Source organism: Nicotiana sylvestris, chromosome 4, assembly GCF_000393655.2.
Source record: "Nicotiana sylvestris chromosome 4, ASM39365v2, whole genome shotgun sequence".
NCBI classification, from domain to species: Eukaryota; Viridiplantae; Streptophyta; class Magnoliopsida; order Solanales; family Solanaceae; genus Nicotiana; species Nicotiana sylvestris.
In genome coordinates, this window is record NC_091060.1 from 90,534,334 (window position 1) to 90,606,422 (window position 72,089).

Here is a 72,089-nt window from a genome sequence, read left to right on the forward strand (position 1 = left end):
CAATGTGTGGAATCAAGATAAGAGAAATCAAGTCAACATCCAAGTTAAAGTGATTCCCACTAAATGTGTCCATTTCACAATTGTGGGTGCCAATGTATTTACCCACAACCCACATATTTGTTTTCTTCTTCTTCGCACGCAAAATCCAATTACAACTCGTAAATCATCTACGGCAAATAACCTTGTATACATCTGGAGATGACTCCCATACCATCATCTCCCGACACTCTTTTACGCTATACATTTTCACCGTCCTGCTTAGGTGCACTTTATCAGGAAAAAGCATGTCCTTTGACAACACTGTTGGTCTAGATTCATCCCACATTGCTATTCGAATTTTGTCAATATCCCTTGTGAGGGCATCCACATCCGGCATACTTGGCAAATGATCAAGGTAGGGAATCTCCGTTGAATGAAACGACATGTGTGACTCATACACTCTTGGTCTAACGGGAGGTGGAGCATGCTCCTTCGTCAAATCAGGTTTAGCATTATCTTTCTCATCATCATCACCCTCGTCAGGGAAGGGTGTGTTATCTCCAGACTCATCGGCATTGTTTTCATAATCATTATTCTCTTCCTAACAGTGTGTGTCTGCCAGATCCCGATTAAATATGTCGTCTTCGGGCAACTGAGTAAGGACAAGACCATCAAGTTGCTCATTTTCGCTGCACAACTAGTAAAATAATGAGTTACTCAAATTGGTCCAAACTTTACATTTGAATTTATATATTCACTTACAAATCATAATGTATTGATATCCCATGATGCACATTATCCTGTTGATGATGACTCCCGGATAGACCGCCATGATCCAACACACCAAAATTAGGCATATTCCAACTGGCTGTTGGTTCATAACTTGTAAAATTCATATCTGGTCGGTACCCCTTGTAAAATATATGAGTGTTAATACAAATTCAATACACAAAAATAAGGCTTCTTATCAGGTGGATTGGGCAGCTATTTACTCTTAACGGTTTGGCTTATCGGTTATCGGCTTTTAAATGTATTAATTCGCTAGCCACCCGATAAGATATCGGGCGGATTGGTATTGGTTAGCTCTTATCGGGCAGTTTAACGGCCTAATTCAATCTATATTGCGTGCATTACAGAGCGCGTACTATCGCAACAAATATACTGAGTGGCAAGATTTACACGTTCCACAAGCAGTTGAATTGTGTGAAGACATACGCTCTCTTCTAGTAGTTCCAAGTTAGCCTGATGGTCAACTAAATGAGTCTCTTTCCTCTTTCACATGATGAATTTGAACTCATTATATGTTAAGAAATTTTAACCAAGGTTGTTGATTATTACTATCATTTTGTGGTCCGCTTTAACGGCAACATTTATTTTCTACCGGAAGGTAAAATTACCATGTTAATAACCGATTTCACTTTTAATTTGGAGGTGATGCTGCCTTTTCTTCTTGCTACTATTATGTATTATTTGCTTATGAATGAAAAGGCACCAGATTAGCGATGACACATATTTGATGATGGTAAGTTAAGCGAAACTTAAGGTCAATTGTAACGCTTGGCTGATTATGATACTGGTGGCGTTTGGATTGGATGCGGAACATAGAGATATGATATCACCGATAGCGTTTGGATTGGATTATATATATATATTCTTAACGGGTTAGCGGATTATCCGTTAAGAAAATTGAATAATCCGCCCCCAAACCGATAAGTCGTTAATGAAAAAATTTCAATCTGTTCCTCGTTCATTAAACCGTTAACCCGATACCAATAAGCCATTAAGCTTCAATTTCTGTTCGGTTTTGAACACACAAAAATATACATCGTAACACAAAGGAAAATTGTACTTTACCACTCGTCTTGTGGATTATGTAAACTAGGGGAGAAATTATTTTCTCGCTCCTCATTCGCCCGTGGAGATAAGTTTAGATCAAGCAAAACTCTTTCAGCCTGAACCTATTCGGCTAAAACTGCTCCAAAATAACCATCCGATGATTGATAGATATCCCTACTTTGTGCAACCTCATTATTGCGAACATCTTTAGCTTTGACGTACATTTCCAATAGTTTCATTACAATAAATTTCCGGCATTCATCCGGAGTCCTCAAAAAATCTCTCAGAGTTTCATCGTCTTTGATGTTAAACTCACCATAACAAGCAACCCCTTGCGGAGTCACAAAACATGGATATCTTTCGGTTACTTTAATATTCACCGAACGTTGCTCACACTTATTTTTTTACATAACAACGATACCAATGTATCGTACTCCATTGTAAGTGGCAACTTAACATGACACTATGGAGATAAACTATAGCTTACTGAGTTATTAGTCACCACAACCTCACCCTCCCCCCTCTCAATATAATGAAACCTTAATCCTTCGCTCTTCAGACATTATGGCAAAATGCAAAATAACTAAACAAAGAAATATTTCAGAAGACTTGAAAATATTTATGAATGAATTTTTACAAAATCCTTCACCTTCCGGAGGTTCAATTATTTGAGGTATAGCGTCTTAGCGTAAGGCGCTATACCCAGTTGAATTATTGTTATGTCAGTTAAGCCCAGAAGAATTATTTGTGGGCCCAAATAATATATATAGCGTCTTAATAAAGAACGTTATATGTATACCATCTTTTAAAAGAGCGTTATACTTAACTGGGCAAATGGCCGTTAAGGTATAGCATCTTTTTAAAAGACGTTATATATAAATTGGTCACCATATTTTTTTTCTACACATTTCGTTTTTGAATCCAAAAGAACCACATTTTGGTTCCGGACTCTTCATTCATCGGGATTTCTTTCCCTTTTGTTTTAGCTTGGTGTAACGTTTCGCCATCTGTTTAGAGTAGAGATTCTGTTTTTATCAAGGCAGTAACAAGAGATGGAATACAATCATATGTATCTTGATTAAAAGAATTTATTAAAGTCTTATTCACTAACGGTACAGATTTAAAAGAATATGGCATTACCTCTCTTCTATGTACCACCCTAAAAGATAAAAATAATAGTTAGGTCATCATCGTCAAACTAAATCTCAAGTCATGTTCTAGTTGGGCCCCCTTTTTTTTATAATTATTTTCAAATTATGATATCTTGAGGACATATCTGATTATCAAGCAATTGTCCTTAAATCTGAACATTGAATAATGAAGATTGTTTTCTTAGCGACTGACTGTGTATAATTTATCTTTATTTGGTTGTCCTAGTGTGATTCAATGTGTGCTTGATAGTCTCGCTACTATGCTATGATATGATAGCACATGTCAGTTCTTTAATTTGATATGGTTTCCGATATGCAAGACCCTCGGACCCCAACTCTCGGGTTGACATGCGACAATTTGGTGAATAAGAACGCTTTTTAGAAAGAAACGAGACAATGATAAGAGACACTTCTAATCAAATTCTAATTCTCGTGGTCCTACCTTAACATGCATTATTAGTCTTAGCATTCAATCAGTTTCCCTCCCAACTAATGAAGGAAAACTATTGAGGGCAGCAAACGAACCACGAAAGACGATTAGTTGCAAAATAACTAAAAATAAAGTAAACTAGCTAACTAATCATCGTGCATCTAGCGTGTTAAAGGTGGACAGAAAACCAAGAGTCAAGCCTTCGCGAAACGTGAACTGACACTCATTTAGCTTTAAGTACGCGAGAACGATATTCTCCCAGTGCCCAAATTGGGAAAATGTTCCTATATGCAGAATAGGATATCATGCAATTCCTGTTGAAGACCCCGCTGATATCCTGAGAAATATAAAGACAGTCGATAAGTAAACAAATTATCCAGCCACATATATTATTAGAGAGAAACAAAAAGTAGTAAGCGTGGCAATCATAGTGACTATAATGGTGGGACATTTATCCTTCAAATAAGATCATTAAGTTCCACATGCGGCAAGTATGACGAAGCACCTACATATAAAATTGAGATGTGAAAACAGCTCCACTACCAGTTTATCAAGTTTTATTACCTCAGAAATGTAATTTAGTAGTGCACTTCGAATAATTAAAAGAAAATATAATATATCACATTCAAGTTTCAATCTGTATAGAGGCCTGCCTTTTTAGTAGAAAGGACACCAAAGTTGTCATACGCAGAGAAAACCATAAAGCAGAGGAAAACATATTGGACCCCTAAAATCATGAAACAATGTAACGCCCCTTGTTTATCCAACACTGGATAATACATTTGAAAGGTACTAAGGGATGACCATGCGACTAGTGCAAATATTATCCTACATTAACACTAAACCAAAATGCCATCTTCTTACCCCAACCATTGTACTTGAGTAGACTTCTTTGACCTTTTTTTAAATAACTGATGAACTCTTGAGGGCCAGTGTGGCACGCAGTTTGAAACTCAATAGATAATGAGCCCGCCTTTTTACCCATCTCCGTTGAAATAAAAGACTTTTGTCTGCAGCGGGCTTTTTAAACAAGACGATTAGAAATATGAATATTTTGACCTTATTTACTGAACCAGCCTCCACTAGTTCTTTCTCCCATAGCCAGGTACTCTTATAAGCTAACTCTCCCACGAAAGATACCCAACACTTAACCAGATTCTCTTGAACAATGTAGTTTATATTTACATACTTCCTCTCCCAAAACTGTATGCAGCTCTGAAGTCAATTTAAGCCCCAAACTCCGCCCAAGAGGCACAGCCAATTAAACCAAATCAAAACTCTGAGGCAAGCGCTTACGCAACCTTTTAACTTGCAAGTCAAAAAGTAAAAGGAGGGTACGCTGTTTTCAATAATAGCAACCAGGCACTTGTTCGCATACAGTACAAACATTTTTAAGCTACAGGGACTGGAAGCTGCAGAATTACCTGCTGAGGAAAATCTCCATTTTCTAGCTGAGCATTTATTAATACTTTTGCTGCATGGTGTAATGGCATGGGATTTCTCTCAGCCTGCAATTGTTTAAAGGGAAAAAAAGTAAACTTCAGCGAAAGAGGTGCCATTTGATTTATAGTTTCGCATCTCAGTAATTTATAAGGATGTGTTTGTGCAGAAAGGGATGACAACCCTCAATTATAATCACTAAGCAGAAGACTCCAACATTTTCAAAGATGTACAAAAATATTCAGCTGAAAGGTGTATGCAGATCCAACAATTTGGGATGTATTGATAACACAAACATTCTGCTTGAACATTTCTCTGTCTCAGTATCTCAAATTAGGACCAACCATGTAAATCAACTTACTTGGAAATGCCAAATGCTTCATAAAGTTCTTTCAATATATCTTGTTAAAAAGAGCAATTTAAAAGTAAAGAAAAGTCAAGAGCAGAAGAAATATGTCCCCAGAAGCAAGGAGTATGCCCGCGTGTTTCAACGAGAACACCCTAAAGCACACCATTGAAGACTTAAGAAATAACAGTTCACTATTGATCCCAAAGCCCCCACCCCACCCCCCCAACACACACACACACAAACACCTTCCCTTCTCCCCCATAAAGAGAGGGAGAAGAGAGATGGGCAAAATATCAAGCATAATTCAGAGGAATGCCAATATTAGTAGTGGGGAAAGCGTTTGGAAAAAATCGACTGAACCAAACCAACAATTATAGAAATCATTTGGTTAGTTTTGGTCTTACAAAAATGGGAAACTGCCAAAATTTGGTTTGATGTTGGTTTTAAAAATTAAATATCGCAGAAGACTAAAACAAACTGATTGTTATATGTTCCAATGGAATTTCTTAACTTCATTCGATAGTGTATTTATGTTTCACTTTCTTCTCTAAAGTATTTACTGTTGAGAAAAATTTAGTCTCTGGGGTTTCTTTTACTAGAATATTCTGTGGTTGAAGGTATTGTATCTTATACATGTTATAATTGTCATCTTAGTGTAGGTTTATCTGTTTCTACTTATTTTCTTCTATTTCCCCCGTTAAATATTACTACTGATTTTTTAACCAAAATGTTGTTTAAAGAAGAAAACTTTCTAAGACCAGAAAACTGAACCAAAATCAGGAATTATTCATCTTTAACACTCTCGTTTTGGTTTTTGTCATTAGTTTTTGAAAGACTGTTAAAGATGTCTTTTAAAACATGAAAGCAGGATGACCCAGACCATGCAGTGACCATTTTAAACATGAAAGCAGGATGACCCAGACCATGCAGACCACTAATCAATATGTCTCAAGTCATTGGAAGTCTCAGTCACCATTGGGATCCAGTCAGTTTTCTGAGGATATAAATTAGAAAATCACAGCTTGGTCCCTCCATCTTTTAATTTTCATCCATGAAGGTGCATAGAAATATTCATGAGGTCTTCATCTCCCTCCAGAAAATTTCACAGGGCATTGGCAGAAGAAAGCAACAACTTAAGGTTTCAAACTGCTCATTTCATTTCCTCCTTGGATTTCAAAATGAAAAATATCTATTTGTTTGTTAGCTTTAAGTGAATATATTATTTTAACTATTCAATGTTACTTATAAGTTCTCACAATCATGTTTAGGTCAAAAACTTTATTAGTACCTGCCCAGCAGCAATTAGAGTCAGCATAGCCCATGATGTATTTACAACATGATATCTGTTGCCTTCAAGATTTGTATACACCTATTTGGAAGAGAAGGAAAAGAGAAGAGAAAAATGAATGGTAAGTTAATGGATATATAAGAGAATAAAAGGCAAAGATAACTCTCCCTACTACATCTTATAGGAGATATGACAAGCACCTTGATGGTATGAAAAATTACTTGGCTATTTATGTCATATTGGTCTGTTTGCAAAAGTTTTGTCACTGCATCATAAATATGAAATCAGTAAGACAATACTCCTACCCCAAGATTTCGTTCATTATTTTGTATGAATTTCCAACATACAGGTCCCTAGATCGGAGCACTCTGCCTGATTCCATGTAGGGGCAGATGTGAGTACTGCTAAATAAAAAGTGAGTCTAAGGGGCAATTTTTTTCATGTGGCCACAAAAGGTTTGGACTTAAATAAATAAAAGCATTATGGATTGAATAGTTCTACGGATAGCGGATTGCTTGTGAAGGATAATGGATGGGTTTGTAGTGCTCGTGTCAAAATTTGGTTTAGAACGGAATAAAGGTGCGAATAACTCTTCCTTCACTTAAATAAATGAATGACCTATAAGGCCATAACAATTAACTAATATTACAATCAACGTATATCAACAAGTAGATTGTTCTTCAAATACATTTATGAAACCAATATATGAATGTTTTGTCGTAAAATTTATTAATTCAGTAAGAAAAAAGAATTTGAAGAAAGGTTAAGTATTCAGGGAAGAAAAATTATGGAGAAATATGAAACAGATCTAATTAACAATAGGTGTAAGAGGCAATGGAGCGGAGAGAGATTTAAGGGACTGGAAAGAACCCCTAATAGCATTGTGTTTGGGGGGGGGGGGATAGTATTGCAGTTGCCTTCCCAATTCCAGTCATAAATAGCTGAAACAACCTAAAACTTTGATATTATGTTATCCAAACACATCTCACACCAAAATACACAAAGACCAATCAGTTTGGATATTCAAATACATTGCCAATTCTTATCCCACACCAAAGTCCACAAATTAAAAGACCACTTAGATGTTTCGAACATAAAACTTGATGAGGGACAAGTTCAGTTTTTACTATGCACAGAAAAAATTATAAGATATGCAAGGAACCAGAATAAGAAGTAAATGAAATGAAATGAGATGAAAGTACCTTGTTTTGACAAGACAGGTAACTCTCCCCCCAGCCACCAGATGAGATTTGTTTGGACAACAAAAAGTCACAAGCCTTACGGATGCTGGAAGAATTAGTGTAGTTCCTTCCTGCAGCTAGTAAGCCAAGCACCCCAAACCAAGTGCCATAGGTGAAGCAAACTGCCCAAGAGCCATACCTAAGAAGGAAATTCAGACGCTAAATATAATTCTTATGGTTTCAGGAGAAAACTATGGACATGAACCAAGTATGGACTGTTTCAATGTACAAGGATACAATATGCCCTCGCAGTTCTACTGCATGTTGAGGAAACGGGGATAACAAGAACTAACCAGGAGCCATCTGCTTCTTGAATCTTTTCAATGAAGGCAGCAGCTTTAGCAATGCAGCGTTCCACTTCTTCTTTGCGATGACCAGGGTATAATTTCTTAAATGCTGTTAAAGCTTGAATTGCAGCTGAGGAACACTCTACATAACTGTATAGTGACAAAGCTGTGTGGTTAACAGGAATCTACAAATGTATTTGTACTCATACATATACTGATATACAAGAAACAAGTTAGACATAAATGCAGATGACTTACGGGTAATCAATAACAATATCTCCAAAAGTCTCAGCAGGATTGATTATCTGAACAGGGAAAAATAATTTCAAATCAACAAAGGATTCAAATACTTGCATAATGCACGTGCAATAAGCAGCAACCCAACATCCATGTAGCATCATGTCAATAAGATTAAACATGGAATGAACGCTTGTGCAAGAACTATTTTAATGATTTTCGCACATTCTCTAAAACATCAGCCCCAAAACTTCTTCAGTAAGGACAAAGGAGAAAAGAAAACGACAAGAGGTTAAGAATGCCATTGTGGGAAAACTAGTCATCTTCCTATTACCCTTTATCTGCTGCTCTTTAATTTTCCCCTTGCAATACTGGTTAAGTTTATTATGGTATATATACTCTCTGGCCAATTTGCTTTTTAGCAACCATTAGATACTTTTACTAGCATTTACAGCACTATCCCCTAGGTGCTAAAAGATAATGTTACAACACCAGGCAAATCTTTTGAAAGCTTATCCGCTGGCCTAACTGTCAACTGTACTAATGGCAAAATTCTAAATTAAAGTGCATAATTTGAACTTGTTACAAGCAACCTCATCTTGATAAGAAGTCTTCAATAAACACTATTATTGCATTTTAAAAAAATAAAATAAAAAAAGCACACAAGTATATAGTGTGAAGGAAAAGTATGGGATAAACCAGCAAGCAAGCAAACACAAGGCAGAGTAAAGAAAAGCTCCGAGAAAATGAGAATAATAAGACCCATTCACAGTGTTCTTTCAACCCTACTTGGAGGGAACAAGATTCGGGCAACCTGGATGAGGGAAACTAATACTCCTTTTCATTACTCAAACTATATTTTTTTACAAATAAAATATTCTTTTAAATTTATTTTGGTTGAGAAAAGGTGACTTTTACTTATGTTTTAAGAATTTTTTAAGATTTTAAAGTAATTTTTCAATTTAATTTCAAATGGGGATGCATTTTTCTTTTTCCTTTGGATTCTTTTCTGCATGTTACCTAGAGGAGAAAGGGGGTATCCATTTTTAAGCATAAGCTACCACCCTTGAGAAGACACAGCAAGAGAATTCAAATGTCTTGTGAAATATTATTTTCAACAAAAAGTGATTACAGAGGTAAAATCCTAAATACAAAGGTATTAACATGCGTAAACAGCATAACTTTTTGATAAAGTTGAAATTAAAATTTACTGACAGCAACATTTCAAGACAAATACTCTTTTCGAGAGTTAGCTGGCAGAGTTCCAAGCACAAAAGAAGGCGGAAAAAGAGGTAATGTGTATTTCTCATCTTTGCCAAGAAAGAGAAATTGTCTTTTTACACGACAAAGAAATTATCATCAATATTTTAAGATAACCAAAGCATCGTTGAATTCTCCAAAGAGTTTGAAATGTCTTGGCATATTAACTGATGATAAAAAGGTAAGTGACCCCATGGAGGGCAGCATTGAAGGAACTTCCTAATGTGGGCTAAAGAGTCAGAATTTACAAGATACCTTTAATGTGCAAATAAAGCTGGCCGGGCCGCAAACAGGCCAAACGAGCCGGTCTTCTGAGCCGCGGTCCCAGGCTAAACATGCTTTTTGGAGGAACCGGCCCGGGACCAGGCCCACTAGTTCATGTCCCTAGCTAAATGGGCCGGGCCCGCGGTCCAAACGGGCTAAATGGACCCAACGGCTATAAAAAAATTTAGGCTATTTTTTAAACAATTTTTCAGATTATGGCCGTTGGTCCAACGGTTAATTTTCAAAAATAGTTGTTGGGCAAAATGGTCTTTTCCAATTTGAATATTTAAAATTCTCATACCATCACCCACAATTAAATGGTAAATATGACAAATACATCTAACATGAAAAATGTTACTAAATGCAGGATTTAGCGTAGTGGTAAGCAAGTGTATAGCATTTGTGTTATTAGTAGCATTATCCATCGAAACCGACATTATTTTATCACTAATGCAAAAATATCGGCAAATACTCGTAACTGCGCTAGCAATAAACTGCATGTGTGACGTGATGCAATTATTCTAGCAATTATGCGGTTTTGTATTATCCAATCCTCATTAATCCAATGACACGTAACAGTAAGGTAATCACAGTCGTTGTTAATTCTACGAATATCAGTTGTAATAGCAACACGACAATTTATATGAGTAAATAAGTAGCGCAAATATTGTTCATATTCATGCTTATATTTATAAATATCACTCTTTACAGTTGTGGAAAACTTTATCAAATAGGATTATAAATTTTTCTAATGTAATGCACAAACGCAGGGTCAGAAGGAAAAATGTAGGGTAAGCACATGACAGTTACCAATTTTGCCAATTATTCCCAATCTTTTCTTGGATCATAATATAAAATACCACCGGTAACCGTGTTAATTCTCGGTTGTAATTGATTTGAACCAGTACCACTAGGGTCAGTATGACTAGGACTACATGCACTTTTCCCCCCCGGCCAGAGCGTTATCATTAGGGTGTTTAGCTTTGTGTCTAGCCAAAGTTCCCATCCCCGACCGCGTTGGTGCATATTTAAAAGCTAACTCTTGACCACAAGTTTTACACTTAGCCTTACTTTTTTCAACTAGTTGAGTAAAAAAATGCCAAACAAGAGATGTTTTCGTCCATTTGGTAGGTTCTCTAGAAAAAGTAGGGGTTATAACGGGAGTATCAGTTGGGTCATCATTAAGATTAGCAGTGTTATCACTAGTTGGGTCAACATCAGGAACATGACTAATGGGTATATCATCGTCCGATTGAGTTTTATCAAAATCAATTTCCTCATCATCATTTTCATTAATAGTAATATAATCATTAGTATAGCAAGCATTCATTAATTCATGGTCTAAAAAATCATCGAGTGCCATATTATGGCAAAATTCAGTGTCGGTAATTTATAATAAATTATTATCGGTATCAAGAATAGCAGGTGCAGGACGGCTACGGGGTTTGGATCGGGGAGCCGGGGGCGGAGAGGAGGAAGAGCAATACCACTAGTTTCGCCAATCTTAGATTTTGCCTTATACTTACTTTTCCCGTGCCCAAAAATATTTCTTAAGGAAGACAGCTTAATTAATCAAGTAATAGCAACTAAATACAACAAACAAAACTATAATATTAAGATTTAAGAGTTGGAACGAGTTTATCGAATTGACGAACAACTTGTTGAAAATTGATTATCCAGGAAGACTTGAAGACTCCAATTCACCAACTTCACAATTTTTTCACAAATTCTAACAACCTCAATATTTTTTAACTTTTTTTTTTAATAAAGTAAGCAATAGTAGCAAGCTCACAATTTTTTCACTATTTTTTTATAAAGTAAACAATTGTAGCAAGTATTGAAGAAAATTAGAGAGAGATTATGATAGATTGATATTGATTTTGTAAAAAAAATGGAAAAATGAGGGGTATTTATAGTAAAAAATAGGGAAAAGTATAATAATAAAAAGTTTGGGTTAAAATTATATTTTTTTTTGGGGGGGGGGGGGTGTAAATGTCTATTTTTTGAAGACTTTTTCATCATTTGGCCATTGGGAAAAAAATCTGTTGGGCCCGTCTGGTCCCATGGCGGTCCAAACGGTCCTAAATGGTAAAACCGGCCCACGAGACCGGCCCGAGCCCACCAACCGCGTGCCAAACGGTCCCAGCCCGTTTAGCCCACGGGCCGGTCCCAGCCCAGTTGTCAGCCTTATGTGCAAATAAGACTAGGCAAAAATGGTAGATGGGTGTCTAGTGTGGTCTATGACACTAATGTATTTAGCTAAAGGAAGCAGAAAAGTAGGTTAACAAGGACACAAGCATTAAGTAGAAGGTCCTACTGCAGCAATAGATGACCAATTGAACCCAATTTTCGTGATTTACTCCGCGTGAGCAAACAAGACCCGCTGGGTGATTCGCTCTTAACTTGTAGCCAAATAAGACTCTAGTCTTAGCTGTAAAAGTTCTACATAGTTTTTTATTTTTTATTCTTTTTATTTTGAATAGCATGAAGATTAGCTACATACAAGTTAGACCAACTAGCACTGCGCCATACTGGTGGTTCAACATTAGCGTTTCACCAGGTTTTACCATAATAGTGAGACTTGTGGGCAGAATATAGTCGCAAAAACATTTTAAGAAATAAAGGGGACCATAATTCTAGTGGATGTTAATAAGACCCTTAAAGAAAGAAGCCATTAAGAATCTGAACATCCCCAAGCAAAATAAGAAGAAAATATTAACTAAAATTTTTCTTTCATAGCAGGAAATGACTTCAGAAGTGAAAAACAAGACTGTGCTATCCTACTAAGCATGAGCAGAATCACATTGAATATATGGTGTACATAACTCCACCAGGTTGACAAAAATGTTTATATGTGTAAAAGCGTAAAACTAATGACATGGAAGAAAATATTTTCTACAGGGTAACATGCAATCAAATGTTAACTTTCAAAAGAAATACCTCTAACCACGGATATGACCTCGATAGTTCATATGTTGCAAAGCCACCACCACTATTCTGCACACATACCAGCAAAAGGTTTTCTCAGTGATTCCCAAGACTGCACTTTCAGGAACAACAGGGCCAAACAATAACAAAAAATTGTCTTTATAACATCAGAAAGGCATAGATTTTATTTGGCTGGCTTCGAGGAAAGGACCTAGAGATGTTGCTAAAGTAAGCTCACTATCAACTGGTTGGAAAACTGCAAGTTAATTTGCTTAGAGCTCACTTCGAAAAAGACATACTCTACAGTTCTCTGCATTATGAGACCAGAGGCAAACTTTTGGAATTCCAACACCTGAATCGGAACTAGTATATACAATCACATAGAAAAGCCACAAGAAGATGCAGATCATTCTCATATCCAGAACATGATGTTGCAGATATTCTGAATGACTTGAGAAACCAGAAGATGCCTCAAATCAGAATCTTGAGATTCCAATCCAAAGGAATCTCTTTTTGTCACTAGTCCCAGCAATATCATTTTTCACTCCCAATCACTAGCAATCTGGAACTACACCCATCCCATATCAATAGAATTAGCAGAATGTTTAACAGATAAGTAGATAATAAACAAAATACAGACACACAGACACACACACACACACACAGAGAGAGAGAGAGAGAGAGAGAATAGTGGGAAGGGAAGAGGGAGTACAAAAGGACAAGAAAAATACAGAGCTTGTGTAATGCAGAGGGCAGCAGAGATCTATTTTATGTGAGACTACCTTGGGTGGTGGGAACTAATGTATAAGTTGTTTTACTTTTACATGAAGTTAATGGAATGTCTAACAACCTAAATTTCAAATGGAATGGTATCCAAGATATCTACTGCATGAGTTTGGAAAGCAATCCTGCTTCAAGTCAAACAAGTTAGCTTGATTTAGCTTTTAAGAAACCAAATTAGGCCAGGTTACAGTAATTTATCTGCAAGCACAGTTGACAAAATCATAGCAGGTGTTCTCCTGTGTTTTATTAGAATATGTACAGAAGCCAGAGGCAAAAACTCTGCAAATGCCTCCTATCCTTTTTCAGTTGTCATAACTATAAAAAGACCAAAGTAGAGGCTTTCTGTCAGCTCCTAGTACACATTTAAAGATACTAGTTCTTTAGAACATTGTTGCCTAAAATATGATGTGCAGCATGACTTTAGCTTACTTACAAAAGCCTCTAAATTATAAATTTAGCTTATTTTTCTGCCAGAATGCATAAAATCCAAACTTAACATCCATCCGTCACATTAAGCGTTTTGGGGATGCAACTGAGAACCTAAAAGCATCAAAGAGAAATATTGAAGCCACTCTTGCAATTGTCAGTTTGTTTACCCACAAAATGCAGACTTCACGTAAACGTGACGGAAAGTGCAATGCAAAGTCCATACACAAAGAAGTATGGAAAATGATATGAAATAAGAAGGGGAGAATGCTATTACCTGTAATGAAAGCAAAACATTTACAGCATCATAGAAACGCTTTGCCTCCAATGGATCACCGACTATCTCTGATGGTAGTTTTGATAATAGAAGAGTTGCCTGGTAGACACTCACTTAGGTTAGCAGAAATGGAAACATATCAATGGGTTGGGAACACTTGTTACAAATTCTTACTTTAAGTCCCTCTGCAGTACAATCTGAAATGGGCCATCCGTGATCTGCAGTTGAAAAGGGCCAAGCACCTTTTGAAATATGACGGTACCAGAAATCTAGATTGCCTGGGCAATCATCTAACACCTTCAAAACAAAGGAAGGAACTTGCAAGTTAGATCAATATCAGAGGTAAAAATCAAGAAACTAATATGGCAGGTTACACCATAGATGATATGACAGAGAAAAGGTTTTACCTGTGTATTTTTTATGAATGAATGCGCTTTTCTCAATGCTGAACCATATTCCTCGCCAAGCTCTGTTGCAATGATTGCTTGAATTGCAAATGAAGTATCCCAAGATTGACTTCCATTGTATCCCTGCAATATGACAACATATCATCTATATATCATCAGACAAACAGAAAACAAGGTTTATAAATGACCAACACCAGTATAACTAATGTAGGACATTAAGAAACCCATATTTCAAACATTAAAACTGGGAACTGATATTTGTAGACCTTCATTTTCATGCCATCTTCAGCAACCCACATATAGTCATGAATTCTTGGAAGGTGCAACTTGAAAGCTTCTGAATTAGGATCTTCAACCCAGCAGCAAAGCATATTTAAAATCTGCAAATGAAAGGTCAGTTTTTTCAGGAAACAAAGGAAGATTATACTCCATATTATTCATCTATCAGGAACAACTGAAACATGCAGACAAACAACAGAAGAATAAAAGAGTTGCCAAATAGATAACTCATTGGCCTAAGATTGAATGCAAGGAATTAAAGCTAAATAAATGCTTCAGAACAGAAAAGCGTATGCAAACTGTATTTTGACACAATTTTGGAAAGGATCATCAAATCTTATAGCTAGGTAGTTTAGAAAGAAAATTACTATAGTGTGTGGATTAACAAAGACCTTCACTAATGGAAATTAAGGACCAATACCTTGTTTACAGGTCCTATGCATATGTAACGAGTGTTTTCATCTTCATAATGAATGTGCTCCATCACTGTGCAGAGAGCTTTTTCTCTCAATCTTTTCCCTGGCCAATGCATCAGAATAGGTTCCACAACCTTGTGAAGTGAAGCCCACAGGATATCTTGTACTAGAGGGTGCGGGTAGTAAAGGTCTTCCTGCAGAGAGTTTAGGTAAGTAACAGAAGGTACAAACCAGAAAAGGAAAAACAGTATAAGTTGCAATCCACAGGTCTTAGTGATGCAGACGAAGAAGCTACAATGGGTCTTATTACTTTTGGCTGCCAAGATCAAGTTATTTGCCAAGTTCATACATGTGAACTTGCTTCAAGCCTTCAAGTACAAGAAGCCCAATTGTACAAAGTCAAAAGGCCCAAGTCGTCAAAGAAGTCCAAGAAATCCAAGTTTGAAGTTTCCTTGCAAACAAGATAAGGACTTTTTTCCTTCCAAGAATAGGAATTCTTATTTGTCGTTTCAGTTTCTTAGTATGTTTACTGGAGCCCCAATATAACTCCAAACTTTTTTACCGCCACGAAAGGATAAATTTTCACAAGTATGCATGGACAGAAGATCTCTCAATGACATTACCATCAACGGCTATCAATCTGGTTTGAACAATGTTGTGCATTATTGGTTTATTAATAGAACGTATGCTTGATCTTCGTGCTTATGTTTTATTATAACAGTGGTATCTGAGTCAGTATTCTAGTAACCCAAAAGATAGGTGGCAATTGTGTCATTTTGCCAAAAACAAATGACAAAAGAAGTGAAATTAGTGGGCCATAGCCCATAATGCAGACACAAAACTGGAATAAAGTGTTTTAAGGGTTTGATAGCTGTCAGATTCTCCACAGAACCTTTATAAACCAAAGGCCGTTCATTTGGCTTTACTCGAAAGCCTAGAGCTAACGAAGAGGAAGAGAGAGGGGAAGAAGAGAAAGAAAAGGGAAGTATTATGTGTTATATGGGAGTGAATGTTGGGCTGCCAAAGTTCAACACATCCACAAGATGAGTGCCGTAGAGATGCGGATGCTAAGATGGATGTGCAATCAAACAATATTAGACAAGATTAAAAATCACGACATTCGTCAGAAGGTGCAAATTAAACACATTTAGGATAAATGAGATAAGGTCGCTTGAGTTGGTTTGATGATGTTATGCACCAACCTCTGATACACTAGTCTATAGGTGTGAAATCATGGTGAGCGAAGGTGTTAAAAAGAGACAACGTAGACCTAAAATCACATAGAAAAAAATTGCTCAAAAGACCTACAATCTCTGACTTAGCAAAGATAGGGCACAATGGAAGAAAAATATTTATATACGTGATACCAATAAGTTGGGAGTATGTTTTAGTCATGTTAATATGTTTACTTTAGGTCCTATGCTTTCTAGGAGTCTTTTGATCATATTATAGATTCTTATGCCAGTATAATATAGAAAACTTCAAGTACTTTCATTTTTATTTTTCTTTTGCATAATGTTGACCTCAGATGAATTTAAATGGGAAAAATGGACAGTGGGGATTGGTAAGACCGACCCCAACTGGTTTAGGACTGACGTGCAATAATTATTGTTTATGCCCCACTCTTTGAAGTTAAAAGGAGACATCCGTAGTTACTCTTCCAAATGAAAGCATCAAATAATAGTGTCTGTGAAGATTAAAAGAGAAAGGGCAAAAACCCTACATGGTAGGTTTTAGTGTTTTAAAAGAATGACTTGGGCGGTATAGCATAAGCCCTGCGCATCGCCTCTCTCAGGCAGCAATTTAGTCAAACAGTAAGGAACTAAAGCTTGTCCCTGCTCATAGACTTCGACTTGAAGAGGGCGACATTAAACTGTCAATATAGGTAAAGTAATTTTATTAATTAATAAGAGACGCTGTTAATGAATATGTTAGTACTTCTTAAAAAATTAACATTTTAGTCTTGAAAAATAGTAACTACATATTGTTTTATAGCTAAAGTGAGAACAGTCACTCGGTTAAGCCGAAGGTCTAACGGAAACAGTCTCTCTGCCTTCTTAAAGGTAGGGGTAAGGTCTACGTACACACTACCCTCCCCACAAGTGGGGTCTACACTGAGTAAGTTATATTTAAAGTGATCAACAGTCACTAAATATTGATCAGAAATTTAAAAATACATCTTAAATAGTACTTCAACTTAGTTCACAGGAATTATACTTCATAAAATTCACTTACTTAAATTTTTTTTTTTATTTGTTATATAACTATTATTTATTTTTATAGTTGTTTTTTCTTGCATTACATGTATGTTTTTCTATTTTTTTCTCCTTGGTTGATGCCTTTCTTCATTAACCCCCCCCCCCCCCCCTTTTTAAATTGCATATGCGCTTTGAAACATAGCTAAAAGTTGATCTTGGCATTTTCTTTGCTTTTCACCTTTGACGACACCGGGGTTTATTTCTAGGTAGATTTATAACGCGAATGAGATGATGATCGTTTCGCAAGTTATTGCATATTAGCTCGATCTATGTTATCATGATTTCGTTACAGTTGGATGTTTCTAAATCTTTTCAAGATTGTCCAGAACAGAAGGGGGAAAGCAGTAAATAAACACGCGCAAATTACTGCTCCTACCAACCTTTGCGCACTCATTGCGTGCTTTATTCCAATCTATTTCATGATAAGGCACTGTAAAGAGCTCCTTTCTCAAAGATAAAACTGTTGGCGTGATTGGGCCAATGAACCTTTTACCATACAGGTAGCACATAGGAAGATAAACCATCCTGCAGTGGCACCACATTCTTCCTGAAAATTTGGATGAAACAAGAGTTTCCATTTCTTAGAAAAGACAAGAATCATATATTCTTGAGAAACAAAATCAGCAATGCATTGAAATGCTCATAATACAGCTAACACCATGATTTGACTATTTAGCATTATTGCAACAAAGGCACCAATAACTAACACAAAAATGACAAAACAAAGTGAGTGATGACACAAAAAAAAGTTTTCCCTGTGAAAATATTATATCTTCCAACCTGTTTTGTTTCAAAATTTATTTTTATGAAGACATTAGTAATGAGCTTATGTTTCGCCCATTTATCCACTTTGCCACATTCACTGAATAGGTTGATTTTCCCATTATTCTATTACAGGTAATGATTTTCCAAAAAGAAACAAATGTAAGATGTTAAAAAGTTATATAAGAAATGAAAGTGAAACTAACCAGGATGAATTGGAAGGAAGTAAGGAAGAAGCCATATCTCCGGAGGGAGTGGATTGTTCCCAGACCAGTCAAATGCTCCAAGCACCTTATATTAATTTATGAAGGAATATAAAGTTTATTAAACTATACAATTTATTCATCCATCTAAAAGACATGCTTTCAAACCAAAAAGATGAGATCTAGAAGTTACTGAACTGCGAGCCACATTTTCCCCCATGAAGTAATGGCCGTGGCACTACCATGATCCAGAATCCATTTACGGCCCTTCTCCATGGCCCCTTCTCCGTCATTAGCTCCTTCTCCAAGTAACCTCAGAGTAACATAGCTCAAAACAGAACCAAACATGGTGCTGTGGCCCTCAATGTGCAAGCCCCATCCACCATCACTGTTCTGCAATTCAACATTGTTAAGACAAGCTTTTTCGCCCAACTCTAAGATGTGAATGGTGAAGGAAATTATTTAAGGAAATATAATCAGCAAACTGAAAACAAAAGCAGAGATGCTGTGTTATCAAAAGGACTATACTTGCCTGATGGTTATAAAGATATCGAATCATTTCACGTTTATGTTCGCTTGTTAATACAGCATTGAGTGCTCCCGTAACAGATAGAGCAATGACCTGTTACAGATATAAAAGAAAACAAAATAAAATCGTAAAACAGAAATTATGACCCAATTATAGGGGATAAGACAATTAGAAGTATCTCTTAAAGTTAGGCAGCAAGTAGCAGCAATAGAAACATGTACCATGCCAGGCATTAGAAACATCGGCCCTCCATAATCTCCAGCCCAATGACCATCATGAGTTTGTAGAGTGGAATAAAAATTTAATGCTCTTCTGAGCGTGGTAGCTACAGTATCTTCTGTAATATCTTCATTGCCTTGTACTTTGACTTGGGGCAAAATAGTAATTCCTGGATTCTCCTTTGATAGCTAATATACAAAAACAAAAGAAAAGGGAGAAACTATGATGACATGAACTGGAAAATGGACATATACTCCAAGGGCTAAGTTGTATTTGTTCGGTATTCTCCTATTTTATGCCTGTCCCGAAAAGATTGGCATCTTTCTATATTTAGAAACTATTTAATGCAGATATTATATTTTACCCTTAATGACATGCTAGGAATTGATAGGACTTGTGGATGCAAACTTATTTTTGGTATTTTATGTATATTTAGCTTACATGTCAGAAGTCTTCCTCTCTTTTTATGAATTTCGTGTCTAGTCAAACACCACCAAGCAAACTGAGGAGTACAATTCTTCACAAACATCAACTTCTAAAAGAGGTTATGAACAATGTGATTACCGAGAAACCAAACAGATGTAAAGCAATACATAAGGGATATCTTATTTTGCATTCTCCCAAAAGAAAGCAAAATATAAAAAATAAGCCCTTTACTAGGGAGATTACACTCAAAATAAAACCACTATGAACAACTGATTTTTCGTTTCCAAATCCATTACATTTTATGGTACAACATACTCCCCTCATTCCTAAAAAATGGCACTATTTCCTTATTAATCCATTCCAAAAAAGAATGGTACCTTTCTACATTTGAAAACAATTTAACTTGAACTTCTCAATTTTACCCTTAATGACAAGCTCTTATGGCCACATAAATATTATGGTATATTTAAGACCACAAGTTGCGAAATTCTTATAACCACACAAATGTTGTAACATATTTAAGACCGCAAGTCCTAAAGTCTTCCAATCTTTCTTAAATTCCGTGCCAGTCAAACTACCCATATAAATTGAAATAGAGAGTAATAATTTTCTCTTATTGATAAAAGGTACAACGTTTAGTCTTTTCATCACCGTTGATAAGAAACTTGCCGAAAACTAAAACTAAATGAAATTCGAGAATGACATCCCATCATAATGGATCTTTCCTACCACTACCTACTAGTAGATCGATTTAGGGAAGGAAAGAAATGCCGATTAAGCAATTCTTCCCATCCAGATAAAGTAAGTCACCCGTGATTTGATAGTTCCATACTTTGTTGATGCAGGCCACCAGGATCCTCGAAGTCAAACCATTGTGTTCGTTCCTCATCCTCCTTCCAATCAAATCCAGCTAATAAAGCTTAGAATGAAAACATGAAAGCTATAATGATAATGTTTCTAGTCAATTCAAATGAGGAGGTTATCTTTAGATTGTTAACTTCTCCTTTCAAAGTACTGTGTCAAAGTCATTACAGATTTTCTAACAAACATTGCTTAGCAAGACATTCTGCCACATATTCTCTCAAATATCATGAGCGGAAAGATACAAAGATTCAAGAGTTTGCTTTTTCTTTTTCTTTGTCCCTTTTTTCCCTGTTTTGGTGTGTGCCTATGATGAAATAATCGGAAAGTAGAGACAGGTAGATTATATACTTTTATAACAGCCTACAACACCTTTTTGGTCTTCTATCAAATTCCCTGGAACAATTTTTTGGACGTCAATAAATCAAAAAACACAATTCTTCAAAAAATCACAATAAAGTAAAGGAAAAGGAAAGTCACACCTTATCAAAAAAAAAAAGGAAGTCACTTTATTGCAATCAATCAACTACAACTACACCCTCTAAATTCATTGTGCTCTAACAGGCCCTATTAAGAGGATCATCATAGTTAGACTATTTTTACATTAGCTCTCAACCTACTACAACTTTTCTACTTTGTTAGACAAAGAAAATTTTAAAGAAGAAACGATTTTACCTCAAATATTCTACTCCTTTTGTCCCAATTTATGTGACACTTTTCGCTTTCTGAGATTCAAACTATGTGAACTTTGACCCTCATTTTAAGATGTATTTTTTCAACAAATTGACATGAGAAAAAATACAACTTATAGTACTTTTGTATAGTTTTTACAACAACAACAACAAACCCAGTGTAGTCCCACAAGTGGGGTCTGGGGAGGGTAGAGTGCACACAGACCTTATCCCTGCCTTTAAAAGGCAAAGAGGCTGTTTCCGGTAGACCCTCGGCTCAGGGAGGAATAAGAAATAACACCAAAGCGAAAATACAAAACTAACACTAAGTAATGCAAACAGAAAACCGAAACAAGGCAGCAATAAGAAATAACAACAATCTAGGGATAAAAAGAAGAACCCGAAGGACGCTAAGAGATGTAACAAAGCTACTGTGACAAACAAGGACAACACTCGGCTACCTAACTCTCTACCTTTATTCTCAACCTCCACATCTTCCTATTTATAGTCATGTCCTCAGTCAGCTGGAGTAACGTCATATCTTGCCTAATCACCTCATCCTAATACTTCTTCGGCCTGCCTCTACCTCTCCGTTGACCCTCCAATGCCAGCCTCTCACACATCCTCACCGGAGCATCAGTGCCTCTCCTCTTAACATGCCCGAACCATCTAAATCTCGTCTCCAGCATCTTATCCTCCACAGGGGCCACGCCAACCTTGTCCCAGATAACTTCATTTCTAATTCCATCCAACCTGGTATGCCCGCACACCCATCTCAACATTCTCATTTCAGCCACATTCATCTTCTATACATGAGAGTTCTTGACTGGCCAACACTCCGCCCCATATAGCATAGTCGGTCTGACCACATTCTTACCACACAAAACACTGGAAGTAAGCCTCTATTTCATCCATCCGACCCCAATACGATGTGTGACATCCTCATCGATCTCCCCATTCCCTTGTAAACAGAATCAAGGTACTTGAAACTTTCTCTCCTAGGAATGAATTGTGAATCAAGCCGCACGTCTTTGTCCACAACCTAAGTCACACTACTGAACTTGCACTCTAAGTATTTTGTTTTGGTCCTGCTCAACTTGAAACCTTTAGACTCCAGGGTCTGCCTCCAAACCTCTAACCTCTCGTTAACACCACATCGCATCTCGTCAATCAGTACAATGTCATCTGCAAATAACATGCACCACGGTACCTCCCCTTAAATGTGACGCGTCAGCGCGTCGATTGCCAGGTCAAACAGAAATGGGCTAAGGGATGACCCCTGATGCAACCTTATCACAACCGGGAAGTGTTCGGAGTCCCCTCCCACTGTCCTCACCCGAGTCTTAGCTCCATCGTACATGTCTTGAATATCCCTAATGTATGCAACAGGAACGTCGCTAACCTCCAAACATCTCCACAACACCTCCCTTGGCACTTTATTGTACGTCTTCTCTAAGTAGATGAATACCATATGTAAATCCCGCTTCCTCTCTCTATACTGCTCCATCAACCTCCTAACAAAGTGAATGGCTTCTATAGTTGAACGCCCCGGCATAAATCCAAATTGGTTCTTGACATAGACACAATCTTCCTCACTCTCCGCTCCACCACCCTCTCTCATACTTTCATAGTATAACTCAGTGGCTTGATACCCCGATAGTTGTTGCAATTTTGGAATCACCCTTGTTCTTATATAATGGGATCATCGTACTCCATCTCCACTCCTCAGGCATCTTCTTCGTCCTAAAAATGACATTAAATAACCCAGTTAGCCATTCCAAGCCCGCCCTACCCACGCTCTTCCAAAATTGCACCGGGATTTCGTATGGCCGATCGCTCTTCCCCTGCTCATCTTACGCATAACCCCCTCTACCTCCTCAACTTTTATACGCCTACAATACCCAAAGTCCCGACGACTCTTGGATTGTTCTAAGTCACCCAGCATAGTGTTCCTATCCCCCTCTTCATTCAAGAGTTTATGGAAGTAAGTCTGCCATCTCCGACGGATAAGTGCCTCATCCAACAATACTCTGCCGTCCTCATCCTTGATGCACTTCACTTGGTCCATATCACGGGCTTTCCTCACACGCACCTTGGCTAGCCTGTACAACTTTTTATCCCCTCCCTTGCCTCCAAATTTTAATTTTCAAATATTGAGTTAATTTGTTTCAATTTAGCTTCAAAAATTAGTCAAATTGACTCTCGATAAGCGAAAAGTGCCACATAAATTGGGACGGAGGGAGTTCACTTCATTTGGGGAAAAGTCTTTTGCAGACCAATTATCCCATTACTTACCCTATAAACCAAATATGCAAAAAGTATAAAAGATATTTAGTTTCTGACACATTGCTAGTTAATCATTAAAAGTTCATGGCTCTAACATAATATTTCAAGGAATCCAGGAGTCCAACAACAAAACAAACGAGCAGAAACGGATAGAAGAGAGTGACTGGAGACGTACATACATAAAACTCAGGAAAAAATCATACATATATTAGTCATTAGTTCCAATTCATCAACAACCTGACATGGATTACAAAGCTGAAATTTTCCAAATAAGACAGTCTTAGAAGCTGAACAATTGCCAACTTTATAAAATCATTCTAATAAAAATATAAAAATAAAACCAGAAAAAACTTTCATTAGTCAAGTTTTAATCCTTTTGACAGATTCTAGGCCCATCCTTGTAGATCAAAATGTGCCAGTTAGATAGTTAGCAACAGTTTAAACACAGACCACATTATTGTTGTCCTAATTACTTCTCGTTTAAGTGTCAACTATAGAAACTTTTTATCTTTAAGTCATGCAGTTCTGAACAAAGTTGAAAGCAAAGGCACCATAATTTCACATTAAAGTTGCACTAATTATCCATAAGCAATAGAGCAACCAAGTACAAAAAAACTGCCAGAGCAACAAAATATGAAGAAACTGGCAGACCATTTACAATGATGTACAATTGAGCATAGCGGGAATAGAAACAGGGAGTTAGTTGACAGAAAAGTTTGATCAATCAAGTCCATGGAAGGTCTCCAATTTGAGTCCTGGGTATGGAAAAAAAATACTCGTACGGAGCGCTTCCCCCTTTAATGGGCCTTACGTGGTGCGAACCCGGATTAGGCGGACCCAAAAAAAAATCAAGTCCATTACAAGATCAAAGTCAACAAAGAAATTGCTCTGGTGTGGTTGTATTTTCCTCCACCATGTAAAGCAAATCAATCCTTTTTCAAAATGTACACAAAACACAGAGAACTTGAACAGTACAGCACTAGATAAACACAACATATCCATTATTCTTTGAAGCTGACACCTCTGTGCTGGCTATAGACGGACGTACAGAGCGTCAAGGACGGGCTATGCGTCCCTAAGCTTCTGAAAAATATATTATCGTACTTTTTTTTATAACCCAAAATTCACTATTACGGTATATAATGGGTCCGCCCCTCTACTCTCTAAATCAATTAACATACCTGCATTTTTCAACACCCCCTCCCAAATACGGAAACCTTATTCGGTTAATGTTGGGTAAACTGTTGCTATTTGCGTTAAGTTACTTCAAAATTTCCTTTTGTGTAATTTTCTTCCCGCATATTGTTTACTGTCAAACCATATAAATCATAGAAAACACAAAGGTTTAAAAATTTAAAAATAGACTTATACATTAAGAGTTGTACAGTAAGACTAACAGGATATGCTAGCCAAAAGTCCTAGACCCGCCCCTAGTGCAGTAGTGCGTGCAAACTAACAGCAGTTTTTGAGCCAAAATACATCTGCTAATATACTTAAGGAGGAACTAGACTTTTTTTTACCTGATAACGCATAATGAGATCAGCACTATGCTTTTGCTCAAAGCGATGTTTGTGGAAATGCTCGCGAAACTTCTCGATCTCCGCTCGATCTTCCGGAGATCCGAGTTCTGGATCAAACTCCCATAGTTCCCTACCTACATGATTGTTCGTTGTCCGTAGCCATGGATTCCCTCCTTTTGCTATCTTCAACTTCCACATTCTTCTACAGATTCACTCTGATTACTACAACATGAATAAATAATCACAAATCACATACTCAAATTTTGCATAAATAAAGTTATTGGATTGTTAACCATATTGAGAATTGAGATAAAGCTAAATCGAGGACTTACAAACACCATGAGCTATGTGAAAATAACAGCCATTAAAACTACTGACAGTGATAGGAAAATGAAGAAATAATTTCAGAAATGGGTAGACGAAAATAATAATAAATAGTATTAATAACTAAAGATGGACAAAAATAAGAGCAAATGCATGTCGACTCCGAAAAAAAAGGGATTAAGAAGCAATAATTCAAATGTATATTTCGTTTAAGTGTATGAATTCTGAAAATTAAAGAAAAACAGAGCAAAAATCAATCGAATGATAGAACTAAAAAAACAGAGGCGTGAGAATGCATTAGTGAATCTGACGATGAATACAAGAAGAAGTGCACACCTGTATGGATTAATTGAGAATCTGGAAAGAGATGGAGAGAGTCAGTGATTTGTTTGTTTTTTTTTTGGGGGGGTGGGGGGTTAATATATGAGTATAAGGATTTTTTTTTTTTTAATGCAAGCTCTGATGTTGAACCACGTGCAATTGCAAATGTCAATAATCAACTAAAAAAAACTCAAATTGAATGGTAAAACGGATGGGAGCCCACCAGCATGTGAAACACCACGTAGGCACGTACCCCAGATTCAAAAGTAGGCAACCATTTTCGAGTGGAGTCCGCTAAATGTAATTCTTTTGGACTCAAAATACTTTTTTGAGTATTAAAAAAAACTAGTAGTTGTACTCGCGTGATGCGCGGTCAATATTAAAAAAATATTAAAGAAATTAAATTATGATCAGGCTTGTTTGATCCTATTAGATCATATTGCTTTAATAAAATTCAATTGTCATCTTGTTTGTCAATACGATATACCCAATAATGAAATCTCTATTAAATCAAACGTACTTATATAGTCAGTACATAACTTTTTTGTTCTATTTTTCTTTATTATATTAAACAATATTTGGTATTCGCTTTCTTTTTGTAATATATGAGAAGATATATAATTTATTACTATTGAATTTTTTTTAAAATTTTATTATGTTGTTCTTAATAATATTATCTAAATTTTAGTGAATAAAATCTATGTTAAACTAACGAGACTTATACAGGCAGCGCACCAAATAACGTTTTTGTTATGTATTTTTCTTTATTATATCTTTCAATATTTAATACTATTACTTTGTTAATAGAAAGTTTCATTAGCATATTACGTTATTTAATATTTTTCTCTGAAGTTTTTTTATTACTTTATTTTTGTTTTTTTATTTTTAAATAATTTTAAAACTCCAACTTAAAACTACTCCCCAATTTGAATTGGTAATTTATTATTTTTTTAATTTTGTTTTTTATATTAAAATTCCAACTTGAACTACTCCCCAATTTGAATGGGTAGTTTTTTTCCTCTTTTTTTCGTTTTTTTATAGCTTTTTTATTTTAAAATAATTTAAAAACTCCAACTTGGCATCATATAATTATTTACTTCTCTTTATATATATAACACACACACACTACAATATTAGAAAGAAACTACTCCACAATTTGAATTTATTTCTTTATTTTCGTTTTTTTATTTTAAAATAATTTTAAAACTCCAACTTGAAACTACTCCCCAACTTGAATTGGTAATTTTTTATTTTTTTAATATCATTTTTATTTTAAAATTATTTTGAAACCCAACTTGAAACTACTCCCACCCACTTTGAATGGTAGTTATTTTTTTTATATATTTATATTTTTGTTTTTTTATTATAGTTAATTATAAATATATATATATATAGTTGCTAGTTTTTATTTTTTATTTTTGTTTTTTATAGATATTTAAATTAAAAATAATAACCAATATCTAATTAGTAACTAATTATGTCATATGGGTTTTTTTAGGCTGCCACTTGGCTTAAGGAGATGGCTTTGTCCTCTCCTTTTAATAATATATAGATAGATATAGATATTAGAAAGAAACTACTCCATAATTTGAATTTATTTCTTTATTTTCGTTTTTTTATTTTAAAATAATTTTAAAACTCCAACTTGAAACTACTCCCCAATTTGAATTGGTAATTTTTTATTTTTTTAATATCATTTTTTATTTTAAAATTAATTTGAAACCCAACTTGAAACTACTCCCACCCAATTTGAATAGTAGTTATTTTTTTATATATTTATATTTTTATTTTTTTATTATAGTTATATATATATATATATATATATATATATATATATATATATATATATATATATATATAGTTGCTAGTTTTTATTTTTTATTTTTGTTTTTTATAGATATTTAAATTAAAAATAATAACCAATAACTAATTAGTAACTAATTATGCCATGTGGGTTTTTTTTAGGCTGCCACTTGGCTTAAGGAGATGGCTTTGTCCTCTCCTTTTAATAATATATAGATATAGATATAGATATAGATTTTGAAACCCAACTTGAAACTACTTCCACCCAATTTGAATGGTAGTTATTTTTTTTATATATTTATATTTTTGTTTTTTATTATAGTTAATTATAAATATATATATATATATATATATATAGTTGCTAGTTTTTATTTTTTATTTTTGTTTTTTATATAGTTTTGAATTAAAAATAATAACCAATAAATAATTAGTAACTAATTATGCCATGTGGCTTTTTTTTAGGCTGCCACTTGGCTTAAGGAGATGGCTTTGTCCTCTCCTTTTAATAATATATAGAAGATTACATTTTTATAACCGCATTTTACCTTAACGACCGTTTGGAACGTTAAAACGCTCCGTGTTTTATATAAAACGCTATAGCATACCGTGTTTTACCTAGTACCTGAAAAGATAACTATATAAAACGCAGTTCAGTACCGTATTTTATATAAAACATGGTATTAAACCGCATTCTATGTATTTTGTGAGCCCACCAATAACTCTTCTACGCTTAACTGACATAACAATAATTCAAATATGTAAAACGCCCTTTTAAACCGTGTTTTACTTCCAAAAATTTGACCCCCAAAATTGGACATTGTCTTATTTAAAGGCGTTAAGAGTTTTGAAAAAAATCATTCAGAAATACTCCAACTTCGTGATAAATTTGTCTTGTTGTTAAATTATCAAACTTTTTTCACAATGTTAGAAGAGTGAAAAGTAAGGGTTTCATTATATTGGGGGGTGAGGTTGTGGTGGCGAATAACTCAGTGAGCTATAGTTTATCTCCATAAAGTCATGTTAAGTTGCCACTTACAATGGAGTAAGATAGACTGGTATCGTTGTTATGCAATAAAATGAGGTTAAGCAAGCGTTCGGTGAATCTTAAAATAACCGGAAGATATCCGTATTCTGTGACTTCGCAAGGGGTTGCTTGTTACGCTAAATTTAACATCGAGGATGATGAAACTCTGAGAGATTTTTTGGGGACTCTGGATGAATATCGGGAACTTATTTTGATAAAAATGTTAGAAATGAATGTGAAGCATGAAGATGTTCGCAATAATGATATTGCGCAGATTAGTGATAACTCTCAATCATCGGGTGGTTATTCTGGAGCAGTTGTAGCCCAACAGGTTTCGGCTGAAAGAGTTTGGCCGGATCTAAACTCATCTCCATGGGCGAACGAGGAGCGAGGAAATAATTTCTCTCATACTTTACATAATCCACAAGACGACTGGTAAACTTTAATTTTTCTTTATGTTACGATGCTTATTTTTTGTTGTATTGATTTGCATTAACACTCATATATTCCACAGGGGGTACCGTCCAGATATGGTTACACCCTACGCTTAGTTGGAATATGCGTAGTTTTGGTGTGTTGGATCACGGTGGTCCATCCGGGAGTCATCATCAACAGGATAATATCTATCATGGAATGTCAACACATTACGACTTGTAAGTGAAGTGATACAACTATATGTAAAGTATTTATCAATTTGAGTAGCTTATCATTTTGTTGTTTGTGCAGTGAAAACGAGCAACTTGATGGTCGTGACCTCACTCAGTTGCCCGTAGACGACGTATTTACTCGGGATTTGGCAGATGCACAGAGTTAGGAAGATAATAGTGATTATGACAACAATACTGATGAGTCTGTAGATGACACACCCTTCCCTGACGAGGGTAATGGTGAGGAGGAAGTGAATGTCGAACCTGAGCTGACGAGGGAGCATGCTCCACCTCCCATTAGACCAAGAGTGTATGAGTCCCACGTGCCATTTCATTCAAGGCATATTCCCTACCTTGATAATTTTCCAAGTATGCCGGATATGGATGCCCTCACAAGGAGTCTTGACGAAATTCGATCAGCAATGTGGGATGAGTCTAGACCAGTGGTGCTGGCAAAGGGCATATTTTTTCCCGATAAATCTCGCCTATCCAGGGCTTGTAAAATGTACAACGTAAGAGAGTGTCATGAGATGATGGTATGGGAGTCAAGTCCGGATGTCTACAAGGTCGTTTTCCGTAGATGGTTTACGGGTTGCCACTGGATGCTGCGTACGAGCAAGAAGGAAACAGGATTGTGGAAAGTGGGTAAATATATTAGCACACACAATTGTGAAATGGACACATTCAATGGGAATCACTTCAACTTGGATGTTGACTTGATTTCTCTTCAACTGATTCCACAATTGGAAGTGTCCATTAGGTACAAGATTAAAGAGTGTATTACATCCATCCACTAGGAATATTGGTGTACTATTACCAAAAGAAAGGCATATCTCGGACGCAAACGTGCATTTGAAATTATTTATGGTGAATGAGATAAGTCATTTGCATCTCTACCCAGGTACATGGCCACACTGAAACACTTCAACCCCAGGACTGTTGTTGAATGAAAGCTTGAGCAGAATGTAGAAAGATCGGAATATATATATTCAGATATGTGTTCTGGGCATTTAAACCAGCAATTGATGGTTTTGTGCATTATCTTCCGGTAATTTCCATAGACGGTAATCATGACTATGGAAAGTATGATATTAAGCTGCTGATTGCCGTTGTAGAAAAAGCCAATGGACAAATATTTCCACTTGTCTTTGCCATATGTGCAAATGAAAGCGAAGAGACGTGGACGCTATTTTTGAACCACTTGAAGCAGCACATTGTCAAACAACGTTCAGGTATTTGTCTAGTATCTAATCGGCATGGTGGTATATTAAGTTCTGTAGAGCATTTGCCTAAATGGTAGGGACCCTATGCATACCACTATTACTATGTGAGGCACTTGTCAATTTCCAGAAGAAATATCCCAACAAGGACTTGCATGATTTAATGTGAATGGCTGCAACTGATCGCTAGCCGTGCAAATTCAGGAGGCATATGGAATCGATCCGGCAGTTAGACGAAAGAGCCTATCATTAGTTGATGCGATATGAGCTTCACAAGTGGACATTGCATGCGGATGGTGGAAGACAATGGAGAACCCTGACTACAAATGCGTCGGAGTCTTTCAACGGGTTGTTAAAGTCTGCACGTGGATTGCCTGTAACTACCATGGTCCGGATGACATTCAAACAAACGGCGGAGAGGTTTGTTGAAAGACATAGAGGTGCATCGGAATTGATGGAGATGGGTGTTGAATTTATGCCAATACCGATGAAAAGATTTGAGAAATATAGGAGGTGAGCACATTGACATTCATATTTACAGTAAGATCACGACCGGGGTATTTTTGAAGTCCGCACCGCTATGCATCAACACCGGGGGAATAATATACACACTATAAATGAAGCCAGCAGGTTGTGTTCATGTGGAAAATAGACCATCTACCACATGTCGTGCTCACATGCCATGAAGTGCTTTCAACAAACAGGTTTAGGGCCAACCAACTACGTTGAAAGGCAATACAGTGTTGCTGCATACTTAAACACATATAGTGGGCAGTTGCAGCCAGTGGGTGTTGAGCATTATTGGCCGCCAGAGCCATTTAAAATGTTGTATAACAAGGACTATTTGCGCAAGCTACAAGTGCAAAAGAGAACGCGTATACGGAACCAAATGGATGTTGGTGATACCATTTATGCGCGCAAATGTGGCATATGCTCGCAAACAGGACACGACCGTCGTAAATGTCCTTCAGCTGGTTTGGGTAGCGGTGGTAATCCAGCTCCTGGAGAAAGTTCGTCTAATGTACCCAACTATCAAGGATACACCTAGTGTTTTGTTTTCGTAATATTTTTTGTAATAAGTGTCTGTACTTGTTTATGTTGAAAGATGTATCAAATAAAATTATGTTTCCACAGTCTTATTACATCTTATTGATATTTAAGATTTTTCAGTTGAGTAAATTAATGAATTTCTCCCTCCCAATCATGTAATCAAAAAAAGTATTGGATTAAAAACGGATAATTTTTACGTTCACTTTCGAGTTTCGCTCTAAATTTATTAGAAAACTACACTGTTAGAGGAGGAAGATGTTTGATAAATAAGTGAATATATTTAACGCGGTTAAATACTACATTTTGTGCGTTGTCTTGTCAATCTGAAAAGTTGCCCGATTGCGAAAAAGCTGTTTTGTTTCAGAAAAATTTTTAACACGCCATATATAGCGCGGTTAAATACTATGTTTTGTGTGAATATATATAGCGCGGTTGAATACTATATTTTGTATGTTGTCTTATCGTTCTGAAAAGCTGCACGACTGCAAAAAATTGTTTTGTATCAGAAAGAATCTTTAACAAGCCAAGTTTAGCGCGGTTAAATACTACGTTTTGCGTGAATATATATAGTGCGGTTAAATACTATGTTTTGTGTGTTGCCTTGCCTATAAATAACGGGCGCATTCTAGTTATTTTCTGCGCTTAACAATAAATAATAGCAAATCTTTCCGTAAAAGCAAGGTTTTTTTACGCTTTAACAAAAATCTGAACGCCTTTATGTACCAAGGTGTGAGTGCCGCAAAAAAATGCATCATGAAATACTGTTGGGATGATGGTGAAGTTGGACGCCACTACTGGATGTGTGTGAACAAGTTTCATAGGATTCCCGACGAACTTTTTTGCAATTTTAGGGTATGGATTGATGAACCCTGTCACCAGGAATGCTACAAACAATCTTTGCAGTTTCTTCATGATTTGACCAAAAAACAGTGGGAATATGAACGAGAATACAAACGAGAAGTTGCGGAGTTGAAGGAGAAACTCAAAGAGGTAGAAGAAGAAAAAAATAAGGTGGAAGAAAAATTTAAGTGGTTGGAGCAGAGAATACTAGGTGGTGATAACTAATGTATTACATGTATGTGTTGAGTGTAGTACTTTATCTTTATGTTTTCCGTGTCATATGTTTTCATTATTTGTATTGCATTTAAATTATGTTTAAGTTTCTATGTTTGTATTTGTATTGTAGTGTTAAAATAAAGAAGAAACGGGGAAATTAAAACACAGTGCGCATATTATGTAAGCATAAAAAATATTGTTATTATTTACATAGTGTACATAAAAAAGACAAAAAAAGAAAAGAAAATCAATGTGTCCCACAGCCTGCGTGTTTCAATGCAGCCGCTGGCCCGAGGCGCATTCCTTCCCGCCCGGATACGCTATCAGGATCATCATCATCACGTCGCCTCTTTATATGAGGATGCACTGTAATATGATTGTCAGTAATGCTGGCAGGACCGGTAGAAGGGGCCGTCGGTCCATCAGCAACCTACAAAACAATAAGTCAGCTCAGTATATGAAAATATATATTAGTAATGTACATGTTAAGTAAAAAAAAATTCTTACCATGGTCTCATCGAGCTCCTGAATATAATCATCCGTAGGGTCCCGCTTAGCATCACACAAAGTGGCCTCCATGACGGGCTGGAATGAAGCATTAATAAGAAAATTATAAAGTTATTTAAATTTAACTTTATAAATTTAAATTTAATAGTAATATAAACATACTTGCGCTTGTGAAAGATCCACAACACCCGTCGACGATGAGCCAAAACTCAGTCGGCGACCACCATCCACATCTCGGGTCAACCGGTACTCAGCAGCAGTCGATGGGCCTGAAAATAACTACTCCCAATCTCCGGTAATGCTAGTGCCCGTGATCAACAATGGATCTGACGAGGTCACATGCGATGCTCGCAGCGCCAGCTGAAGGCTATACGACGACATGCTGCTGGAATGCTCGTCTGGCTGAGGGAGGTAACTCGACAGATCAACTCCAATATCCTCATCAGGTGGCTCAACTCCCCCTTGCTGGGGACCACCTCCTCGCCGGCCCCCACGCCCTCGTGGGGCACCCCTACCTCATACCTGTCCCTTCGCGCGTGGGACAAGCCTACCCTGATGGTAGTTCTCTGGCGCCACATAAGTAGGGATGTGCTCTAAGCGCTCGTCCTCTCTGGCTCGCTGTAGTGTCTGGACAACCAACTCTGTAAACTGCCAGCCATACTCCTACAAAGCGACCGCAGGATCGCCGACATGCTGTTGCATCTGCCGTCCCAACTGGTGGACTAAATGTAGACCAATAGCCTGCACAACATGTAAAACATAAATTACAGAATGCTATATCACAGTTATAAGTAAGAATACCAAATAACATACCAGTGCCTCGTGCCTCCTAGCCTATGGAACGTACCGACCGCCAGCTCAGTGATGGGGTTCCGGACAAAAAGTCAGGTAACGCCACGGTACCAGGGAATATAATCATGCTCAGTATCCTCCCGAGTCGGTGGAGGGGGGTGGAATCAACTCTAATCGCTGATCCCAAGTAATATATGATCCTGTAGCCATGCCAAATATGCGTTATCCACCCTGGTACGATCATCGCGCTGGTAATGTGTGGTCTCCCAGGTGGGCGATGTCGGTACGAGTTGCGGCCTGCCAAATTACAAAGTACTCACTCGGTGGCATGATGATCCATACTATCAAGGCAGAACAACGGGACGAAAGAGCAAAAACATATCACCGCAGGCTGAGCAACAATCAGGCAAGCCATCTATCAGCGCGTCGTTGTATAGCGTCCAGATGAACTATTAAGGAAGAACACAAAACGTCAGTATACACAACTTCTGTTTGAAGCAATGACAAGTAAACTTAGATGTACATTTACTTGTGCGCCATCCATTAAATCCAATATATCCCGGCAAGAGGAGAAATTATGTCGAGCCTCGTACACGCGCATATGTCCCCGCCTGAGTACCCACCTCCTAGCTAGAGGGAGAAACTCCGGTGGTACATCCGGATCTAATGGTGGTAGAGGTGGCTGCAACTGTAGGAACCGCTTCCAGGCCCAAACCTAACATAAAAAGTCAACGTAAAAGTTAAGATATATTTTTACTAGGTATGTTAAAATGAATAGAGTATTCGAATATGTTGTCACCTGTAGTTGCAGCAAGAATCCAGCAACCTCACACTGGGTGCCCATGCTCGCTCAACACATGGATCTATACAAGTAGGCGAGAACAGCAGAGCCCCAGTTGTATTGGGGTAAATCATCTAGCCGCTCAAGATGATGAAGAAATCTCAAGCTGACTAGGTTCCCCGAAGTGTTCGGGAACAAGACCCCTCCAAACATTAGGAGTAGCACCAACCTCGTTATCAGTCAACATGATCATCTGGTGTAGTGTCATCGATCTGAGGATGCAATGCCTCTAACCACAGTCGAATAGTTGTCAATGAAAAACGAATGGTCCCATGCAGTACAGTCTCATCCTCTAGCCGAAAAGCAATGAGCCGCTGCAGCATGTCCAGGTGCTACACACGTGTCATCTCTCTCATGCCATTCGGCAAAGCAATGGGCAGTCCATCAACGGGCAGCCCATATAAAACCTCCACGTCCTACAGTGTGACGGTGGCCTTGCCAATAGGCAGGTGGAATATGTGCGTCTCTAGTCGCCACTGCTCTATCAGGACTGTGACCAAATACCAATCGAGCTGCAACCGCCCGATCTCAATCATCCTGTAGAAACACGTGTCCCACAGACGCACGACTATATGGTCATGGAGAACTCTGGCATGCAGAAAGTCCCACATGTCGTCCACTCTCCTGGCGCGGAGAGTGTGGGTCAATAACTCACCCTCCCATAAGTGGGTGGACCTATGATCGCCGTTTAACGAGAGTAGCGCATTGCTGGAAGGTCCGGGATGAATAGGCGGCACCTCCACGTCGTCTACTGTAAAGTAAACAACATTAATTACATGTTAGTTTTGTAATTTAATATGTTAGTTTGTAAATTAAATAATTAATTTTTATAAATAAATATTCACATAAGGGTTCCAGACTCGATATTTGAGGCCCAATAGTACCAAGATATCCTAAATTCTTCTATGTGTTATTTTTATTATAATTTTATATGTTAGTTTGTAAATTAAATAATTAGTTTTTATAACTAAATATTCACATATGGGTTCAAGACTCGATATTTGGAGCCCAGTAGCACCAATTTATTCGATGTGTTAGTTTATTATTTTACATGTTAGTTTTATAATTTTATATTTGTTTGTAAATTAAATAATTAATTTTTATAATTATATAATATTTAATTATTAAAGATTCATATATGAGTTCCAGGCTCGATATTTGTGGCCCAGTAGCACCAAGATATCCTAAATTCTTCCATTTGTTAGTTTTATTATAATTTTATATGTTAGTTTGTAATTTAAATAATTAATTTTTATAAATAAATATTCATATAAGGGTTTCATACTCGATATTTGAGGCACAGTAGCACTAAGATATCTTAAATTCTTCTATGTATTAGTTTTATTATAATTTTATATGTTAGGTTGTAAATTAAATAAGTAATTTTTATAATTAAATATTCACATATGAGTTCCAGGCTCGATATTTGGAGCCTAGAAGCACCAAGATATCCTAAATTCTTCTATGTATTAGTTTTATTATAATTTTATATGTTAGTTTGTAAATTAAATAATTAATTTTTATAATTAAATATTTATATATGGGTTTCATGCTCGATATTTGGATCCCAGTAGTACCAATTTATTCTATGTATTAGTTTTATTATTTTACATGTTAGTTTTATAATTTTATATGTTTGTTTGTAAATTAAATAATTAATTTTTATGATTATATAATATTTAATTATTAAAGATTCATATATGGGTTCCAAGCTCGATATTTGCGGCCCAGTAGCACCAAATATATGTTGACTATAATTGAACAAAGTTTGTGTTTGATCTATAAGCTATTTTGACGTATTTTGAGTATAAGAGATACTTAAACTACATGGAAACTACGCTAAAAGGCACTACATTATACTACACAAAAAGACACTACATTTTACTACGCTAAAAGGCATTACATTTTACTACCCTAAAAGTCACTATATTATTAGTCTTTAAGCAAATAAATAATTTAAATCAGATAAAACAAGACAAATACATTATAATCACAAAACTTTCACAAAAATACATATAAAATAGTAATAGTACTTTATTAATATTTTTATTAACAAATAATAACGATTTCACAATTTTTACATATTTTTTTACAATATTAATATCTTAGTCCGGATAAAAATAACATACCAATTTAATTGCAAAAAAAAAACACAAAACAACATACAATACATTCAAAACAACTAATATGCATTATTTACATGAGTTTGGACATAAACTAAATCGGAATACCTCGAATTATATTTTTCGGAAAGTTAAAGATTTGAAATTTTGACTCCGAAACAAGCAACCCACAATAATAGAAGGCTTGGCTAGGATGTAGGACCAATAATATCTTTTTTTAAGGGACGAGTGGGGTCCACACGAGGTTTTTTTGTTAATGGAGGGGGTGGGACCGCTATTTTTTTTAAAAAATGGGGGGGGGGGGGACTGGGACAGAAATGTGGGAAAAAGGAAGGGTTATATTATTCTACTATATAAAACGCGATTTAATACCACGTTTTATATAAAACGCGATACTGAACCGCATTTTATATAGTTGTCTTTCAGGTACTAGGTAAAACGCGGTATGCTAAAGTGTTTTATATAAAACGCGGTTATGAACCGCGTTTTATATAGAAATGTAATTTTTTTTATACTCAAAAAAGTATTTTGAGTCCAAAAGAACCACATTTAGGTTTCGGACTCTTTTCGAGTGTGTCCACGTCAGCAGTTTTTGAGTGTGGCATCCCCACTGCATTTGATTTCAAAATTGAGCACGTTTTTAGCGGGCATTTGGACATAAGAGTAAAATTCCAAAAAAAGTGAAAAAAATTTCAAGTAAAAATTGTATTTAAACTTTTGAGTTGTGTTTGAGCATGAATATAATTTTAGGTTGTTTTTGAAGTTTTGTGAGTGATTTGAATGAAATTTTTGAAAAACAGATTTTTGGAGTTTTTCAAATTTTCGAAAATTTCCAAAATGCATCTTCAAGTGAAAATTGAAAATTTTATAAACAAACACTGATTTCGGAAAAAAGTGATGATTTTTTTTAAAAAAGGAAAAAAACTCTTTATGTCCAAACGGGCTCTTAGGTTATAGGGACATTTTTAGGTTTATTGAGCATGTTTTTAGGTTATAGGGAGGCAGACCCTCTAGCACACTTTTTGGGAAATCAAGAGCTCTGCTTGGATTTGCTTTGGAGAATTGTATTTGGAGCTTCCCACCTTTAAATGTTTTGTTTATATTTGGTAAACTTCAATGGAACTCTTTTCTACTAGATTTGTGACAACCCGGCCGGTCGTCTTAAGAATTAACGCCCTGATCCCCTATTAAATGTTTTCCCTGAGTTTATTTATGTTATTTTGATTTGCCGGGATGTTCGGTTTTGAGTTTCGGAGAGTTTTGGGACACTTAGTCCCTAAATGAGGGTTTAGGTGTTGGAAAATTGGCCGTAGTCAGAACAGTATGAAGACGGCCTCGGAATGGAAATCCGATGGTTTCGTTAGCTCCGTTGGGTGATATCGGGCTTAGGGGCGTGATCGGATTGTGTTTTGGAGATCCGTAGCTAATTTAAGCTTGAAATGCCGAAAGTTGAATTTTTGGAGTTTTCGGTCTGATAGTGAGATTTTAATCCAAGGGTCGGAATGAAATTCCGGAAGTTGGAGTAGCTCCGTAGTGTTGAATGTGACGTGTGTGCAAAATTTTAGGTCATTCGGACGAGGTTTGATAGAATTTTTGACCGAAAGCGTATTTCTAGAGTTTTGGAGTTCTTAGGCTTGACGAGGTTAAGTTGGTGTTTTGGTGTTGTTTTGAGCGTTTCAAAGGTTGGAACAAGTTTGAATGATATTTTAGGATTGGTTGACATGTTTGGTTGAGGTCCCGGGGGCCTCGAGTGAGTTTCAGGTGCTTAACGGAAGTTGAATTTGGACTTAGGAAGATTTTTGTATTGTTGGTATCTGTAATAACCGCACCTGCGGTTTGGGTCCCGTAGGTGCGGAGCCGCAGAAGCGGAATTGGGGAAGTCCAGTAGGAGCCACAGGTGCGAGAAGCATACCGCACCAGCGATGCCGCAGGTGGGGAAAATGTACGCAGGAGCGGATTTTTGGGACGTTAGTGATTTTTGCAGATGTGGTCGATTCTCTGCAAAAGCAGGACCGCAGAAGCGGTCCCAAGGCCGCAGATGCGTAAACTGCTGGGCAGATTATTTTAAAAGGGGTTCCGCGACTTTGGGGTTTATTTCATCATTTTTATCACGGCTTGGGAGCTTTTGGGACGATTTGAAAGAAGGATTTCAAGGGAACTTTATTGAGATAAGGAATTTGGACCTAAAACTCGTTCCTATGCTATTATTTCACGGATTAGAGCTAGAAATCATGGAAATTAATGGTGAAAATTTGGGGAAGCTAGGGCTTAGTATTGGAGACCTTTGAGTAATGATTTGAGGGACCATTTGAGGCCCGATTTTGGTAATTTTGTTATGCATGAACTCGTGAGAGTGTGAGAATTCTAAAAATATAAATTTTACCCGCTTCCGAGGCATGGGCCCGAGGGGCATTTTCGTCATTTTACATAATTCGCGTATTAGCTTAAAATTTAATTGTAGAATCAGTTACTTGAGGTGTTATTTATATTATGCAATTGAATTGAATAGATTTTAGCCATTTGTAGTCGAGTACTCGTGGTAAAGACGTGGTGTCGGGTTGATTTTGAGCCGGTTCGAGGTAAGTGGCTTGTCTAACCTTGTGTGGGGGACCTTCCCCTTAGGATATGATATATTTGATAATTGAAATGCCTTGTACGTGAGGTGACGAGTGCGTACTTAAGCTAATTGTTGAAAATCCGATTTTACTTTAAGTATTTCAATTGAGTTCCTTTTTCCTGCTTTATTCTACTTGCGAATTTAGCCTGTTGTAGTTTAGAAAAGCATGTTGAATTGACTTAATTGTCTATTTGCTTAAACTGCTTTAATTGCATTACGTGAAACATGTTAGGCTAGAATTAACTATTTACTTGGTACGAAATTAGCATTTAGTTGAGTATTCTTGTGTTGCTTCTGTGTGTTTTTAATTTGGGACTACGGGACGGCATTCCGGGAGATCCCCTGTACGTATTTATGATCTGAACTGAGGTGCGGGATACCAAGAGATCCCTGGCACGTATATTGAGGATACCAAGAGATCCCTAGCATATATTGAGGATACCAAGAGATCCTCGGGATACCGAGAGATCCCTAGGATACCAAGAGATACTCGGGATACCAAGAGATCCCTAGCATATATTGAGGATACCAAGAGATTATCGGGATACCAATAGATCCCTAGCATGTATTGAGGATACCAAGAGATCCCCGGTTATCATCCTTGTTATTAGTGGTACTTCCTTGTGGTTTGCCTTCATCTCTGTTTCCGTTATTGTACTCTTATTATCTTGTATAGATTCTTATTGTAGATTCTCAATTGCACTGCTTATCTTATCCTGCCATCTTTATATTTTATTTAACCTCAGTAGGGCCCTGACCTTCCTCGTCACTACCCAACCGAGGTTAGGCTTGGCACTTATTGAGTACCGGTGTGGTGTACTCATGCCCCTTTTGCGCATGTTTTTCATGTGCAGATCCAGGTACTGCTATTCAGGCCTATCATTCTTGAGGAGACGACTCCTCTAGAGACTTCGAGGTACATCTGCCGCGTCCGCAGACCGAGAAGTCCCTTTCTATTCCTGCTTTTAGTATTTATCCCTTCTGTACTTTCCTGTTCTTATTAGACATTACGAAGTTAGAGCTATGTAGTATTGATCTTAGCTTATGATTCGTGGGTTTCCGGGTCTTGGATTTATATATTGGTATTGAGAGTGAAACATGGTGTAAGCCGAGCGGCACATTTAAATACTGTTACTACTTTATTTCTATTTTAAATTGTTTACTTCCGCAAATTTTGGTTTTTCTTCCGCAAATTAGGCTTATCTAGTCATAGAGACTAGGTGTCATCACGATGGTTCACGGAGGGCCAACCGGGGTCATGACAAGATTGGTCTCGGTTTGTAATGAACCTCTTTTATTTTCTTTTGCTCTTTCAATAAACTAGATGCTAGCTGCCCGTGCAGAGCACGGGCCCTATGACCAACACTTCAACAACAGAATCTAGTATAAGTAATCAACTTTATTAATTAACACCAAATGTTATGTAGTAAGTCATATACATCTTGTAAGTTAGTCTAAAAGTTAAAAGGTGCAAACATTTGCGCTCTCGTGTGTATATCGCAGATGCATCTTCAAATCTGTATTTGCATTCTCGTGTGTATATTGCAGATGCATCTTCAGAACATCAGGAGTTTCTTTCTTTTAGCTTGCCCATATTATTCAAGCAGGTACCGTATTTGAAAAGGCCTTGTGTTCCTATCTTCCTTCCGAAAGCTGTTGGTAGCGCCTCTTAGATCACCATGCATGATTCCATTTAACTACAAACATAGATAGAACACTTGCATTCTTAAGTAGCTATGGGACAATGCAAAGAAAAACTTATGTCTTCTGAGTTACTGGAGCAAAGTTAAAATCTATTACATAAGGTGTAACCTTTTGTCAGACAATCATTAGACAATGTTGTTCAAATAAAACCAATAACTATGGAGAGGAGGGCTAGAAGTAAAGAGACTATATACTTTTCCATATAAGTTCAATTGCCAGTTGTGTGAGAGGATGGCTTAAGGTTCAAAGCTTATAGCAAGAGCTGACAGAGTAGTTGCCATCATTATCCTTTTTCCAGATTATTCTATGAAGTTCTGTTGTAGGAAGAGGTATTGCATAAAATCCGCAACATTTTATCAGCAATGCACAAAATGTCTTCATTAGTTATCCAGTAACTTAGTTTACAAAGATAGAAGTTTAGTAGAAACGTAGTTTTAGTGAGTATTACTATATATTGTCAGTGTAACCATGTCTCTGTTAAATGCCATAGAAGATTCTTATTTGATACACAAATATTGATGCTTTCTCAACAAAAGAAAAAGTACACAGTTTGTTTGTACTTCTGTTCACGACCAAGAGCAAGAGCTGCACATAAATAGTTTTATAGAGAGTAGTACCATATATTGTCATTGTAACCATACCCCAGTTAAATGCTATAGAAGTTTCTTATTTGATACACAAATATTGATAATAAAGTATTCTTTCTCCACAAAAGAAAAAGTACAGTTAGGTTGTTCATACTTCTGTTCACGACCAAGGCAACAACTGCACATAAATAGTTTTATAGTGAGTAGTACCATACGTTGTCAATGTAACCATGCCTCTGTTAAATATTATAGATGGTTATTATTTGATAAACAAATATTGATGATAAAGTATTCTTTCTCAACAAAAGAAAAAGTATGGTCAGATTGTTCATACTTCTGTTTATGATCAAGGCAAGAGCCGCATATAAACATGAGAAATTAGTAAGTTTGCCAGAACCAAGTTGGTACTCAGATGAATAAGTTAGTAACAAGACTGATCAATATAGGCGATATTACTACCTACATATATCTGCATATGTTGCAATATAGGCAATAATTACCTATAATGTAAGTGCTGCATAAGAAGAAAAGGGAAAAAATATCATTCAATGTGTATGAGTAATGCTAAGTGCACATGTATTGATGTTAGATATGTTTGATTTGGATTAATGAAGTTCACTTAGATAACACATCAAATTGTATTAGAGGAAAAGAATCCACAATCCATGAGATACTGTAATTATAGAGTACCTGGCATTGAAAAGGTATACATATGCAACATCCTATAAAGAAATGAATGAGTCCCTTTTTTAAATAAAAAAAAGCATCAAACTTAACATGTACAGTACCTTCCAGATGAAAGTGTCACAGAACCATCAAAGACAAATTGATGGTCTCCATATGAATATCCTAAAACGCTAGTCCATCAACTTAACCCTAAATATTATAATTCAACACCACAAGCATACTAACTTCACTTCTTTCATTTCATTAAATATGCAATCAACTTGACTTTGTGTTGACGGTAAGCTGAAGCAAGGGTGGCCGAAACTGTGACCCTTACATTTCTTAACATTCTTCTTAGGATTTCCTGTTGTGAAGGGGAGACTGTTGAATAAATCTTATACTATGTACCTAAAATTCAATAGGACCATCACAATCTAACAACAGAAAAAAGGCTTCACATTAACACACCATCAGATTTACTAAATGGCCACAGTGTAACATAATAAATTATCATACCCTTTTTGCTTTCAAGTAAAAAGAATTATTTTAAAAGTTTATCCTGACTTACTTGAAAGAGTATCTTTTTGTCAGTTACCTCTCGTTGACACTCATATTTCCAACTTCCACTTTTTAATTTTGTTACGTTTATGTGAACAAACGACCATAGGCTGGGTTTGGTGTCTTCCTTGGAGCTTTCTCTTGTTCCATCCTATCAAACATCAGTTAGGAGGTAGCTATTAGTAGAGGCATCACCTTCCACGTACACTTTCAAAGAGACAGAAGAAATTTCAAATAAATAACATGAAAACATTTGACTCAAAGACAACAATAACGATGAAAGGGAATTATACAAAATGTTTCAATAAAAAAAAGGTCATCATTTCTTAGATTCAATGTAGAAAAGTGTAAATAAAGAACTTCATAAAAAAAAAAGAACTTCGTAAAAAAAAGAAACAGAATAGTGAAAGCAAATGCTTAAAGGAATCAGTAAGTACACAATAACATAAAATGGACAAGGCATATCATCAAATACCATATGTGCATAGTCTAATTCAATATTTTTTGTTTCTTTGTCACGATATAGGAAAGATTGGCTCCTTTAGTGTAAACAATTTCAGCCAAAATTATCTTTTGGTTGTCCTTCCTTATTATCTAATTGGCTTAGGTATACAAATATTAAAACGAACTGGGGGCTATTCCGTGAATTGTTACAGCGAAGAATCTATAATTCAAGTTTTTTTTTTTGTGAAGTGCTATCTTCCACATCAGAAAGGTTCCTTTTTGGTAGTTTGATAAAAATTAACCCAAAATTAAAGGGGGAAAAGTACCTTGGAAACTATAAGCTAGATATAGGTCTTATAAAATAGAGATAGAGAAGAAAAGCAGACAAAAACATAAAAAAACAATAAAAAAGAAAAGAAGTACCTTAAGATGAAGAAGTATATAAACCCAGAGAAATTAGCTTAACATTGATTGAAAGGGAAAGATACGGATTATGGAAAGATGTATCCATGACCTAAGTGACAGATTTACCAATTTATCCTTCAATATATGCAAAATTTCGGAACTATCCTTGGTCGACCAACTTCACTTTTTTATAAAATAGAAAAACGTATGAATTATAATTAGGCTGATTAAAGTGTATAGGTAGAGTAGTTGATTATCATTCCAAGTCTCAAGGTCTTCTTTAGAATTCTAGTAAATGAAGATGAATCCTTACAAAAATTCTTGTTAAAATGAAATAGAGATCAAATCTTTTCTCGCTCTATATCCATTTATAACATTTTTTTTTAATTTTTTTTAGCTAGATGTTAAGTACCTATATTAGTCCAAAAAAGGGTTAAAAATCAACCTCTTAGCTTGTTCTATATTTTGTCCATTAATCCAAAAAATTTGAGATATTCTCGTGACCCATTTTTAATTATGTCTCTCACTCAATCCTCCAATTGAATAAGTTGGGTTGGTTACACAAATTCTTAGCTCACTTTTACACGTCGTGTATCACGAATTCATTTAATCCATAGTGAGAATTGTTTACTTCAAATAGTTTATTTTTGAACGATAATAGTTTGATTTGCTAATGAAGTATTGATTTATTGGTGTATGTTTAAAAAAAATAATTAGACTAAGCGTTTTGGTCTTTTCAATAATAATTTATCTTAAATATACTGAACTGCAAGAAAAAAAGTATCAACAATCCAAGAAAAGGCTTAACTAATCCAAAAGGAATTATTAGTAAATGAGACAAGTAATTCTGATTTTAAACTATGTCATGACCAAAACTTGCAGTCTAATTTGTGCGTTCAATAATAAAAAATGTTGTTTTTAAGAACGTTATATGGAGCATGAGAAACTAGAAGAGCTGCTATTGCTAAATTGTCACGACCCTAAATTCGGATCCGGTCGTGATGACGCCTCTCGTGAAAACAATGCCATCCGGCACACTCCCAATTCATTTTTAAGCAATTAAATAATAGAACTAAGTCTTAATCATAATAATAAATCCCAAAATAAGGTAGGTAATACAGTTTGCGGAAGAAGACATAGCCCGACATCGGGGTGTCACCAGTCATGAACATCTATCATAAAAACTACAAGTTTGAAAAGAGCCGACATAACTATTACATAGCTAAGAAGGAAATAAGATAGAGGGAGAAGCACTGGGCTACGAATCGCCGGGCACCTACCTAGTGAATCTCCGAAATCTGCTGGAAGCTCTCTCAACCCTCGCAAGCAGGACCTGATGCGCCTGAATATGCACACGGGGTGCAGGGAGTAAAGTGAGTACTCTAACTCAGCGAGTAATAATAATAAATGCAGACTGAGTAATAAGAAATCACGTAAAGGCACATCAACAGGCTATAAAGAAACAGTAAAAGCCAGAAAAAGCAATGAAACAGTGAAAATATGTAAAGTCTCTTAAGTTCAGTTTAAACTTCTTGAAATGACTTTTTAACAATTAAGCAAGCATTGACAAACAACTAGGAAAGGTAATGTGACAACCCGACCAATCGTCTTATGAGTTACCGCTTAGTTTTTCCCATTTCTGCTTCTTATTATTTTGGTTATCAGTTCTACATGTGCTCGGGTTGGTTGGCTTGGGTTCGAAAAGGTTTTGAGAAGGTTTGAGACACTTAGTCTCTTTTGAGGAAACTTAAGTTGGAAAAGTCAACCGGATGTTGACTTATGTGTTACAGGGCTCGAATGTGAGTTCCGATGATTCAGATAGCTTCAGGAGGTGATTTGGGACTTAAGAGCGTGATCAGAATGTGTTTTAGAGGTCCGGAGTAGATTTAGGGTTGAATTGGCGAAATTGAAATTTTGGCGTTTTCCGGTTGATAGGTGAGATTTTGATATAGAGGTCGGAATAGAATTTCGAGAGTTGCAGTAGTTCCATTGTGTTATTTGGGATAAGTGTGCAAAATTTCAGGTCATTCGGACGTGGTTTGGTATACTTTTTGATCAAAAGTGTAATTCGGAAGATTTTTGAAACTTAGGCTTGAATCCGATATGTTTGGTTGATTCGACGTTGTTTAAGGTGTTTTGAAGATTGATATAAGTTTGGATGATGGTTTATGATGTGTTTGTGCTTTTGGTTGAGGTCCTGGGGGCCTCGGGGTGATTTCGGGTGGTTGACGGAAAGAATGAAAATTTGAGATGGCAGCTGAAGTTGAAGTTGCTGTCATAACCGCATCTGGTTGGGAGGCCGCAGGTGCGACCCCCTCAGATACGGAAAAGAAGTCGCAGAAGTGAAAAGAGGCTAGGAAGGCTGTGACCGCAGTGCATCGCAGATGCGAAAGTTAGGATTTAAGTGAAAAACCGCAGAAGCGGTTCAAAGACCGCAAAAGCGGTACCACAGAAGCGGGATTTTGGCCGCAGATGCGAAATGCCTGGGCCAGAAGGTATAAATTATTTCCTTCGCGATTTTTGAGCTATTCCACCATTTCTAAGTCGGTTTTGGAGCTTTTTGGGAGATTTTGAAGAGGGATTCAAGGGATATAGTCTGGAGGTAAGATTATTGAACCTAAAACTCGTTTCTATGGTATGAGCTGTAATTATGGAAATTTAAGGGTTAAAATTGGGGAAACTAAGGCTTGGTATTGGAGACCTAGATTTGAGGATTTAAGGGACCATTTATGGTCAGATTTTGATACTTTTGATATGTATGAACTCGTGGGGAGATGAGGAATCTATTGATGTGAATTTTATCGAATTCCGAGACGTGGGTGTCGCGCCCCCCTTTTTCCCTCCGCGGGGAGGAGTCCGAGTTTCGATATTCACAGGGTGTAATGACTCATTTCCATTTGAAAATTGGGTATTTGAAGAGTCACCACCTAACAGATTATGGTGCGTTAGGGCACCTAGAGTGATTAACTCTTGTGTTGGTTTGCATTACCAGAGATTAGGGTAAGGGCTCGAGGTAACCTCGAGGGAAAGGTGTTAGGCACCCCTCTTGGTCCACAACTGTGGGTCCCGACCGAACTTATATTTACAAATTAGTCCATACAAATAGTTGAATCAAATAAGTTATTTGTAAAGCACATCGAACAATTCAAGTAGTGAAATAAATGTTTGAACAAATTATAAAAATAAAGTTCTAAACAAGGAGAGGATTTGGGGTAAGGAGGGGTCCTAGGTTGTTTATCCTATAGGGTTACCCCACGCAATGTCCGGTAAACACTCCTCGATGAGGGGCTACACGTGACATTAACGCGTAGTCATCATATCCCATGTCTACCCTTCCCATCCCCTTATTGGTCATGCAAAGCGAGTGTTTGATCATTGATTCATATTGCATGCTGCTACCCGTCCCTTCTTAATTGTCCCAGAGGGAGTTAGGACCTTTACCTATAGGTGGTTCTAGATGTACCCCTAAGGTTTTAAAGGAAAAAATCTAAGGCAACAGTCAAAAAGCATTTAGGACTTTCACATAATGGGAGCAACTAAGAGGCTCACAATTTCCTCCTCAAACAAACATACCAGCAGCACGACTCAAACACAGTTAATGTCCTTATTAATCAATGTCCTAAAGCAGGATTTCTAAGTGATTATGAAGAAATAGACTACTTTTAGATTCAGAAGTTATAGCCTAGTAGTTGCCTAGGGATTCCTTTTTAAGTTTATTAGAATCAGAAACGTTAGACGACAGAAACAGCTTCAGGGAAATGCAGGTTTTGAAAATGCCTTAAGGCTTGCCTATATGCAGTATATTATGTCTATATTAATGCAAAAACAAACAGGTTTTCAAAATAGACCCCCTTTAATACCTATATGCAGGATATCTAATGAGATTAAAGCAATTTTGAAAGAACTAGTTTCAGAAAATGTCATCGCTTAATAAGGCCAGTTTTAAGAAGCAAACTAGGTGGAATCAAATTGATTTATTAGGATAATTAGATAATTGCAAATAGAAATCCCTATAGGCATGGTATCTAGGCGTATTACTGATTTTAGTCAACTTGCAGTAACATAAGGAAAGACTTATTAGAACTGAATCGGAATTAAGTCCTATAGACATGTCATCTATATTTGAATTGATTTAAGACATGATGGCTTGGAACCTAGAAACATGGTTTCTAACATGTCAAATGCAGAATTTTATGAACATGGTTTCTATCTGATGCAAACGATATTAGAAGTGAAATCCTATAGGCATGATCTCTATTATGATGCAAACAAAATTAGAAGTAAAATCCTATAGGCATGATTCTATTATGCAAAAAAAGCAATCCGATTCAACAAAAATAAAACCCTATGAACATGTTTTGTAGGCAGATCTGAAAAGTAAAATCCTAAGAGTAGGATTTCTACCCATATTACCCCACAAAATATACATCTACCCACCCTTTTACTAAATATCCAAAATATCTGTTTACAAATTATTACAGGCCAAGAAATGAATTACATAAATAAAAGAGAAAATCAAGAAGCTATTCTATAGAGAGCCTGCAATTAGGCCCAAGTTTCCTAAAGCCTCCAATGGTCTTTCAAACCTCATTTTCCATAGACAAATCAGAGTCTAGGTGCATCAAAGTTCCCTAAGGGTCTCAAGGACCCCGAGCAATTCTTACACCTAGACTTAGTAACCAAGCATTGAACCAGTGCAGTGTGGAAAGGCCAGCCTCAGTATGCCAGAGTTCAGAGGGTTCTCAAGAGGATCCCAAGGCAGTACACATATTAGAGGGGGCAAAACTTATTAACTAAGAGTAAAGTGGAAGTGCAAGACACAAGTTGAAAAAAGTCTATTAAAGACTAGATTTAAAAGCTTGTTTTTAAAGCAATTAGTAAGGTAATAAAGGTTATTTGAAAGAGGTTGGAGTGATAAACAAAATCAAACACTTCAGGATAGAGTCACACATAAAATCCAAATGAATTCAGTAGTCACACAGAGGTCAAAGGGTTTGGGGATACATAGGCATTTGACTGCAAACACATAACCCCAACAAGGGTATTAGCTCTGGTTTGGACATGCTCAGAAATGGTTGAAACTGGCATAATCACAAACCAATCAAGGAGAACATAAACACATAGAGAGGGATAGGGATTTTAGTTTCATAAGATGGTAAATATCCAGTAAATAAAAGGCACTTGACAAGACATGCTTTGAAACACACATAAGGGAGTACATTAATCTAAAGGGAAGGGGAAACATAATAGCATGCTAGCAATGTAACTCAACTATAAATTTCACAACAGAACCATAAGTAGAAACAGACTAGAAATAAGAGAAACTGAAACAAGAAGAGAAACATGTTGTTGTCGAGGCTATAAATTAAACAAGGACATACCAGTGAAGAGAAGTAAGCAGAATGAAAGAACCAAAGAGCACAGATGATTAGCCTTGGCTTGCAGCCGGCTAATAGTAGCAAATAACACAAGGAAGAGGGGAGAACATAGATTTTTAATAGGAGAGGAGTTTTTGAAAGCCAAGTGTTCGCGTCTTGTTTGTGAAAGACTTAGAGTATTTATAGTTGAAAGTAGGTAGTGAAATAAGGTAAAAATCATAGTAGTACACTAATTTAAGTACTCAGAATCAATCAATTAGAGAATCAAGGAAGTACTTCCTTAAGTTAAGGGAATCAAGATCAAACGGAAAGATTCAATACCATATAAGGCAGGAAGAAAAATCAGTGCATGATTAAATAAGGAAGAAGTCAAGGTTCAGTAGGCATAGAGTAGTCAATTAGGACCAAATTCAGAAAACCCCAATTAAGGAAAGACTCAGTAAAACAAAGTACCATGGTAGATAAGGTAATGAAATCAGTTAATTTAAACAGATGAGGTAAAGCTTTTAGGGCTTTAAAAGAAGATCTTTCAATCACCATCAATTAAGGAAAATCAGAATCAATCATGGGGGAGTCATGATTCTGTATTTTCAACATATAAATAGAGACGAATGAACAGGAGTAGCAAACAAACAAGGTCAGCCATATAGACAGAAAGAAACAACAGATGAGCAAACACACTCGTACAGAGGTGATATAAGTAGGCTAAAGATTAGGCAAAACACATTTGAAGCATTGTGACCACGAGATATTAACAAGAATCAAGTAACAGGCTAACACACAAAACCAAATCAAAGAAAATCATGCTAACACACAGAACCAAAGTAAAGAAAATCATGCTAACACACATAACCAAAGCAAAGAAAATCTTTAAAAATTAGGGCTTTTAACAGAGTCAAGTTAAAAAGAAGTAGGAGCATAAAATCGATCAAAATAAACAAGGAAAAGGTTTAATCATAAAGAAATCGGTTAAAATAGGTGTAGATAGAACTCCGAGAAAATCCTAGTTTTTTTAAAGGAAGTAAAATGGTTTAAAAATGAGGATCTTTTAGAAGACGTTCAAGAATGGGCAAATCACAGAAGGAAACAAGCTTAAAACATGAAAATAACATAGATCTGAGAGATTCAGAAGAGAGTTAGGGTTTCAAAAGGAAACCCAAATGGAAGTCGAAAGAACCTGTTGTAAACTTCACTGATCATGACATATAAGGTGTGATTTTGCCCAAAATCACACCGGAGAAACCATAAGTAATAAAAATAGAAACCCTAGGTCCAAATCGACATGGTCCATGATCCTTGAAGGCCTTAGAGATGATGAGCAAGGCGATGAGAGACTCATTGGAGACTTGGGGTTTGAGAGATAGTCGCAGAGATGACCGGAGAAGGAGGCGGCATTTGAAAAGTGATTAGGGTTAGGTCGAGAGAGAAGAGAGGATATGAGAGAGTTTGAGGGCGGCGAAATTAGAGAAATGACTAAGGTTAGGGTCTCCGTTAGAATTAAAAAGGAAAGGAAGAACGAGGGCCGTTGATCTAAAGGATCAACGACCAGGATTTAAGATGGCCTGGGTCGGGTAGTGGGTAATTGGGTCTGGGTTGGGGTTTATCGGATTATTAAATAAAATTAGGCTGGGAATGGGGTCCGATTTGGCTATTATTTAAATAGCTAGTTTTTCCCTATTTTAATTTACAAAAATAATAGGTAATTTATGGAAAATAATTTAAGGTTCCAAAATGATTTAAAATACATAATTATCATTTTAAAAATATAGGGATCAATTTTATGCATATAAAATATAATTGTATCTTAACATGGGCTAACATTGCAATTATATGCAATTTAGCTTAAAAAAAATACTAAATGTAATTACAAAAATACATAAAAATTATATCACCCATGTTTTGGCATAAGTATAGAATTAAACATTGAATTATCATAACAATAATTTGGGAAATAATTATTGGGGAATTTATGAATAAAGGGGAGAAAATAAATCAATATAAACCTTTAAAATTGTGGAAAAAATAATGAAAACCTTGCGCATGCTTATATAGCATATATATGCTATTTTGAAGGCATTTATGCATATTTAAAATATATAGGGAAAAATTGGGTATCAACAGCTTCCCTCTTTACCCGGGAAGGATGAAAGAGTTTTCGGGTAAAGAAATGATGGCCAATTTTGACCGGATGGGATATTTAAAAGACAGAGGCTGAGCTCCATTTTCCGAGTTGCCTACATATCCATGGTTTTACAGGAATCAAGACATGTGTAGTTTTGGATTCACCTGCGGAGTATGTCGATGAAATTATTGTAAGATTGGACACGAGGCGTAGAAGCGGCTACGATCGGGACGGTCAGAGGGAACTGGAGCGGGATCGCTCCTGCTAGGATAGCGGTTGCTTACCGGTTACCTGCAGATAAAAGATGCTATAAACGTATTTGCGAAAATTTAAACATGATGCAAATTCCCTTTGGACCATGAAGGTTGTCTTCGGACGGTTAAAGATGACGTCCTGGGCCATGAATTGTTTAATGAAGGATTCGTAGGCCATGGAATAATGTTCTCGGGTGATGAAAATGGTACCTCCGAACCATGATGCCTTTGAATAATGATATACAAATTTGAGAGATCCTTAGGCCATGGCATGGTGTCTTCCGGCTATGAGGATGGTGCCTTTAGACTATGACGCCTTTGGACAGATTGGCGATGTTTCAGCCCATGATATGCAATAATATGATGTAACAAGACAAGGTTTAGTCTTGCAAAGTAGAGGGCAGAGCTTAGTCCGATTGAAAAGCAGGTAGATAGTGTCGGAGACAGCGTTTAGTCTCGGTGAAAGAATGTAAATTGGAGGCAGAGTTTAGCCTCATGCAGGTATGGAGACAGAGCTTAGTCTCATGCAAATGAAGGCTAGCCTTATACAAATGTGGAGGCAGAGCTTAGCCTCATGCAAGATATGGAGGTAAAGCTTAACCTCATACAAATGCGGGACATGGCTTAGTCCCATACAGATAGAAGGCAGGGCTTAGCCTTATGCAAGTATGAAGTCCGGGATTAGACTCATGCAAGATTGGAGACAGGGCTTAGTCTCATGCAAGGAGAAGGAAGCGCTTAGCCTTATGCAAATATGGAGGTAGAGCTTAACCTCATGCAAGATTCGGGACAGGGTTTAGTCTCATGCAAATGTGGAGTTAGAGATTAGACTCATGCAAATATGGAGTCAGAGATTAGACTCATGCAAATATGAAGACATGGCTTAGTCTCATGCAAATGTAGAGTCAAGGATTATACTCATGCAAATATGGAGACAGGGCTTAGTCTCATGCAAATGTGGAGTTAGAGATTAGACTCATGAAAATGTGGAGTCTGAGATTACACTCATGCAAATGTGGAGTCAGAGATTAGACTCATGCAAATGTGGAGTCAAGGATTAGACTCATGCAAAGAGAGAATAGCAGATAAGGGTAGAGGATATCTTAGCTAGGATATGTTCAGCGTCTAACAGCCGACTGGATGGTGAATTTGCTTTGTGTACGAATGTTATCGTCAAATGTGCCTGCGTCCAAAGAAAAATCATGAGTTTCATGAGGGGAGGTTGCTTCTTTCTTCGTCTGTTGGCCTTGCTTTACTCCTCTCTGGAAGCCCCCCTTTGAGTTCCCCTAGGTAGCACCTGACTATTATGAAAATGAAATTATCGAAAAATAGGCATTCATTGATAAAATAGGATTGTTTTGGAAGCGTATTGATATATCAAGTAACTTTTTGATAAACTAGCGACTGTGACACATTTCAAAGGCATTGCAACTATCTTATGTTGGAATTTTTAGGGTCCTCCTCAAAATTCTGCCCCAGTTTGGCCGATGGTTTCGAACCGTTTGCGGATGGCGGACATTGCTGAGTCTTCTTCGGAATTTTGAGAATCCTTCTCAAAATTCTACCCCAGTTCTTGACTAATGATTGACTTCTTGACATGTGATGGCGCTGACTGGGCTTGCTCCAAAATTTTAAAGACCATCCTCAAAATTCTGCCCCAGTTTCTGATTTTGGGGAAAAATAAAAATTTTATTGTAATATGACCGAACCCATAAGGCTGCCTACGTATCCCCTCTTAAACGGGAATCAGGTCAAGCGTAGTTCAATTACATCAGAAAAGAAATGTGAAATAATCTAAGCATAATATCTCTTGACGGCGTCTGAATTGATTGGTATTGGCCAGATCTCTCCATCCATCTCTGCAAGTATGAGTGCTCCTCCTGTAGTACTCTGTGAACCATATACGGACCTTGCTAGTTAGGAGAAAATTTCCCTTTGGCTTCATCTTGGTGTGGGAATATCTTCTCCAATACCAGCTGCTCTGGTGCGAACTGTTTTGGTTTGACCCTTTTGTTGAAGGCTCTGGACATTCTGTTCTGATACAGTTGGCCGTGACATACTTCGTTCATTATCTTTCCATCGATAAGGGCCAACTGTTCATAGCGACTTCTTATCCATTCGGCATCGCTGAGTTTAGCTTCCTATATGACTCTTAAAGAAGGAATCTCTACCTCGGCTGGGACAACAACCTCGGTACCATAAACCAGCATGTAGGGAGTTGCCCCGGTTAACATGTGAATTGTGGTGCGGCACCCTAACTGAGAAAAGGGTAACTTCTCGTGCCACTGCTTGTGATTCTCTACCATTTTCCTTAGTATCTTCTTAATGTTCTTGTTGGCAGCTTCTACGGCTCCATTCATCTGAGGTCGATAATCGGTGGAATTCTTGTGCTTGATTTTGAATGTTTCACATATAGCTTTCATCAGATCACTGTTGAGATTGGTGGCGTTGTCAGTAACAATGGACTCAGGAACTCCGAATCGGTATACAATACGATCCTTGACAAAATTTGCGATGACTTTCTTGGTTACAGCTTTGTAAGATGTAGCTTCTACCCATTTTGTGAAGTAATCAATGGCTACTAGAATACACCGGTGTCCGTTTGAAGTAGTGGGCTCAATCGGACCAATAACATCCATTCCCCAGGCGGCAAATGGCCAAGGTGAGCTTGTTGCATTGAGCTCGTTTGGTAGCACTTTTATCATGTCAGCATGTACTTGACATTGAAAGCATTTGCGGACATACTGAATACAATCCATCTCCATGGTCATCCAAAAGTAACCTGCCCTGAGTATCTTCTTGGCCAGAACAAAACCATTCATGTGCAGACTGCAGGTCCCAACATGCACATCTTCAAGTAGCTTAGAAGCTTCCTTTGTGTCGACACACCTTAGCAAACCCAAATCCAGAGTTCTCATGTACAAGTTCTCTCCGTTGTGGAAGAAGTGATTTGACAATCTCCGGAGCGTGCATTTCTGAATGTGATTTACATGCTCCGGGTATTCTCCTTTTTATAAGTACTCCTTGATGTCATGGAACCAAGGCTTTCCATCGACATAAGAACAATACACCGGCTGATTGTGGATCCTCACCGGAATAGGATCAATATAGTTTTTGTCTGGATACTGTATCATTGATGACAAAGTGGCTAATGCGTCAGCAAACTCATTCTGAATTCTGGGCACATGTCGGAATTCTATCTTTGTGAACCTTATTTTCAATTCCTACACATGGTGCAGATATGTCAATATCTTGGAATTCTTGGTGGCTCCCTCTCCTTGCACCTGGTCCACAAGCAAATCTGAATCGCCGATCACCAGCAACTCCTGAATGTTCATGTCGACTGCCATGTTGAGCCCTAGTTTACAGGCTTCATATTCCTCCATGTTGTTGGTGCAGGAAAATCTAAGTTTAGCACCTAGTGGATAATGTTGACCAATTTCTGGCACCAAAAATGCTCCAATGCCTACTCCTTTGAAATTTGCGGCTCCGTAAAAGAACATCCTCCAACCGTCATATGCTTCCGTAATGTCTTCTCCCATAAATGATATTTCTTCATCAGGAAAATACGTTTTCAAGGGTTCGTATTCTACTCCCACTGGATTCTCAGCGAGGTGATCTGCCAATGCTTGTCCTTTGACTGCTTTTTAAGTTACATAGACGATGTCGAACTCACTCAGTAGTATCTGCCATTTAGCCAACTTCCCAGTAGGCATGGGCTTCTGAAATATGTACTTTAGAGGATCCATCCTGGATATGAGGTATGTAGTGTAGGCACATAAATAATGCCTCAACTTCTGGGCTGTCTAGGTCAAAGCACAGCAAGTGCGTTCGAGCAGAGAATACCGTGCTTCATAAGGTGTGAATTTCTTACTTAGGTAGTATATGACTTTCTCCTTTCTTCCTGTCTCATCATGTTGTCCCAAAACACATCCGAAGGCTCCATCTAACACGGATAGGTAAAGTAGCAAAGGTCGTCCTAGTTTTGGCGAGACCAGAACTGGCGGTGTGGACATGTATTCCTTGATCTTGTCAAAAGCTTTTTGATAATCCTCGGTCTAACTTGTCTCGACATCTTTCCTCAGCATCTTGAAGATGGGTTCATATATTACTGTGGACTGTGCTATGAATCGGCTGATGTAGTTGAGTCGTCCCATGAAGCTCATCACGTCCTTTTTGCTTTTGGGTGGTGGTAACTCCTGAATAGCTTTGACTTTAGTCGGATCCAGTTCGATCCCTCGGCGACTGACAATGAATCCCAATAACTTTCCTACAGGAACCCCGAATGCACACTTTGCGGGGTTAAACTTCAAATTGTACCTCCTAAGCCTGTCGAAGAATTTCCTCAAGTCTGCTATGTGATCTGTGGCCCTCGTGGATTTGATGATGACGTCGTCCACATATACATCTATTTCTTTGTGTATCATATCATGGAAAATGGTTGTCATGGCCCTCATGTAAGTGGCCCCTGCGTTCTTTAGACCGAATGGCATCATCTTGTAACATTATACACCCCAAGGCGTACTAAAATCTATCTTCTCGGCATCTTCTTCATCCATCCAGATCTGGTGATAACCTGCGAAGCAATCTACAAAGGATTGGAGCTCATGCTTGGCGCAGTTATTGATCAGGATGTATATATTTGGCAGTGGGAAGTCGTCTTTGGGACTTGCTCTGTTTAAATCCTAATAATAAAAATATACTCGGACCTTCCCGTCTTTCTTTGGAACTGACACAATATTAGATAACCATGTTGGGTACTCAACCACCCTGAGAACCTTGGCTTTGTTCTGCTTGGTAACTTCCTCCTTGATCTTCAAACTCATGTCTGGTTTGAATTTTCTGAGTTTCTGCTTGATTGGCGGGCACATGGGATTGGTAGGAAACTTGTGAGCTACTATAGATGTGCTCAAACCGGTCATATCATCATACGACCATGCGAAGATATCCTCATATTCCTTTAGAAAAGGGATGTACTCTTCCCTTTCTGTTGGTGACAAGTGAATGTTGATACAAGTCTCTTTGATGGTCTCGGTGTCTCCTAAATTTACTGCATCTGTTTCGTCTAAGTTGGATTTAGGCTTGTTCTTAAAATTCTCAACTTCTTTGACAATTTCCTCGGGTATCTCATCTTCTTCCTCTGAATCACTATTCTCATGTTGCGTTGCCTTATTACATGTCACTGGTTCATTAGGAAAAGTAATAATAACACTGTAGAAGGGAAAGTATAAAATAGTAATGAATAATGATAAAGTATAAGTGCATTTGATTAAAACTGAGAAAATTGTTCAAACAAAGCTTTGCTCGACGGATCGAGCATTTATTTTAAAACAAAATTGCTGAAAAATTTAAATGCCTAAAACAACTATAAATTCTGCCAAGCTACCTAGGGACTCGGCGGGCTAGGGATGGTGTGGTAGTCTAGTTTCTGAGAACAACTCCCTTTGCCACAGTCTGAATGGAGAGGCCTTCTTCTCCTCCTCCTCAATTATGGCACTGCAGTCCATATCCTCATCTTCCAAGAACAGATCCTTCAGCCCAGCTAGTGCTTCTTCTTAAGCAGTTCCTCATATTGTGTCTGCCTAATGGAAAGCCTATTCCAAACGGAATATCAGTTGCTCAAGAGGGTAATCTGGTCTATGCCATAGAGGCGACCATTCCCTGTACTCCTGCCATGTATACCGGTATCCGAGCCCAAAGGTGGTACCATGAGTTTTCAGCCATATCGGCTTGGTAATACCCTAGAGATTCTTTCCCAACCCTTTGACGGGTTTATATCCAGACGATGCTAGTCTACTTTCTATTTTGTTGCTCCACCACTTATCCTTCTCGACGGCATTGACCCGTTCAATATGATGATAGGTTTCCCCTCCTAGCCTTCTTCTATGTCCGATGGCCGGAATGGTTTGACTGGTGTAGATGGGGTTACTACCATCTCCATGAATGATCACCTCCTGACGGTTCCATTCGAATTTTACGACTTGATGTAGTGTGGAGGGCACGACTCTAGCAGCATGGATCTATGGGTGGCCCAACAAAAGATTATATGAGGATGGTATGTCAAGCACTTGGAATTCAACATCGAACCAAGTCGGGCCCATCTACAGGCAAAGGTTGATTTCCCCGATCGTGGCCCTCTGGGACCCATTGAAAGCCTTCACATTCATGCTTCCGGTCTGTATTTCATGGAAACCTTTGTCCAACCTTTTCAGGGTATCTAGTGGACAAATATTCAGACTAGAACCTCCATCAACCAGGACCCTGACAATGAACTTTTCTTCAAACTGTACCGTGATATGCAATGCTCGATTGTGGTTCAGACCTTCGGGTGACAACTCATCTTCATGGAAGATAATATTATGGCTCTTTAGTACCTGAACGACCATGTTGGCCATTTCTCCACCAGTGATATTATTGGGTACATAAGCCTCGCTTAGTACTTTCATCAAGGCGTTCTTGTGTTCCTCTGAAATCTGTAGTAGTGAAAGGATATATATCTGAGCAGGGACTTTGTTCAGGTGATCAATAACAGAATACTCTTTCGCCTGTACTTTCCTCCACAAGTCATCCGGTCTAGTCTCAATGATAGGCTGCCTAGCAGTGACATCCTTACTTGAACCTCCCAAGTATTCAGGTGTGTAGACTCTTCCAGTTCTAGTCATCCCTTGTGCGATATCAAATTCCTCTATCTTAGTCTTCCCTTTTTGACGAGCCTCGGTGACATAATCCCAGGGTATCGCCTTTGAGTTGAATGGGGGTGTGGTTGACACCGTCACAATAAAAAGTGTAACCACTTCTACCTCAAATGGAGTGGAGGTGGCTGTGGGCGGAGCTACTTCCACCTCGAATGGAACTGATGTAGTTACCTCAACGTCAATAGGTGCTTGAGTCTGAACCACGATAGGAGTGAGTGTAACTGCGACCTTAAAGTCATCGCCTTCTCGGATAAGCCCGATTGACCCCTCAGGGTCCCATTCCTCATTTGTTTTTATAACATGTATATAGTCACATTTGCGGACATTAGGTGCGGTTTCCTTCGCTTGTATGACCTTGTTGTCAATTAGCGTCTGGATCTTGTCCTTCAGTGTTAGGCACTCAGCAGTGGTGTGCCCTTTCATACTGGAGTGGTATGCACACGTCTTGTTCGGATTGACCCATTGGGATGGATTTTCTAGCGCCACAGCAGGAATAGGGGTGACGTAACCTGCAGCCTTTAACCTTTCATACAATTGGTCGATAGGCTTAGCAATGGCAGTGTTACCCAGTTGGTGGATTGCGATCGAAATTGGGTCTTGGTCTTGGATAATTTTGGCAAGTTGGTGGTAATTAGAAGTGGGATGGTTGGGAATTATATGTGTGATGGACAGTGGCTGGTTGGGAATATCTGGGAGATGAAGGTTGATATATAGGTGGTGATGCTTTGTATGTGGGTGGAGGTGTTTGATATATGGGTGGAGGTGTTTGATATGTGGACAGAGGTGTTTGATAGGTGGGTGGAGGTATTTGATATGTGAGTGGAGTTTTTGGGCCCTGGGCCACCATTACTGCCCTGACACCTCTCTTCTTCGATATGCCGCCTGATTAGAGTGCCTTATTCGTGGCTTGCAGTGCCTTGAAATTCGCTACCATCCCGCTCTTGATTCCTTCCTCGATCCTTTCCCTGAGCTTGATGATATCTAAGAATTTGTGATTTTCAGTGACCATCAATCTTTCATAATATTGTGAATCTTGTGCCCTGACGAAGAATTTATTCATCTGTTCTTCGTCCAAAGTGGGCCTAACCTTGGCGGCTTCCGACCTCCAACGAGTAGCATACTCGCAGAAAGTCTCAGTAGGTTTCTTCTTGAGGTTCTGAATGTAAAAGATATCAGGTGTATTTTCTGTGTTGAACCTGAACTGGTCCATGAAATCTGATGCTATGCTTACCCAATTTGACCATTTCTTGGGATTTTGGCTGATATACCAAGACAACGCGTCCCCAATAAGGCTCCTCATAAAGAGCTTCATCCGAATCTTTTCATCTTTTCCAACCCTGACAAGATTGTCACAGTAGGTCCTTAGGTGAACCTTGGGATCACCTGTACCATTGAACATTTCGAATTTGGGAGGTTAGTACCCCTCTGGCAATTCCACATCTGGTTAGATGCATAGATCTTCATAGTTCAAACCTTCTATTCCTCTATCGCCTTCAACACCTTGAATTCGACTTGTTAACTTCTTGAGTTCTTCGACCATGTTCTTAATGAGCAGGTCCTTCTCGGAGGGTTCCGGTGCACAGGAGATTGGTTGGGTAGAATGTGGTATAGTTTCCACGTATATGGAGTTGCTCTGATGGGTGCCAGGGACTTGGGTATAGTGATGGTTATTGGTGGAGTTTTGTGGATCTAGAATCAGTGGTAGTGTATTTTGGGGAGTGTGGTAAGTGGTGGTTGGTGGGTATGGGATTGGTTGGTGCTGTTGTGGTGGAGTTGGTATCGACAGTGGATTAATATTCTGTGGTGGAGTTGCTTATTGATTCGGTATGGTAGGATTTTGCGGCTGTTGGTTTTGTGTGTTTTGAGTAGGTGTTGGGTTCTTTGCGTTCTGCTGGTGGATATCAGGGACATTGAGGGTGAGTGACAAGTTTTCCAAATTGCAGACCTGCTCAAGTTCTCCTTACAGTTCTAGTATCTTTTGTTCAAGTCTCAAAACCAGGTCGTTCGGGGCTGGAGTACTACGACCATCGAAAGTCTCTACATTTTCAATGTTTTCCTTTCGTATTCCACTGAAGTCGTCCATCTTTGCTTTCCTTCTACTTTTTGTATTGCTTTGAGGAGGAGGAGGTGGAGGGCCTATGGATTTGGTATGATATGCTGATGAGGCCAGTATGGATGAACCAACCTATGAGAATGAGAATAATAATAAAAATAAACAAAAAATAAAAAGGTAACAAGTTAGTGAGGATCCTGAAATGTTTGCAGTATTTAAACACAAAGTGCGAAATATAAACTTGTATCCTAATTTAGGAGCCTCATTGTGCCCGAGGTAGGCCTAGTGACAAATAAATTTGGAGAACTTCAAATGCCAATAAATGCTTCATTTCATAGATTCGTCGACACTATCATAATAATAAAACAAGTCACTACTGGCACTTGGCCTTATTACATTTTAAGAAAAACAAGTAAATCTAATCTATTTGGTCACAGAAGGACCTTCCCAGATTCGATCTTCTGGACTCCATCAAACAGATCCACTATGTCCTCCCTCGGCTCCAACAACAAGTAGGCTCGGGCCAGATGTCCTCCCTCGGCTCCTTCAGTATTCTGACAGTTTTCAATCCTTTTTATGACTTTGCCCTCCAGCTCCACTATTCCTCGCTCCAGGTATTCCAGTTTTCTGTTGGAAATGACTGCCATCTCTTTCCATTCCTCAATTAGCTCACGTTCCTCTCATGTATCTCCCGATGTTCATTCTCAGAGTCGTGGACCCTCTTGCGTAGCCTGTTGTTAATGACTTAGGCTTCAGCTTCCTTATCTATGATTCTGTTCCCTCGACCAGTCCCTGGTGTCACCGTTCCTTTCAGATTGTCCTCCAACCATGCAGGGTAGAGAGGCTCACACCCCGCGTGATATCTGTCTGACTCAACAGTGCTTTTCTCCACAATGATCTTGCAGTGCCACATGTGCTGAGCTTGGCACTTGTAAGGTATGCCATCGTTTTGGAAATCCACCCTGAAGTGGCTCATCTTGACGACCCTTGGAACAACCTGTTTTCTGCCTGCTTGCCTCATGACTCACATAGGGACATATGGATATATCTCAATTCGATCAACACCAAATGCAGAGCATCCCTGGACCTGATAATGAACTCGTCCATTGGAAACCATTCAACCATCCACTGTACCTGTTCCTCGGTCAGATTGTCGAAGAACTCTACCCATTCACTGGCACTTCCCGGCTGAGTAAATCTGTCCGGAATGTAGGTCATCTACTTAGGGTGATGGAAAGCGATGTGGTCGTTCCAAGCCCTTCGCGTAAATTCTTGGCGATAGCGACCCTTTTGGAGATGCTCCAACAACCATAATTGCAGCAATACATTGCAACCCTCGAAATGCTGGACCCCTCTTTGACAACATTCCAGGGCCCTATAAATATCAGCTATGATCATGGGGACTATGGTATATGTCTGCCCATTAATCCCCTCCATAAGAGTTTTGGCGACCATGGCCAACCTGGTATGGATTCTTCCCTTTTTTAATCGGGAACACTATCATCCCCATAAAGCATACGATAAACACGAACACTCTATGGTGGATATGACCTAGTGAAGTGAGGGTGATCTCATCATGATAAGTGCGGAAAGACTTGCTGTAGCCGTACCTCTCGTAGAGATATTCGAAAGGTATGTAGGAGTCCTTCAGGCACACTAGGTCGACATTCTTTTTTAGCCCCATCATTTTCAAAAATCCCCTGTCTGTACAATTTTCCGGTACCAAAGGCCCGGGACTGTCCCAAGTCAACCCTGCAAGCCCTCCTATTTCCTCTAGGAGTGGTGTCATTTCTATGTCGCCAAAACGGAACACGGCTCTTTCACTTGTGAGCACATGATTTTTGCCCTATATGAATTATTCCCATCGATTCAACAAAATAATTTTTCTTCATTATTTGCAATTTCGTAGATTTTTGTTATTGTTTGCATTTGTCTCTGCATGTTTATTTTATTTAATTCATGAAAATACAAAAATACACTGCATTTGCGTTTAGGATTTATTTTCACCTTTTAAGGTTAATTATTAAATTAGGTGTTTAATTAAAAATAAAAATCACAAAATTGGTTTAATTCTGCATTTCTAGCATTTTAATTATAAATCAATAATTTCTCTTTTAATTTAGAAGTAATTAATTCTTGTAAATATTACATTAGGTTTTTAGCTTAATTTAGTAAATTAATTACTTTTAGGAGTTTTTAATTTAGGTCTAATTAATTAAAAAGGAGAAAAGAAAAACAAATAAATAAAAGAAAAGGAATGGAAATGAAGAAAAGGATTTTGGGCCAAAATTAATTGAATTATATCCAAGCCCAAACGTTTTGCCCTGGAACCCACCCAATTTTTGGCCCAAACCCGCCCCAATATCCAGTCCAGCCCCACCGCCTAACCAAACGACGCCGTTTTGATATCCCCAGATCTGAGCCGTTGATCTCTTTCAATCCAACGGACAAGAACACGGGGTCCCTAAGTATATTACTGTCCTAACGCACCCCCTACCCCCTCTCATTATCCCCACACACCCTCAAAGAACCCTCACTGCCTCCGCCGTGAACCGCCCACCGGAAATCGTCTCCGCTAGCGGTGTTGCTCCAATCAACCCCATTTTTACACCATAGATTCCTCTCCTTCTCCTCTTTCCAAATCTCCAAACCCCCTCCCTAGAATCCTAACCCAACCTCTTGAATCTTGAATCAAAGAGAACGACCAAAACCCTAACTCATCCAATCAACCCCAAAATAACACCCCATGACCACCAAGACCCCCTCTTCCCAAATCCTTACTCCATTCCCCTCGAATATAACTGAAACTCGTCGAATATCGAATCTAAGTAGAGGCCCTAAAAGCCTAAATCGAACCTGTGCATGCAAGGCTATTTTCTCCGAAATCCCTGAGTGCTCAAGGCTGTTTTATCACAAAATAATGACGTTCGCTTGTTCTTGACCAAGAACAAGCGATTGACATTGTCTTGGGGTAACTCAAAATGATAGTATCAATTTCGAGCTTAGTCGGTGAGTTCCCTTCATTTTTTCTGTTCATTTTGGTGTTACTACACCTCTTATTCCTCTTCCTTTCTTCTCCTTTTCTTTAGTTAGTTTTTTTTTCTTGCTCGGGCTGAAAACTCGACCAATTTTCCGAGTTTAAATTGTTTGCTGTTCGTTTGGTTCCTTTGTTTCTTTTCAAATCATATAAGCTTGTCCTTTGATTTTCTTGGTTTGTTTGGTTTGTGTTAATGGCATGTTCAAATTCTGATTTTCACCCTTTTGTCTTAGCCACCTAGTTTAATTCAATTAGGTCATTTTGATTTAATAACGTAGTTAATTCTTTGCATATTTGTGACTTAGTTTAGATTTTGATTGTGGAAATCGTCTCAGTGTTTGTGTTGTTCTGTTTTTCCAGATGCTTTTAGAATTTAGTTGGGCTAGTTTATTGTTTGGGCTTTGGGTTGTTTCCGACCCATTTGCAAAGTGCAGTCTGGTTTAAGTCATTGGGTCAAATTAACCCATTGGAATTCTGAAGCAATTTTCATGGTTTTATGGGTAGTCTAGGAAATCTAAGTGGGGAATATGTTGGTAACTGCCTAGGAAGCTTCCTAGAAGCTGAAAAAGAGCCTTACTTGGCAGACAAGTCACTAAATGAGGGACTAAGTAGTAAAAACAAGAATGGGAAAAGGGCAAAATTGAAAGAATTAAAATCTGATGGTTGCCCTATGGCCTTGCCTATAAAGGCATATCATTCTTGCCTTTCAAGGCAAGAAAAAAGACCCAAGAGGAGAAAGAGAAGAAAAATTTGAAAAACTGGAACTGCTGCATATTTGGGTCTAATATTAATTTCCTTGCATCATTGGTTCGAAAATTGAATCAAATTTGCCTGGTCTCTAGTTTTGATCTTACTCATTAGTTAAAATCTCTAAAAAAACTTTCAATCTTGGACCTGGGTTGGAGACGGTGTGATTTTGGGGCTTCGAAAGCTGGTTTTGAGTTGCTTAGAGGGGTTTTACTGTTTCATTAGTATTGCTGAAGTTCTGGTTCTGTTGTAGTCTAGTGCTTTCCTCACTTCTTTTCCTTTGCAATTTCCAGGTACATGTTCTGAAACTTGTATAATGTGAGGCTCAAGTTGAAAAGTGGAATGGAAATGGAATTTTGAAGCTTAACACCAAATTACTTGTTCATAGCATAGCTCGAGTTTAGCTTGTTGATTAAGTAGTGCTATTTTAATTTGTTTTCTTTGAATTCAATAAGTTACATCATCTGACTTTAGCTTGAATAAGTGAGCTTCCGAAACTGTATTAGACTTGGGACTATTGTAAGACTTGAGGAATAACCTGTTAATTGAATTAGAGTTCATACCATATATTCAAACATGAGGAATCCTGTAATGTAAATGGTATTGGGTCTTGCCTGCTATGTAGTGCATTTAAGCTTTGGTAGCAGGTTGGTTGTGTGGGATGATTATGTATTCATGTAATGGTTTGGATGATTATGCTCTTAAATTTAGTGGGTATTGAAATTATATTTAAGGGGAGGGAAACAATCCAGAGTGTTCTAAGAATAGAAGCAAGTATCAGTCGTTTTGGTATTGATTGTGAGCATGTTTCAGTTAGATTGGTTGGTTACAATTCAGAATGTTTAGCTAAGGGTTAAAATTCAGAAGCAAAAGTTAGTGCTATGCCGTGTTTCATATAATTCCTTGATTGATTTGCCAGAGATTAATTGTGCACAAGGATTGGGTTCTGCGACTTGGGCCTAATATTGGCCCGATTAATGAGATCTAGGCCAGTTGAGTTTGCTATGCGACATTATTTTTCATTAAGAAATTGGGTTCACGTTTGCGTTTTGGAATATGATGTTTTGCACTCCTGAAGACTCGTTCTCGAGTCCTGCATTTGCTGACGCTCAAACCTCCAAGGATTTGAGTTCACGTTGGGCTCAGATTAGAGACAAAATGCATTCCTTCATATATAGGGTTAATTATGTAAGCCCAAAGTCTCATCTTTAACTGTGAACAAGCCTACCATTCTATGGACTTAAAATTAGTTCAAAATTTTAGTTTAAAAGTAGTGATAATTCCCTTAAGCTCCCTTGATTAACTAATTGGTTTTTGGAGGCGTGCTATATTAGGCAAGACATAATTTATGGCCCTCAAAAACTTGGTTTGAACTTCCCTTTAAAATTAGAATCGAGGTGTGCCGTGCCAAATAAAATCCTTAAATGCATGGCCCTCGCTTAATTAATTTTAATTCCTTAGAAATCGAGGCATGCCATTTAGCAAATTTTCATGGTCCTTGCAAAGTTGTTAACGCGTAGCTGCTTTAGGTGCGTCATTTAATAATATTACCTTCCTAAACTCGGGTGTGCATTTCATGTGACCCAAATCAAAATCTTAAAACGTTGACTAAAATGTGTTTAGGATTGTGGATGCATTTCATGTGGCGCGATCCAAAGGCACATTTTAAACGACATTCAATCTTCTTTAAAAATTAATTAAAAGCGGTTAAAAGTTTATAATGGCATCATAGGTTAAAACATGTTTCTAAAATCAGAGAGTTAAGCCGAATATAACAGTTGAGCGACCGTGCTAGAACCACGGAACTCGGGAATGTCTAACACCTTCTCCCGGTTTAACAGAATTCCTTACTCGGATTTCTGGTTCGCGGACTGTTAAACATAGTCAATCTTTTCCTCGATTCGGGATTTGAATCGGTGACTTGGGACACCATAAAGTATTCCAAATGGCGACTCTGAATTTAATAAATAAATAAATCCTGTTTCGATTGTCCTTTAATTGGAAAAACTCCCTATATACTCCCTTCCGAGGGTGTAAGGAAAAAAGGAGGTAGCTCTGGCGACTCTGTTGGGGATCAAACCCAGAATCTCTGGTTCAGGGTTCAGAATTTGAGCTTAGAATAATTGTTATAGTTGGCTTTATCCATTATATGATTTTGTTACACGATTTTGGCCTAACGTGCCAATTGATTGCTTTTACCGCTTTGATATTCCGTGAACTGTATATAAACTGTTGCGAAATCCCTCTTCTTTCTGAGTCTTCTAAATCATGAAGAATTGTGCACCTCGTGTGACTTCTTTTTTGTTAGAGTCATATTCCAAATTTAGAACGAGGTTCGGACAAGTTGCAAAGCAGGTGAAGCTTCTGTATTCCTGGTACGCTGCCCTCCCCGGCTTGAGCTGTCCGCTTGGGTAAGCGAGGTCTAGAACAATAAACCCTGGTTTTGAATCTAGTATAACAAGACCTCATGCCGGATCCCTAGTAGGAACGTTTGCTCGCATCATGTGCATTTAACTTTGGAGACTCACCACAAGGGTTGAGTCAGTGTAGGACAGGTATACCAAAAATGAAAAAGACCATCCTGATGCATCTTACTTGCTACTTGTGCATTTATTTGCTTCGGACTTGCATGCTGACCGACTTATGAATATTGGGAAAAGTCGAGAAAAGAGAAATAGCAGTGTAGAGGGTTAAGAGAGTTAATCACCTGTTTTGAGAAAAACCTATGTCCGGATAGTGCTGAAACTCTGCCGAATTTTTGAAAAAAAAAATGAAATATGAAAAAAAAGAAGAGTTTTGTTTTCAAAAAATAGTTTGTTTTATTTGCCCGAACTACGCCAGTTTGATTCTCACAGGGTGTGAGATACGTAGGCAACCTCCATCGGGTCCAACTTCCTTTTTGCAAAAATAGCTCAAAAGAACAAAAATTTTACTTTAATTTGAAAATACTTAGGGTGATGCCATTCTTGTCAGAAATAGCCGAATGTTCCTAAATGGGCGCCGGAAGGCTGTTTTTGCAAGAACAGCCACCTTTAGTCGCTTTTAAAGGTTTTGGCTGGTTAGCCGACATAGCCTTAAAATCTTTATTTTCGAAGTGCTGAAAGGCCGTATTGGCAAGGCCAGATATTTTGTGAAAATTTTGAAAAAAAAATGGTCATTTCTCTTAAGTCAAAATGAGTCATAGTTTTCTTTTAATTAAAATCACCTTAATAAATGTGCAGGATGAGCACAATTCAAAATGAACCTTTCTCAGTCCGTGAAGAGATCCCTTTGGAGCTACATATGTGGTGGCATGATTTGGGGGAAGATAGCAGAAAGGTTGTGATTAAAGCGTTGGGTGGTCTTATCGGGCTCTTGAAGGTTAAGCCAAGAAAAGATGTGATTGAGGCCTTGATACCATTTTGGGACCCCGCACATAATGTATTCAACTTTGCTGATTTCGAGTTAACTCCTACACTGGAAGAGATAGCAGGCTATGCCGGTTTCGAAGGGAATCTTAGAAGTCAATACCCGGTGGCACCGAGAAAAGTAACCCCTCACAAATTTTTGGACTTGTTAAGCATCAGTCGAGACATCCGAGACGAAAATTTGGCCAAAGGATTCTGTACCTTCTACTTTTTGTATCGACGTTACGGGAATCCTCGTGGCTTCGAAACGTCAGATACCGGTCTTACTTACGCGGGAAACCAAGACAAGTGGGAAGCTCGGAGAGGATTAGCTTTCATAGTGGCGTTCCTGGGTATTTTGGTTTTCCCCAGAAAAGACGGGAACATAGAGTTGGGGCTTGTAGGGATAACTGACTTTATATGAAAAAGGCAAATGGGACTATAGTGCCGCTAATCTTGGCAGAAATTTACCGAGCTCTGACCTTTTGTCGGGAAGGAGGAAAGTTCTTTGAAGGGTGCAATATTCTGTTACAACTATGGATGGAGGAACGCCTTTGCCACCGTCCCAGATACTTGAATTGTGGTATGACTGGCCTTGAATGCATCGAAAAACATGAAAAGCGGGTAGAGGGTTATAAGTTCCCGGATTGTGCGGAGGCATGGCATGCTCATTTGAGATCTTTGACTGCAAACAAGATCGAATGGACGATCGGGTGGCTCTCGGTCAGTGAAGTAATCTATATGTCGGCTGAGGTGTGTCTTTTGCTGTTGATGGGTCAGAGTATCCAGCCTTATGCTCCGCATAGAGTCCTACGTTAGTTAGGCCGATACCAGACCATCCCACATGATGAAGATTTGAGTCGGCAGGTCATTGAGTTAGAACCAAAAGCTGCCTTCCCAGAAGAAAACGTGCGTCGGACTTGGCATCAACACAAATTCTTAGGGCCTAATACTCAAGTACGAGATCTATCCAGAGGCGAGGTGGAGGCTAGTTACACTGCTTGGTATGGTAAAAGATCCTGAGTTCAACATGAGCCCGAAAGGCCCGCAAAGAGACCCCATGTCCAATAGTTCACCGACGGAGCACAAGTGCAATGGGACTGGTTGACCAAAGAAAACGAGTACAGGGCTACCTTAAGCAAATTGGAAAAACAAGTCAGGGACATTCATTTTGAAAATAGCTTGCAAGCCGCTGCAGACGAAGGAGAAAAGAAAAAGCTAGCTAAAGAAAATGAGGCCCTTCAAGCCAAAATTCAGAAAATGAAAATAGCGGCAGAAAACCCTGCCTGAAGTGCCAAAGATGAAAAACTCATAGTTAACTTGAGGCAGAAAGTGAGTGACTATAGTTATGATTTGAACAAAGCAGAAAGTGAACTAGCCAGGGCTCGAAAGCAATTGGCTAAAAATGCAGATGAACGAGCACGCCTATTTAAGCAGTTGAAAGAAAAGTACGACAATGAGTTCGCGGGATTAAAGAAAAGGATCATCTCCATAGAAAACAAAATGATCAAACAGGCGAAAGACTTCAAGGGTGAAAGGGAACATTGTTATACAGCATTGGCACAATTAGAAATAGATTTGCAACAACTTCAAGAGCAGAATCATTTGGCCGAGCAATTTGGAAGCCAGGGCTCGGCAGATCGGGCGTTTGTTACAAGAAAAAGGTGTCATAAGAGAGAGAATTAGAAACATTACCGATTACATTGTTGTGAAGTGCCAAGCCTGTGAGGATATGACTCGCACCACCTTCTTCACGATAGTGATGACATTTGTTAAACAGATAATGAGTGACTTGGATAGACTTCAAAGGGATCTTGCATATAGGCTTGCGGCGAGACCGAATGATGTCCCGCGGGCACCAGGAGCATTAATGTATTCATAATTCTTCATTTGAGTCTGTATTTCCTTTTTCTGTTAGAGTCTGTCAGTTGTTTTGAGTCTGTATTTTTCTTTCTACTGGAGTCTGTCAGTTGAGTCTGTATCTTCTTTTGTTGGAGTATGATAGTTTATTTTTGGGAGTCTGTATTTCATCTTTTCATCGGCGTCTGTTAGTTTCTCTTGGAGTTTGTTGGTTTTGAGTCGTTGTAATCAAAGCATTTGCTTTTTATGAAAATTGAAAATCCCAAAATATTTTATTATTTACTTTCACACTTATCCCCCAGAACTACACTTGGTCTGATTCATGCGGGGCCATGATACGTAGGCAATCTCCATAGGATTCGACCATAACCAAAAGAAAAAAGAGAAGAAAAAGAAAAAAGAGAGAGGAAAAACAAGAGAGAAAAAGAAAAGAAAAAGAGAGAAAATAAGAAAGCCAAGAGAAAGAAATGATGGCAAAACAAGAGGGAAATGAGAGGATAAAAACAAAGAAAAGCAAAGGCCAGAATGAAAAGAGAGCAAAAGAGGGAAAAGAGAAATTGCAAATGGAAATAAAGAAAAGTCGGGATGACGCAAGCAGTCGATCAAATGCATAATAGAAACGGTTAACTGCTTAAGTGCATTCACTCTCCAAATGTGTGGTTACCAATTTGTTTAAGCCCTAATCACTAACAAGGTTGTTATTGATACCAGGCAGGTGATTAGTTGATTGGCATTCTGGCAACTCACTCCTACAACACCCGATCAAAAGACAAGCTAAACATGGCCAACCAAGAACCAGAAACAGGTATTGTTGATCCATCAAAAAAGGTGGAAGAATTGGATGTTAATGCGATGAAGGAAGAGATGTATAAGTTAAAGCAACAAATGGCTGAAATGTACCAGGCCTGGGCAAAGGGTCATCCACCACCGGTTTATCCCGCCAACCCTGCTTATATCCCACTAACAGCCCAACCTCAGGAGCCTCCCACTCTGAACTCATCTACAACCTTCCCTCTCTACTAACAATGCTGTGGCACCACTTCCCATACTTCTCAAGCTCCACCACCCAAACAAGTCTCATACCCTCCTCCACCAGTCACTCCCGTTTTTGTGGCACCTCCACCTGCTGCATTACACCGATCTTCTAGTGAACCTCTATTCCAGACTCATGAAAACCAGTATTATCCCCCTGAACCCACCTTCAAAGTTCCGGAACCATATTCTTACACCCCTCATCTTGATCTCCCGGTAGAGACCGAGAAGTCACCCAAAAATCCCGAACATGAGGAGATGATCAGAAAGGTCAAAAGCTTGGAACAATCATTCAGAGATATGAGGGAGTTGGGAGGTCAAGTAAGTTTGGCCTATAAGGATTTATGTTTGTTCCTAGATGTTCAGTTACCAGCAGGGTTCAAGATGCCCAAGTTTGATCTGTACAACGGGCATGGTGACCCAATAGCACACTTAAGAGGATTTTGTAGCAAGATGAGAGGGGCAGGCGGAAGAGATGAATTATTAATGGCATATTTCAGCCAAAGTCTGAGTGGATCAGCATTGGAAGGGTATACTAGACAAGATCACAGCAGGTAGTACACATGGGACAATTTGGCCCAAGCCTTCGCCTACCATTTTCAGTACAATCTTGAAATTATCCCAGACCGTCTGTCATTGACAAAGATTGAGAAGAAGCTCGATGAGAGTTTCAGGGAATATGGATTCCGTTGGAGGGAGCAAGCAGCGAGGGTTGACCCTCCGATGAAAGAAAGTGAGATGGTTGATTATTTATTACAGGCTTTGGAGCCCACTTATTTTTGTCACTTGGTGTCAATAGTGGGCAAGTCCTTTAATGAGGTTGTAAAAATGGGAGGCATGGTTGAGGAGGGACTCAAGTCCAACAAGATCATGAGTTATTTAGCAATCAAAGCAACCACCCAGGCCATTCAAAACGGTACTGGAGGTGTACTTGGGAAAAAGAAGAAAGAGGATGTTGCGACAGTTGAGTCAGGAGCTTGGGTCGGATCCAGGGGCCCTTCACGTTACTACAACCAGCCTTGACCCTATCACCAAACTTACCCCCACACTCTGTATAGCCCACCGCAACACTATTACCCACCACTAGATCCCCATTTTTCCGTCTATCATGCACAAACATACACTCAACCTCCCACTCATGCGCAATGGCGTGCACAAGCTCCACAAAGTATCTACCCAGCTCCACAAAATGCCTATCCACCCCCAAGAGCCTACCGAAATCCCTCTGGAATAAGTTTACGGCCCAATCAGGCCACCAAGAATGAGAGGTTGCAGAAGAAGAAGACTTTCACTCCATTGGGAGAATCCTATACCAGTTTGTTCCGCAGGTTGAAACAATTGGGTATGCTGAGTCTGATCGAACCAAAATTGCCAAATCCTCCCCTGAGGAATTTTGATCACTCCGTGAGCTGCGAATATTGTTCTGGTGCCCCGGGCATGACACAGAGAAGTGCTGTCAATTGAAAACAGCTATTCAAGAGCTCATCGATACTAATCAGATTGAGATCCAAGCTCCGGAGGCACCTGATATCAACCAGAACCCATTGCCAGCTCATCAAAAGACAAATATGATTGAGATAGTGCATAAGGAAGGGGAGCCTAAGAAGCCTTCACAAACTGTCATGATGATTCGGTCCAGTGAAGCCAGGCCGTTCGAAAAGTCAACAAGTGAGAAGTCTGCGATCAAGTTGAATGGGGCAAATAGTGAACCATCTGTGGTGGTCAAGAAGGGTTCCTCAAGTGAAGTTGCAGGGAAACATAAAAAAAGTGAAAGTGGTTATGCCAGGAGTGGCGAATAAGCCTATTGTAATTGTGGAAGGTGC

At 38.1% G+C, this 72,089-nt stretch overlaps 2 protein-coding genes and 1 long non-coding RNA gene across 4 annotated transcripts; all 3 read right to left on the minus strand.

The window, feature by feature from the left end:
• Positions 1–3,323: 3,323 nt before the first annotated feature.
• Positions 3,324–25,776, minus strand: LOC104215915 (cycloartenol Synthase-like). Of its 2 annotated transcripts, none has more exons than XM_070172095.1 (19): positions 25,674–25,776; positions 25,014–25,235; positions 19,252–19,437; positions 19,034–19,123; positions 18,700–18,894; positions 18,505–18,589; positions 17,917–18,083; positions 15,284–15,472; positions 14,850–14,963; positions 14,584–14,706; positions 14,351–14,473; positions 14,177–14,275; positions 12,703–12,759; positions 8,260–8,306; positions 8,008–8,151; positions 7,676–7,853; positions 6,474–6,554; positions 4,821–4,904; positions 3,324–3,733 (listed from the first exon to the last, which is right to left on the minus strand). In XM_070172095.1, the coding sequence occupies exons 2-19, from the start codon at positions 25,209–25,211 to the stop codon at positions 3,620–3,622; spliced, it is 2,274 nt and encodes a 757-aa protein (XP_070028196.1). In that variant the 5' UTR covers positions 25,212–25,235; positions 25,674–25,776; the 3' UTR covers positions 3,324–3,619. The 2 variants fall into 2 exon arrangements, with proteins under 2 accessions (XP_070028196.1, XP_070028197.1); XM_070172096.1 differs by lacking the exon at positions 25,674–25,776 and adding an exon at positions 25,346–25,616.
• A 14,943-nt stretch (positions 25,777–40,719) lies between these two features.
• On the minus strand, positions 40,720–43,785 carry LOC104215916 (uncharacterized). Its single transcript, XR_708345.2, has 3 exons — positions 43,721–43,785; positions 42,864–43,004; positions 40,720–41,035 (listed from the first exon to the last, which is right to left on the minus strand). It is a non-coding gene; the product is annotated as an uncharacterized lncRNA (long non-coding RNA).
• A 10,682-nt stretch (positions 43,786–54,467) lies between these two features.
• LOC138889834 (uncharacterized) lies at positions 54,468–59,550 on the minus strand. Its single transcript, XM_070173170.1, has 4 exons — positions 59,083–59,550; positions 57,650–58,535; positions 54,741–55,096; positions 54,468–54,680 (listed from the first exon to the last, which is right to left on the minus strand). The coding sequence occupies exons 1-4, from the start codon at positions 59,548–59,550 to the stop codon at positions 54,468–54,470; spliced, it is 1,923 nt and encodes a 640-aa protein (XP_070029271.1).
• Between the last annotated feature and the right edge of the window lie 12,539 nt (positions 59,551–72,089).

Excerpts from the sequence above, each read along its gene's own strand:
- LOC104215915 (XM_070172095.1), bottom strand. The coding sequence starts at position 25,211 with ATGTGGAAGTTGAAGATAGCAAAAGGAGGGAATCCATGGCTACGGACA. Across the intron at positions 14,474-14,583 it reads CATTCATAAAAAATACACAG|GTGTTAGATGATTGCCCAGG; the intron begins GTAAAACCTTTT and ends TTTGTTTTGAAG. Across the intron at positions 8,152-8,259 it reads GATATTGTTATTGATTACCC|TTATGTAGAGTGTTCCTCAG; the intron begins GTAAGTCATCTG and ends GTCACTATACAG.
- LOC138889834 (XM_070173170.1), bottom strand. The coding sequence starts at position 59,550 with ATGTTCAATGGTACAGGTGATCCCAAGGTTCACCTAAGGACCTACTGT. Across the intron at positions 58,536-59,082 it reads AAGGAATCAAGAGCGGGATG|GACAAGATCCAGACGCTAAT; the intron begins GTAGCGAATTTC and ends CTAACACTGAAG. Across the intron at positions 55,097-57,649 it reads CCTGAAAAGGTTGGACAAAG|TCAAAGGACAAGCATTGGCA; the intron begins GTTTCCATGAAA and ends CTTAAAAAGCAG.